General features: G+C 37.6%; 2 protein-coding genes across 2 annotated transcripts; one reads left to right on the top strand and one right to left on the bottom strand.

Moving 5' to 3' along the window:
* Nucleotides 1-1,594: 1,594 nt before the first annotated feature.
* On the bottom strand, nucleotides 1,595-8,425 carry NMBR (neuromedin B receptor). The gene is made up of 2 exons (XM_026666268.2): nucleotides 8,099-8,425; nucleotides 1,595-4,048 (listed from the first exon to the last, which is right to left on the bottom strand). Exons 1-2 carry the CDS (start codon nucleotides 8,423-8,425, stop codon nucleotides 3,647-3,649), a joined length of 729 nt encoding a protein of 242 aa, XP_026522053.2. The 3' UTR covers nucleotides 1,595-3,646.
* Nucleotides 8,426-32,628: 24,203 nt separating this feature from the next.
* On the top strand, nucleotides 32,629-61,605 carry VTA1 (vesicle trafficking 1). Its single transcript, XM_026666191.2, has 8 exons — nucleotides 32,629-32,841; nucleotides 41,335-41,429; nucleotides 46,720-46,847; nucleotides 47,356-47,431; nucleotides 50,544-50,652; nucleotides 53,901-54,068; nucleotides 55,483-55,563; nucleotides 60,661-61,605. Exons 1-8 carry the CDS (start codon nucleotides 32,733-32,735, stop codon nucleotides 60,804-60,806), a joined length of 912 nt encoding a protein of 303 aa, XP_026521976.2. The 5' UTR covers nucleotides 32,629-32,732; the 3' UTR covers nucleotides 60,807-61,605.
* Nucleotides 61,606-72,089: the final 10,484 nt, after the last annotated feature.

Below are 72,089 nucleotides of genomic sequence, written 5' to 3'. Positions count from 1 at the left end.
TAAATCTGCCAGACAACGACCTGTGGCATAAATTAAAGTTATTGAGCATCTAGTTCACAAAATAATTTGATATAATCATACGGATGGTAATTTTTTATATTATCTTACACTCATCTGATGTTCCCACCCCTTCTTTCACATTTTTATAGACTTTTATGTAATATATTCTTTCTGTTTCAACATCTAGTTTTTCTTTTCTTTTTTTAAAGAAACCTCTGGTGAAACTTTTTAATTGACTCTACTCCACTCTCCTTATACTGGTCTATGAAGATTTGATTCAATTTGATGCAGAGCAGAGGTATCAAACTCAAGGCCTGGGGGCCAGATCTGGCCTGCAGGGTGCTTAGATCAGGCCCATGGGGCTGGCCTGAAAACAGCAAAGGACCAGCCCATGGTGCCTCTGCCAGTGAAAACAGAGTGCTAGCAAAACAAACTAAAAACAAAACAAAAGGAGAAATGGTTTCCCTTTTGCATTTGAGCATGCAAGAAGGGACAGGGAAGGAGAAAGGGAAAAGAAGGGAAGAGACCGATGAAGAAAAAATAAGGAAAGGGGGGAAGGAAGAAGAAAGGAGAATGAAGGGGGAAGGAAAAAGAAGAGAAGGCAGGGAGGGACGGAGATTATAATGAGAGTGGGGGAGGGTCTCAAGGAAGTGCTGCTTCAGCACTTGGCCACAGGTGCCTCCAACACGAGAGATGTCAAGCAGTCCACACCTACCATGGCTGCACCCACCCCCGGCCGCCACCCTCAGCCCTCTGAGGTCAAACACAACCCTAATGCAGCTCTCAATGAAATCGACTTTGACACCCCTGGTGTAGAGGGAAAGAAAAACCAGATTTGAAAGAACTCTGTTTTCTCAGCAGTAAAGAAAAGCAAAGAGGAAAATTAAGGAAGGCAAAGTTTGAAGTCGTTTGAATCTTCATGCCTGTTTTCTGAGATGAACATTATAAGCCTCTAAAACTTGTGGATATATCAAAGATTTGCACGTTTTTCTAAATAGGACATACAGCACAACCCCATGCATATTTACTGAGAAAAGTACCACTAGTTTGTCCAAAGGTTTTAGCTTAAGTACAAGTAACATGTTCTGGATCAGAGCTTATGAAGTGATTTTTTTTAGCCATTTTGTTCAATCAGAGAAAAAGCCATGCATGCTATATTTTATTTTAAACACATTTAATGATTATTACATAGAACAATATCAAACTGCATATTGACATTTATAGATTATCCATTTGAATTGATCCATGTGGGGTGCCATTTTTTATTAAAACAACACTGAAGAAGGTTTCGCAGGAGTTCAAGACAATGACCAGTCACAGATTACCAAGCTACACCGCACATTGACTTTTAGGCCCATTGATCTCCTAAAAGGAAAAGCAGCAGAGCCAAAGGTTCAAAGATACTCTTTTTCTACCCACATAAGCAGCCACAAGCCTTTTCTGCATGCTGAACAGAAAGCAACAATAAAAGATAACAAACTGAATCTTATTCCTTTCTACAAGTTCATCCTTTCTTGTCATGTCATAACCCAATGTTAAATCATTCTAACTGTTTATTAAATTTTGTTGCCTGTTTTTTTTTTTATTGCTAAGGTTTCCTTTCTTATGCTATATAGAGTGTAGGAGAAGGATTGCCAGGAACTAGGGGCAGAGTCAAAAGAGGAATTAGTCTGGAGTCTCTACGTTCCCACAAGAGGTCTAAGTCATCCATAGGTGTGAGCAGTAAATCAGTTTATCAGGGTATGCTTTTGCAGAGTTTTTAGAAGCCGCAGAGGCCACAGAAGAGCATTTCTTCAAAGCCACTTCAAGAACAAAGACTTGTGGGACTCAGAGCTGCCTGAAGCTGTTCACAGGGACCGATCAGTAGAAAGAGAACACTGCCTGAAAGTAGCAATAGTAATAGCACTTAGACATATTCTTCACAGTGCTTTACAGTGCTGGGTGCAACCCTCCTTAAGCGGTTTACAGAGTCAGCACACTGCCCCCAACAATCTGGGTCCTGATTTTACCATTCTCAGAAGGATGGAAGGCTGAGTCAACCTTGAGCTGGTGGGGATTGAACTCCTGGAAGTGGGCAGTTAGTCTGCAATACTGCATTATAACTACTGCATCACTACAGCTCCTAAGAAAGTATTTTGGCAGGTTTGGGGGATCACACACATGATTAGACTGCGTTTAGAAAAAATAGTAAACAATTGTTTCTTTTTTGTTTGGGAGTTGGGGGGTGACACACTGGCAGAGTCAAGTTAAGCGTTTTCTGAATTTTTGGCACTTAACTCAAAAAGTTCACCATCCCTGATATCATTTTTAGTATCAGGTAAAGGCTAATGAATGGGCTAGATAACAATCTTCTTTTTTGTCTTCTTGTTTCCTAGTTCTGAAGCTGCTTTTACCACATCTGTGTTTCCCCATTTAGATGACCATTTGGAAGGAGAAAACTGGTTCTGGCAATCAGGTGCCCTGACCCCATGCTGCCACCTATCAAACCAAAAATTGCAAAGATTCCATATACAGCTAAAAAAAAAAAAAAAAAGGCCCTGTTTCCAGTTTTCTGAGATCCAGACATGGGACAGGCAGTAAAACTTTACATGGGTAGCAGAATTAATGCATCTAAGGTTATAACTGCTTTCCTTCTTCAAACAATGGGAATATATGAAATGGATCTTTTAAAAAAAAGATGAACATAATATCAGAGTTTGAGCTTTGCACTTTTCCCACTGTTACTCCCAAACTGAACTATCTCACAGAAGTTGTGCTTAGCTTTCCTGGCTGTAAAGCCAGGTCTTTTGATGCCAATAAAGTCTTGTTCAACTACAGGTTCATTATTTTTGTGTTTTTTTTGACTGCTGCTGGTCATTCAAGTTGAATAACCCAGAGCTGAAAAGATGAATATATAGGGTGTTTGCCCAGTTTGTCAGCATTGTTCAATCATGTCCAATTGTTCGCAACCTTATGGACCATAACATGCCAGGCTCACCTGTCCTCCACTGTCTCCCAGAGTTTGCCCAAATTCATGTTCATTTCAGTGTTACTTAATTCCAAGTCTACGCAATATCTTGGTGTGCCACTTGCACCTGATCCAGCTACAGTCATACTGCTTTGTAAACAGCTCGTCAACCAAGTTGGACGGTGCTTTCGCAAGCTCTTCTTCTTTAGCAGTGTCATCCAATCTAAATATAATCATTTTAAAGAGAATAGCCAAGTAACATTTTTATTTTTACCAGGCACATTGTTTAAGCTCAGCAGAGATGACATAACAGAGATGCCTTTGTGTGGGACTGGAAAAACAAACTCTTGACAAAAGAGATGCCTGACTTCCAGAGTTATCAAGAACGACACACCTGGAAATCTAGACTAAGTCCGTTGAAGTGGCAGCTGAGCATGTATGCTCTTTTCATACTTCATTTATGTTCAACTTTTTAAGACAATAAACTTGGAAGCATTTCTTCAGGCGAGAGTAAGTAAAGCATAATATACTTCATTTCTTACAACAGTGATAGGAAGATAATTAATAAATACTTATCCTTAGATCAGAATATGATATTTCTTAGATTAGGATATATTGGTTTTTTAAAGGAACTGAGGCCAGCCACAAGAAAGATCATTAAAATAATTTCTTTTTGAGGTCAGATGTTGCACTGGTTAATCACAATGACATCTCTTGTTTAGGAGTATGCCCATTCAGCAGGGTTGTCATAGCAACAGTGTGCCTTGCATGGTTCTCCAATGAAGACATTCGAATGGCTGAAGAATTGGTTATGTAGCTGGTAGGCCTTGGTTGAGGATGCCTCCTGCAGCAGCAAAGTTGGCTATTGAAGTGTCTCCGAAAACTCTCACTGAGGAAGTACAGGGCAAATGGGTTGGCACATGAATTGCTGAAGCTCAGCACTCGAGCCAACAAAGTAATAACCATGTGACCGAGGGATGGGTCAATCTTACGATAATTGAAAGACCGGTACATGTATAACACATGATTTGGCAGCCAGCACACAGCAAACAGCCCAACGAAAACCAGTACAATCTTGGCCAGTCGTTTTCGAGTTTCCATCTAGAGTGAACAAATAAACAGAGATTAACAATCTGAAGTCAGTGGAGCTGCCCCACAAAATAGTTGATCTGACCCTATGCTTTCTTTCAGTGTTCACAATACATTGTTCAAGGATGAGCAAGAAAGCAAAGCTCAGAAGATGCAAAGCAGAGCCTCTCCCACTATATATCAATGGAGATTGTGTGGAAAGAGTTCATAGTTTTAAATTTCTAGGAACTCATATTTCCGACAACCTTACTTGGTCGGCCCACACTATGGCCACTGCAAAGAAGGCCCAACAGTGCCTGCACTTTCTGAGGTTGCTGAAAAAGAGTGGTCTGGGTGAGAAGTTGCTGGTTACTTTTTACCGTTCTACCATCGAGAGTATTTTGACATACTGTGTAACGGTGTGGTATGCTGGATGCTCTGCAGTGGATAAGAAGATGCTCCAGAGAGTTATAAACACAGCACAAAAAATCATCGGTTGCTCTCTTTCTTCTTTGGAAGATATTGCAAAAACCAGACTCCTCTCTAGAACACTAAAAATCTCCACAGACCGTTCTCATCCTGGTCATTCATATTTCGAACTGTTACCATCAGGGAGACATTATAGGTGTCTTAAAATGAGGACTAATAGATTGAGAAAAAGTTTCTTTTCCAAGGCAGCAATTGTCTTGAATCAAACAGTGCATTTGTGATTTAGTCCTATGTATATAGTGGCATTTTTAAACTATTTAACTTACTAAATGTTATAGATAGGTTTTTAATTATTATTATTATTACTTTAATTATTTTAATTTTTAAATACTCTGTAGTGTGATTGTGATGTGGTGTTTGGGGCACTGTGCTGGAGTAGCTTTCAAATTTCTTTGTATTTGTGGAATGCAATGACAATAAAGGTATTCTATTCTATTCTAATCCCCAATCAAACTTTTTAATAACAATTATTCTGTGCATATTCTCATGTAAACCGGATTAGATTAAAATACCATCGCAGATAAGCCTGATGACATCTTTAATTTTACCAATGACATCTGAAAAAAAAAGCGACAAAAGTTCTCAAAGTTTGGTCAGCTTCCCCAGAGAAGCAAAGTGCAAGTTCTGCCAAGGCCTGTTTAACCAGGACCATTGACAACTGACTTAAAATTCAGAAGAACGAAGAATATTCTTTCCTGAGTCTGTCTGAATCAAGGACTGAATTGTCATTCGCATTCTTATAGTGAATTCTATCCTTCATTTTCACACTCATATAATATATTTTATCAGGAAGATACAGCAGGTCCGCTTTCTCAAGATGCATTGGGACTTCAGCTCCCCGAATCCCCTACTCAACATAGTGTTTAATTGGAGAATTCTGGAGCAATAATCCCATCATTTCCAGAGGATGATCAATTGAAGAAAATTAATTTAGAGTAGTGCAAACCATTTCCCCATCTAATACTCTGGCCTTCACAAAGCATGTGTCAATTATAAGTGCCAAAATAGATTGTTCTGAAGCAATCTTTCTCAAAATAAGGGCAGTTGCTCAAGGCTCAAGCTTTTAACAGCTGGGCACAGGATTGTAATCTATTTCCACTAATGCTTGAAGGGCTATTTAAACTGCTCTCTCATTCTGGCTAGGAACCAGGAGATCTGCTTTGGCATGAAAGCTGGCTGGGTAACTTTGGGTCAGTCATTCTCACTCCAACCCATCTCACAGGGTTGTTGTTGTGGAGCAAATAAGAGGATGACAGAGTATTAGATACATTTGCTGCCTTCAGTTATTTCTAAAAATAATAAAAGTGGAATTAAAGGATATTTTAAAAAGGAATATACACAATACTCCGGAATTAATACAGCAGTGAAAATTTAGCAACAAACCAGAAAAGAAATACGGAACATCGATTGTTTTTTTTAAAAATCAATAACTATGTATGAGCAGGAGATGGTGAATTTTAAATGTTAATAAAATTGCAGTAACTGGGCATTTATTTTGATCATTGCCTGTAACTTTTGGGACACTTTATATATATGCTCAGGCTAAGTATTGAATTTTTGTTTAAGCATATAAAACTCTGATACAGATGTAAGTTATAAAGTTTAGAGATTCAATTAAAATCATGTTTTTGCAGAGGATTTTACATTGATGCAACCTGATTTAAGTAATGGGTGAGCAGCAGTACTTAAGAGATCCTGCAACAACTGCAATTTCTTAAGGCTACGCAAAACTAGAAGAAAAGCCTGCAGGGATCTGGTAGAACATCTGCTGTGTGGACATGCTAATGAAATTGCAAAATATGATCAGAATTCTGTCTGATGGAGTTTTGTTTATTAACCACGAAATAAGTACAGTGTCAGGAACACTATTTCTCGTCACAAGGAAGAGACAGGGCTGAGCATTAGTTTTTTTAATTAATTGTCCTTGCCTGTTGATCTGTGAAAGATTTGATCTTATACTTCATACCTTCCTTTTCTTTCTGAAGTAGAAATGTACAGTGGGCTGATTTCACTTGGAACCATTCTGCCTATGGTAGAGTTAGTTTTTTCTACTAGGCCTAAAACTTGTTTTTCAAAAATCCATTGGTGTCAGGAGTGCTGTTGTTGTTAAAAAAAAAAAAAAAAAAAGCATGTCCCATTTCAGGAAAAATAGGAATTTTCCAATCCACCACTTGCCCTTCATCATCATCTCCTTTTAATGACTCTGTACTCTCTTGCGGGATGGAGCCTGAGCAACTGAACGGAGCTGAGTGTTTACTGGCCGAATGCCATTCCTGTCACCAATGCAGAGTTATATTCAGCAGATATAGTCTCAATGTGCCCACAGAGAAAGAAATATCTGCCTTTACCTAAGATCGAACTCACAGCCTCCTGATTAGGAGGCAAGAGTTCTACCTCTAGGCCACCACACCACTCTTGCCCTCCTATATGATGAAGGATTCTTTATTGCCCACAGAATGAGTTTGATCCACATGAATTAAATAACAATGGAGAAACAGAAGTATGTGATGCATAGATAATCTGCAACTTATAACTGTTTGTTTAGTGATCATTCAAAATTACAATGGCAGTGAAAAAGCCTGCCATGCCCTTGGTAGAATCGGCCTCTGAGGGAGAGGAGGAACAGCCAACAGGGAGTGGAGGTGTGGCTCCGGAATTTGTGGAGGAGGCTGGAGAAGGGCTGAGGCCGGCTGGGCAGTCAGAGGAAGAACCAGGCCCATCCCCTCTGCATCCTAGGACACACAGGGAGGAAAGGAAAAGGCAACAACTTGGCTTGCGAGAGAGGAAGCGGCCATGATCCCCCTCATTGGTTACAGCTGGAGAGACGAGCATATAAGAGAGATGGTTAGAACACAGGTTGCCAGAAGCAAGCATGTTCTATTTTGGTCTGAAGTTATCTTGATTGGCATCCTTCCAACAGACTGTGCTTTTTTTATCTCCTTGAATTTGGTAAATACTTCTCCTGTTCCATTGTGGACATTTCGTCATTATAGTTTGTTTGGTTTTTTATTTCACCTCTATCTGCTCATTAAATTTGGACTGTATTGCTTTCTTTTGAAGACTATTTTTGAGTACGTTTTATTTCCAACTGAGTATTATCGAACAGTGGGGTCAAGTTGGAGGCAATAAAGGACATTTATTTATGTTTTGGATTTTGTTATGTTTGTGCTACACTCTGAGTTATCACATAACAAGTCCTCACACATACAACCATTGTATTATTCCCACTTCAAAATTGGAGTGCTTGGCAATTGACATGTGTTTGTGATGGTTGCAGTGTGCCAGGGATATGTCATATGTCATCACCATACAATCTTCCCAGCCACTTCCTTCAAGCAAAGTTTAGGAAAGAAACTGGATTCACTTAATGACCATGTGGTTCACTTAACAAATGCAGTGATTTGCTAAACAATTGTGGCTAAAAAGGTTTAAAATCAGACATGACTCCCTTAACACTTAACTACCACAACTGGAAGCAGAATTTCTGTTGCTAAATGGAGAACTACCTACTACTATGTATACTAAACATACAGTTTAATTTAACTTGTAGACTTTCTTAAAATAAATCTCCTTACATGGATCTGGAAAACTTACCGGTTTTTTAGATTGTTCACTATATTCTCCTGGCAGATTGTGTGCACTCTTAATTAATGTCTTTGCAATATGGTAGTAATAAATACTAATGATGGTGAGTGGGATCAGAAGATATACCAAAAGTATCATCACCGAATGAATCTTTGGGTGCAGATCATCCTTCAAGGGATAGCGCATACATTCTGTGAAGCTGACATTATCTGCATCATTGATGTGTGCCACTTCAGAGAAAACAGCTTCAGGGACTGCTAGCAAGATGGAAATTATCCAGATGCCAATTGCTTTAATACAAGTCCAGAGGACTGCATTGGGTGCTTGAATATCCATTGGATTTACAATGGCCTTGTACCTAAAATGTAAAAAGGAAAATGAATATCATTGTTCAGACAGTAGTAGATTGGGTGGGGGGGGTGTTGAAATAAAATAAGCATCCCCCAGTTCTGAGGGAAATGTTAATACAGAAAATATGCTACTGGGAGTTTTCTGACTTTTGTTCAAGTGGCTACACAGAAATAATTTATTTAGAGAGGGAGGGAGGAAAAGCGAAAGGAAGGAAAGCATAAAATGTTTATTTGTATTAGAGTAGAGAAATATATAATGCAATTTTCTCTGGCCTGGGGGAGTTATATAATGTATTCTGCTATTTTTTAATGCTCAAAAATGTGTTGACATTACTGTATACAACTTGAAAAGCTGATATGCCATAGTTTTCGATTCATATTTCTCACTTCCAGTCCATCTCTGCTTTGTTATCAGATCAATTTTCGGCACTCTTTATCATTCTGGACAATGGTAAAGAAAGATCCAAAGGCTCATCCTTTTAATTGCGCTACTATCACCAGAGCAATGAAAATGTCAGCGTACAAATAAGGAACTATACCTCAAGAAAGGAATGGATGCAATCACTTTCAAAACATGACTAGGAGTTGCCCAGAGGCAAATGACTGACTACAACATAACATTGGAGTGAACAAGCCTTAGTTTGATCTAAGCTAACAAGGCATTCTTTGTTTCTTAGGTTTGGAGGGGTGGAGCGGGAAAGCTTATAGTAGTTAATGCTCTGCTACTAACTCCAGGATAACAGTTCCAGTTTCAGCTATCTGGAGCTGAAATGAAACAAAATTGGAAAGAAGGATAGAGCAAATTTCCCTTAGGTTTGATCTTAAGTACAACTCGAGTCTTGCAAATAACTATCAGACTTTTATTATCTCAAACAAACAGAAATCAACAAGCTCATTTAAGCTCTGATTAGTTTGACAATGAAAACGTTAATGTAACAAAACAAAAATTTCAACCAGTAACAGCATATATTCAAAGCATCTGTTTTCTCCTGTGCTTTCAGGGGAGCGGGGAGGGAAGACATTGTGAGACAGAAGGTATTATCCAATGGTCAAATTGACAGCATATATATCTACAGATAACCCTCAATTATGTCAATTCATTTAGTGACCAAGTTACCACAGCACTGAAAAAAATAACTTACAACTGGTCCTTGCATTTACAACTGTCATAGCTTCCTTGTGCTCGCATGATCACGACCTCGATAAACTCACACTTATGGCAGTTGCAATGTACTGCAGTCACAGGATCACCATTTGTGTCCTTCTTAGCCAACTTCTGACAAGCAAAATCAATGGGAAAACTGGGACAAGGTGGTCAGTCACAGAAACATGATGTCTCGCTTAACAACCACATGACTTAATGATGAACTTTCTGGTCCTTATGGTTGAAGTAAGTCAAAGACTACTTCTACATTAGAAGTTTAATTAATTACATAAAATAAATTCAAGTAAGAATTTATTTTATTCTTACTGTCCCTTATGTACAAAGCAAGGCAGATTAGTCATCTGGAATGTAACTTTTAGGATTCAAATGGAAACTAACAATTACTGGAGTTTGATGCAAAGTTCAAATATCTAAAGGACGGCCTGTGATTGAAGATACAAAGAGAAGGGAAGGAGATGATGTAATTAACTTTTTTGATTTTTTCACTGTGTTTTTTTTTTAATTGAGGTGTAGCAATCTTGTTCTATAGTATCCTGCTTTTTTATACTTATTTTAATATCTTAACAGTACAGGTAGTCCTTGACTTTTTACTACAATTGAGCCCCAAATTCCAATTGCTAAGCAAAACAGTTGTTAAGTGAGTTGCGCACCATTTTGCATCCTTTTTTTTGCCACAATTGTTAAGCAAATCACTGAAGCTGTTAAGTGAATCATGCAGTTGCTAAGCACATCTGGCTTCCTCCATTAACTTTGCTTGTTGGAAGCCAACTGGGAAAGTTACCAATGGTGATCACATGACCCCGGGACACTGTGCAACTGTCATGAACACATACCAGTTGGCAAGCACTCAAATTTTGATCATGTGACCATGGGGAATGCTTCAACAATCATAAGTGTGAAAACCGGTCATAAGTCACCTTTTCAAGGTTGTTGTAACTTTGTACGGTGACTAAATAATTAGTTGTGAACTGAGGACTACCTTACATTTATACACCAAAATCCACCACCCACCCCCGGTTTGATTCTTACCTATCTGAAATAGTAATAAACACAATAATACTTATAAGCATATGCAAAGTACTACTTCCTCCCTCGCCTTATTTTTTGACACTGTCTCACCCTGAAGGCAGAAAGAGCTTTGACACTGTAAAATAGGACTTTTCCATAGATGTAAACCATTGGAATTTTTTTTAATTAATTTTATTAGACAAACACAAAAATAGAAAAGAACATTAAAAACAATGAATGTGGTGCAATCTTCCTAAACCACATAGTTGTCTTACATTGCTAAAACATACATAAAAATAGTACACATTTACATTCTATATACATAGTATATAATATATACATATAATCATTTCTTACTATCTTGATCCTTTCTCTTTTCTAACCAACAATAAAACTTATCCCATACTTTGTAACAATCTGGTTCATCTTTATTTTTTAATTCTTTTGTCAATTTGTCCATTTCTGCGCATATGCAAGTTTTCCTAATTATTTCTATTTCACTTGGAGTTTCTTTACATTTCCACTGTTGACCATTGGAATTTTTATAATTGGGAATGAACTCTTTTGTATTCAATGAGAGATTTTAGTACTGAGAAAGCAAATAAGGAACTTCAATGAGTGTTAAGTCTTTTAAATTAAATCAGATTCAAAAACTAAAAGTATATTGTTATAAGTGGGTGATAACCTTCATTCTCTTTGCATTTGATATACATCCATTTCTTGCAATCATGCGAGGTCTCCTATAGTGTACATTTTTAAAAAATCATCGCAGGAAGGACTAATCCCAGCTGATCTTTAAATTGGTCCCTAATGATATCCATTCTAGCTCCACATTACAGAGGCATGACCCTCACATGCGTGTATAACTATACTTATATATATTCTTTTAGTTCCATCCGGTCAAATGTAATGAAAACTATCCATCTTCCAGCTTTCAAGGAACAAGTGCCTCTGAGCTTTTTGCAAACAGCTATGATTAATGGCATTCAGGAATTTGAAGCAAAAAAATGTGTTTCTTTTATTAACTACCTTGTTAACCAATAACTCGGGTGATTAGATGAGAAAAATCCCCTGAGTAAAACTAAGTCCCTAGTAAATCAAAGCAGTTGGCTGCAAAGCACTGAAAAAGAAACCAAAATACAGGTTTTGAAATCTCTTGATGGTGTACAGGAGAGATACCCAGCTGATGAGCATCCAAGGCTATTAGCATATGTGCAGTTGTATGTGGATTGATCTATTGAATCAAGACAAGGGTGAATGGCATTCTGGAACGATACATTTTATTTTAATGGTCCAAAGAGCCTGGATCACCAACAGACACAGACTTCAGAGAATAATTAGGACTGCAGAAAAAACAATCACTTCCAACCTGCCTTCCACCGAGAACCTGTATATTGCATGAGTCAAAAAGAGGGCTGTGAAAATATTTACAGACCCCTCACATCCTGGACAGAAACTGTTTCAACTCCTTCCCTCAAAATGACACTATAGAGCACTGCACACCAGAACAACTAGAGACAGTTCCTTGAAAGCTGGAAGATGGATAGTTTTTTTCCGGAACATTATCACTCTGCTAAACAAATAATTCCCTCAACACTGTCCAACTATTTACTAAGTCTGCATTACTATTACTATTAATCTTCCCATCTTTCCTTTCACCCATCTCCTCCCACTTGTGATTGTATGATTGTAACTTTGTTGCTTGTATCCTTATGATTTATATTGACTGTTTCCTAGTGTGATTTGATTGCTTATTGTACCCTATGACTGTTACTAAGTGTTGTACCTTATGATTCTTGATGAACGTGTCTTTTCTTTTATGTACACTGAGAGCACATGCACCAAGACAAATTCCTTGTGTGTCCAATCACACTTGGCCAATAAAGAATTCTATTCTGTTCTATCTGTACTGAAAATCACATGCTAACCATGTATGGCATATTATGTATTTGACCATTGCTAAATCTGTGATTTGTTTGCTTCTTTGTTTGTTTATTTATGTCAGAAGCATCACAATTAAAATAAGGCATATTATACAACATAAAATATAAAATACAGCATTAAAATATCTACAAGTCAAATAAATCTTGCCCAGAAACTAGCAACATTATGATCTGTCATGCTACCATAAGGTCCTCAGGTGTACATTGATCAGGACACAAAGGGCAGGTATACTAAAGTGAGCTTACTTCTAACATCTTCAATATATAGGCTAAACCAGATCCTTAATGAGGATCCTTAAGTTCTTTGGCCCTCTCATGTGCTTCATTCTGAACATCTTCCAACAAATGGACTACAGTACATACTATCACCCAAGGGAGGCATAACATGTCTTGGCACTAATAGGAGCTTTCCTCCCATTATAATTAGGTCTGTCTGAGTCTTCAAAGCTAAATGCTGGCTGGTATCCAGGGACATAATCCTATCATCATATATCCAAAGAACCTATTACTGTTCCTGTTATTAACTACTGTGTTAACAAATAAGCATCAGATTAAGAAAAGGAAACCCATTCTGATGTCTTCCTGATAGACTGAACCATATTTTCCAATGTCTTACTATCTGGAGATAATGGGGGTTATAGTTTAGCAATCCTGGAGGACGTGTATTTAGAAAAACTGAAGAAAAAAGTGTTGAAATTTGAAAAGTATTGAAATTCTGATTTAAACATTACACTTAGTGGTTTGCCACTGTTTCTCAGCTTAATCTAACTCTTCTTGTTCATGAGAACTGAAGAGGTTATACCTGCCCCAGTCCATCTTTAATAAAGAAGATAACAGTGCAATAAATAATTCTCATCAGACTATATGAAAACTTAGTTCTCTTTTTGTGCTTTCAAAGAGGAAAAGGCAATCAAGGATGTATTTTTTTTAATCTTAGGTTCTCCCCTTCCATTTCTGAATTGCATATGGGTCTCATAGAAACTTATGATCAGGCAAGAGCTAAAATCCATATGCTTCTAAATAAAATCTATTCAAATCCCTCTACCTGAAAGTTTTCTTTTCATTGCTTGATGAACTATGGGCATTTTGTTTCTATACTTCTTCAAACAGCCCATAGTTAAGAATTAGTTTGCAAATTCAAACTAATTCACATACTGAGCAGCAAAGACACATCATCCCTACGTTACAGACTTACTAATACTGCATTGGGAAAACTAACAAATCCCCCAACTGTAACAAGACATTGTGCTTGTCTGCAGAAAATTGAGAAATATTTCAGGATTTCTCTGCAATTATGCCTCTGTGGGTACCATTTAGAAGATTTCAGTTTGATAGAGTTGGTTGTAGTTGCAAGCATTTTCAGTGAACCAGGAAGGAATGAAAAAAATGAGATATTCTGATAAGCAAGATCAATGGATACCTGATAGGCAATCACAGCTAGTGGTGAAAAAGATATATCCACATAGTTTCCCCTTACAAGCCCAAATAATGGAAAAGTGATAAACATGATTACAGAAAGGGCTGATTTCCTATTTATCCAGACAAAACTTTTGCTCCATTTGAGTCATCCTCTCTAATTTCTCTCTAGAGTCTACATAGCAGGATATGCAGTGAGAGATGAAAAAATTAAAGAGGAGTGGTTAAAGAAATGTAAATTTAATCTTGAAAAATGCAACTGGCTAGAGCTGTAAGCATGTGCACCGTATGTTTTGCAAGCATACACATTTTATCTGGGTTCATTTTACAGATGCAAGAAGTAACTAAATATGCAAAATATCAGTCTTTAGAAGGAATACTTTCTGGGGATATTTTTTTTACCTTCATGTTTTAGTTTATCATTATATGTGGAAACAACTTTTCTGTTTCATTTCCATTTCCAATCCTTTTGTATCTTGTACTGAAAGACCTTCTGTAAAACATATAATGTGAATTATATGTGTCTAGGACTGAGATACCCTATTCTCTGGCATATTAGAAATATTGATAGAAAATCTATTCAAGGAGGTATCACTGTAAAACCACAATGGGCACCACCTAGACTAAAGGAGAGTAAACTCTAAGGGAGATTAATGTTTGTGGAAAGAAAGAGCATTCAAGGATTGCTAATCAATCAATCATACCTTTAAAAAAAAAAGCATTCAAAAACTGAAGTCATTTCTAAACAACCAGCCATTCCATTACCAAAGACATCCTTTGGTCGCATCCTTTCTCTCATACCTAAAACAATGCAGGGCTTGAATAAGCTGATCTAAGATTGTAAAACAGCAAAATATAATAGAAATGGACATATTTACTTGTTTGAAGCTTGCAACATTCAATCCCAATTTGATCTTTCTGGTCAGTTCTCATCAACTAGCCAGAAAGAGATGCCTCATCCAAGTTGTTCCCTTTCATACCAAAATTTAAATCTCTCCGCCTTTCACACACATACACACAAGAAAAATGCTTTGCACACCTCTTATATGCCCACCCAAAGTGACATATTCTTGACCTGATGGCTGTACACACAATTATATGCAGTGGTGGGATTCAAAAAAATGTACTACCGGTTCTGTGGGCATGGCTTGATGGACGTGGTGTGGCTTGTTGGGCGTGGCTTGTTGGGTGCGGCAGGAGAAGGATACTGTAAAATCTCCATTCCCTCCCCACTCCTGGGGGAAGATTACTGCAAAATCCCATTCCCACCCCACCCCTCTAACCTGATTTCCAGCTCTGTTCTCCTATGCAGGGCAACAAAAGAAGACCCAGCCAATCAGCTAAGACTCAGGAGACAGAGAATAGATGGGGCGGGGCCAGTCAGAGGAGGTATTTGTCAGTTCTCTGAACTACTCAAAATTTCCGCTACAAGTTATCCGGAACTGGTCAGAACCTGCTGAATACCACCTCTGATTATGTGTCATCCCCCTGCTGGCAGAAAAAAAGAATTTGAAAATCAGGGTCAGGCACTTCTTGCATAATTGATATCATGATCCACTTCTGTGCTGACACTCGGTGTTTGTCAGTGAGACTCCCATTAGCACAATACGATGTGGCTCGAACAAGGCACAGTTGGAGATGCCTCTACAATGATGTGTGACAAGCAGAAACATTTGTTAATGTTTCTCAGTTCCTTTCAGGAGCAAATCTAAACCTAGTCCTAGGTCTGCTTTCTTATTATATTCCTTAGTATATATTCTTAAGTACTTAAGGAGTGCTAGCTGAAATCTGTCCCAAAGGTGCTTTTTCAAGAGACAACTGGACTTTTTCTTTGAAGATGTTTCGCTTCTCATCCAAGAAGCTTCTTCAGCTCTGACTGGATCATGGGGAATGGAAGGATTTATACTCCTTGCAGACAGCAAGAATGCAAATGACCAGGATTTGCAAGAATGCAAATGACCTTGCATTCTTGTCTGCAGAGAGTATAAATCCTTCCATTTTCCACCATCCAGTCAGAGTTGAAGAAGCTTCTTGGATGAGAAGCAAAATGTCTTCACAGAAAAACCAGAAAGTCCAGTTGCCTCTAAAAAAAAAGCATCTTTGGGGCAAGCATGACCTGGATGACTGAGAATCTCCATAGATATTTAGCTGAAATCTGGAAAAACACAAAAGCAGAATGGAATCTCCTAGAAGAGGACAAACTCAGTTGGCTGGGTATCAAATGGAGTATTTTGCAGCCCACCCCACTTGGTAAGGTTCTTCTAGAGTTATCTTGGGTAAGCTTTTAACAAACAAATCTCTGCCCAATGATTTTGTCAGAAGGACTTTAATGTTTACTAAAACTGCAGTTTTCAAGCTATATGAGACCATCTCTGGTGTAACCTTCCAGAATCTGATGCTTCTTTCCTTTGTCTTTCAATTATCAATATTTCCAAAAGCATGTTTTTTTCAGAGCATTTTTAATGAAAGGAATTTTGCAGAAAGTGGTATCAACATGTTATCACTTTGAATAAAGATTGCATAACTTTAGCTAATCTGGAGAAAGTCCAATGATGGAACTGAACATTTTTGATTCAACAGACATTTGATTTCTTTATAGAACTCTTATGTCTTTCAGTTCCTCATAGACATGTAGCATTCATATATCATGTCTCAAGTAAATGTGGTCCAAAATCTACATTTAGTTTGGTCAACTTTTATATAAAACTTACTTAAAATTACATTATACTTTGTTTACTTTATGAAGTAATCTACTCTCTCCTATCCCATTTACTGTCTCATTTTAGTGGGTACTAACCTTTGTGGAAAATGTTCCATCTCTTTTTAGATGCTATAGAATGTAACAGAACAAATAGGAACCTCCTATTGAAAAAAATACTGCAGAATCAGACATGGTCCTGTGAAGTTGCCATCTGTTGCATAGCTAGTTAGGCTTGACTCCTGATGAATGCAGTTCACTCTCTTTTACATGAAGTTTGCTTTCTACCTTACCTAAAATATTTTTTATGAAAAACATGTGAAACCAAGCTTAAATGAACATTTTGTTTCTTGAATTCATCTTAAAAATCCTTAAAAATTTTGAGCAGTGTGTGATCACAGGGAAAACTTAAAATGTTATCACTTTTCTTCTGATAAAATAAACATTCCTGCAAGAGCAGATAGTAAGTGGCCTGCAACCACTTGCATGCTGGTATCTGTTGTTGCGTAGCTATATCAATGTGCATAGTAATCTCTGATAATTAATCATTGTTAGAAAAGGTTGCACATCCAGTTGCACATGCGTGCAAATAGTAAATTTGGCAAAGATCAGACCATTCTAAGACTGAGAACGAGATATGACTTTTATATAAAAAAAATCTGTACACTAGGAATTTACTGGGCTTATTTCTCAGCATACTTGCATTGGCTTACCCTGTGATGTAATTATGACACCAATCTTCACTTCTCACAAATAGAAATGAGTGCTAGAACAAAACATCATATTATTAAAAAGCACTCCTGGTTTTTGCAAACAACTCTCCCCAAGATAAATGCTACTATGCCACTTACTGAGTGCCATTCAACTTGTCATTATTTTCCACATTGGCAAAAACATGTGCATTTATGAAATAAGTGCAAGTTTGCACCTATGTGTCTCAATATTACATCTGTCTCAAAGCCTGGGGCTTAGTTGGTTACAACTTCCAGTGCTTTTCTAACAACTTGGAAGCTTTCAAAGTATGTAGCCTCAAAATAAAGATGTGGTTGATTGATTTATCCTTGAGGTTATGCTAGTCTCATGTGAAAATGTAGCATGGAATGAGATTGTAAACTCAGTTTAAATCTTTTTCAATGGGGAAAAAAACTGTGAGGGAAGAGAGAACCAGCAATGATGGCAACTTTTTTTTTAATTCCAACATCCTGTTAATATTTATCAATAGACATTTCAAGATAGACTATTAACTTGTCTGTTTCAGGAAGTTCATACAAATGGCTTCACACATTCTCTGAATAAAACTATTGCTACCTTTTCTTTTTTTACTTCAAATTGACAAATTTCAGTAAGGAAACAAGTAATGTCAGCACGTTTTATCATCACTATATGAGTTTGTCCATAAGGGGGAAAAGAAAGGTATATATATTTTTGCTAATGATTTTGGTCAAAATTCTCTAATCTTGATGTTAGTCATGACCCTTTTCTCCTCTATTTTCCCAACTTTGTATTAAAGTAAAACAATTAGCCCTAAATGGGAAATCTTTAATCATCTTCGCTTGGTTCTTTGTTCTCTCCCGCTTGCTATTTCAGTTCCATAAATATTGTGTAAATTAATTTATTCTCCTTAATTTCAGCTTACATTATGTTTACTTAGGAACAGAATAGACAAATTATCTCCCAGTTTAATACATTTAAAGAGACAAATATTTCTAAGAAGAACAAAAGTTTTTTTCCTGAATTAGACTGATCATTTGTTTTATTCAGATTTATGTCTACAAATGTGGCCAACTATAAGAGATGCCTCTGGAAATTGCTCAAGTGAAAACAAAGCCAAGGATGCTCTTACTTGTTCCCTGGAATTAGCATTTAGGGGAAAACTGCATCTAAAAAGAAACATACAGTTTATCTATCACAGCTGATAGATGGGCTTTTTTAAACAAATTCTTCCAACCTCCCTTGTTACCCTTCTTAGTGTTAATGCTTAGGGTAATGCCTACCGTCCCTGTCCTATTGTCCCCATTTATTCATACCTATTTCCTGTATCCATACTCATGTTTATTCTTATACCTATTATCTTGTAAGCAATTGACAAATCAAATAAAAATAAATGCTAAGCCTACTTCTGTGTGTCTACAGAACTCATTTGCTTCCAGCTGAAGTCATTAAAGAAAATAGATGTAGCCTCAGAAGAGCATGGATCTCCTTATTTACTTGTGGGTGAAGTTAGCACAGGATGAGAAAAAGATTCCTGAAGGGTCAGACTGACCTCTGGCAATCCAATCAGACAGGATTCATTTTCAGCCTTCTCAGCTTGGCAGTCTGCCTATGTTGGAGGGGGAGGGACTGATGCCTTTCCAAACATCTAGTGAAGCAGAAGCTTGAGCAGCAAGTCTGATTGCTGGAACATTTTTTCATTCCCTTAGTCAGTTATTCGTTCATTTAAATTTATTGACGTCCCAATTATAGCGGACTCTGTTAAAAATGGGAATCTCCCTAAGGGCATGAAAGGCAGCCAAGGGCTGGCATGTGGGCCAGAAAGTTTGCAGTGTTTTTCCCCCTGGCGGGGGAACTTTCCTTGGTCGCTCCAGGACTCACCTGTCGGCGCTGAGGGCGGTGAGGGTGAAGACGGAAACGCCCACGGAGGTCAGCTGAATGGCCGGCAGCAGCTTGCAGCCCAGCTCGCCGAAGAGCCAGTCCTCGAGGAAGAAGCGGGAGGCGTCGACCGGGACGCAGGTGAGCAGCAGCAGCAGGTCTCCGGCGGCCAGGCTGGAGATGAAGATGTTGGGCACGCTCCGGGCGGCGCTCCGGGCGACGAAGATCTTCAGCAACGTGAAGTTGCCCAGCAAGCCCACGGCCATGATGAGCAGGTAGAGCGAGGGGATCACGCAGCGTAAGGCGAATACCGCCACAGCCTGCGGGGACGAGGTCCCCGGAGCAGCCACCTCGCTCTCGTTGCCAGCCACCGTCCCGTGGAGCCACGTGGACTCGGTCGTCTTCGGTGGCATCGCTCCTTGGCAGCGGGGACTCCTTCGAGGGCCTTCTTCCAAGTCCTCGGTCTAGGAGCGGACAGTTTGGGAGGGGGGGCGCGCCTTCTCCTCCGCCCCCACCAATCTTTCTTTCCCCGAAGTCTCCAAGAAGGAAACAAGTCTCATCGGAGTCAAACGTCCTCTTTACTTCCGAAGGAATAGGGTGGACGAAAGAGAGGAGAGGCGAGGCATTGCCAGTCCGCTGTCTGAAAGATTCTTGGAAAAGCTTTGGGTGTCCGCGGGGCTATTCTGTCTTCTGCTGAGTGTAGCGTCAGGAGAAGTCGCCTGGCTCGCAGCTCCTCTTTTTCCTCTGTCTGGAGCGCGGCTCTCTCCAGCCGAGTTCGCGTTGCCCTCCTTAGAGGGGGGGGGGGCGCCTTTCCTTTAAAGGCGAGCAGGTCCGCCTCCATAAGGAGGAACAGTGCATGAGAGGCACATCCGGGCCCCCGAGTTGAGATAGGGTGAGAAAAGGGGATTTTCCCCGAATCAAGATCCAGGAGAACGCCTGAATATACTCTAGTTTTGAGGGGGCCACGAGTCCATTTCAAAGTCCTCCCTATGAACTGTAGGACTGACCTCTGTGTTATAGTTACTCTAGACGGAAACAGCGGCTGATCTGAAGTTAGGGTCTTTATTTTTTTCAGTGCATACTCTTCACAATATATAATCATATATATTAGTTGCAACCCTGATGGCTATATCCACATAACATGCCTGAGTAGGGTTAACCGTGATTAGGGTTTTATTGGGGCATATGGGAACCCAGCCTAACAAATGATTTATGGTTCAATGTGTAAACCGGGGGAAATGGAGATAAATTGGAACTGTCCGACGCTTTGGTGCTGAAAGGCTCGTTGAAGCTAATCTCTCGTTTGTTTAGCTTCGGGGCAGAGTTTACAGTAATTATAATGCTTTCTTGGGAACTGGTATCTACTGAAATAAATTATATTTGCAGCCTAATCTGTATCAAGTGAGAAGAAAATGCTATTATCTCATAGTTTTTAATCTTTTGTACCTTGGTCTTCAGCCTAAATGATCAAAACAGCCCATCAATATAGAATGAACTGATGGACCATTTTCATCTTATTCCAAAGAGCCCTGGAAGAATGTCTATTATCAGAAAGGCAAGCTGCAAAAAGGAAAGATGGGACCAACTCTCTAGCCTGGAATAATGAAAAGCGGGGAAAGCAGAATGCTTTGACATAAGGGGTGGTATTCAGCAGGTTCTGACCAGTTCTAAAGAACTGGTAGTGGAAATTTTGAGTAGTTTGGAGAACTGGAAAATACCACCTCTGACTAGAGATTTTACAGCATCCTTCCTCTGCCATGCCCACAGAACCAGTAGTAAAAAAAAATTTGAATCGCAACACTGTTTGACATGGATTGCATTTCCTGTTCCACAAACATAGGCTTTTGTGCTGGCTCAGATATGGAGTACAATATTGCTTTGGAAGCAAGTCCCTCATATTGTTTTCCTTCGTGGTGCAGTAAGTTGTATTCAAGAGCAAAGCAGCAGGGTGACAAAGTCCTTTCAGATCAACTTGCAGTTTTCTTTTGAAGAGCTTTAAAATAATTGACCACTTTACCAGCAATGATATTGTCTGTGCAACTAGGCTGGAAATCTTTAAGTAAAAGAAAGGAGGTTTAAGAGTCTTCGGGATCTGAGTAAGGATTCTCTTTCTCCAAATTGTTGCTCTCCAGATGTATTGAACTACAATTCCATTCATTCATTCATTCAATTTATATCATACTTCATACAGCACAGATTACATTTAGAGAGAAGACACTTTGGTGTGACAATAAACCACTTCCTGGAGGGTATGTTCCTTGGCAGTGAAAATCAGCACAGATGGGCACAGCAGATGAAGCTTCAGGTGTTAATATTCTGCTATCCTGAAAGCAATTAAAAACCTATGCTGTGGCAATTTTTAAAGTTAACATATAAAGTTGCCTTGAGAAGCACTCTTGACAGATGATCCAGTCTATTAACCTAGAAGACTCAAATGAGTCATTCAGCACTTCTGAGGACAATGAGATGATAGCAGGACCCAGAAGTTCACAAAATAGACCAGAGAGAATCCAAACAGAATAAAGGGAGTTCTGTTGAGATGGAAATATAGTAGAATAGGGCAGGGAAATCATGTTATGTGCAGGAAGTTGCTAAGTGATGCAAACTACAGGGAACTATATTGGAAGATCTGCACTAGCAACCAAGTGTTTAGTAACCACAAATTCATGACGTTGGTATTAATCATAAGCTCTAAATGAGTTAAAGCCTGGCTGTTCTAAGGGAACATCTTTTCTGTTACAAACCTGCCTGTAGGAAGTGAGCAGACTTAGCCTGAGGGTGGGATTGAACACATCATCAGTTTGGAGTCACTGCGCTCTCACAAGAGACCCAAGACCCTTTGCCCTATGAATTCCATTGACCCTTATCTAGTGCCAATTTGGCTTGTATTAGTAGATCAGATTCTTGTATGCATTCGTAGATCAAATTCTTGTATGCAGGTAGCATGTAATAAATCCTTAGTACTTTGAACTCATCACTTGTTCCTGGTTAGTTGTGCCTGACACTACTTATATTTTAAGAATTGCAGGCCTTCCAAATACGCGTCCACTTGCCTTGTTGTTCTCTCCGAGGCTACAAATACATTCTCTCAGGAGATGCGTTGTTGCCCCCCCCGCCATGCCTTTGCATTTAGAAAATCAGTAAAGGTTTGCTTCTCCAGATCTTTAATATATTAATGCTTGCATATAGAATAGAATAAAATAACAGAGGTGGAAGGGACCTTGGAGGTCTTCTAGTCCAACCCTTGCTCAGGCAGAAAACCCTATATCATTTCAGACAAATGGTTGTCCAATATTTTCTTTAAAACATCCAGTGTTGGAAAATTCACAACTTCTTGAGGCAAGTTTTTCCACTGGTTAATTGTTCTATTAGGAAATACCTTCTTAGTGCTAGGTTGCTTCTCTCCTTGATTAGTTACCATCCATTGCTTCTTGTCCTGCCCTCAGGTGCTTTGGAGAATAGCTTGTCTCCCTCTTCTTTGTGGCAACCCCTGAGAAGATTTCTTATTTAGATTTTTAGCTTTTGACATATCATTTCTAATTTTGTTAGCTATCTTGAGTACTTAAAAACAGCCTTTTTTTCAGCACTGAATCCGTAAGTCTTATTGTAATACTTATCTATCCGACTTTCTGAGATTAAATTTTTGGAGAGACAATGTTCCTGAATGATTATCTGTCCAGAAGATATTATAAGAGAAAGAAAATGAAACTGAAAAATTTTGAAGTTATATAGTAATTCCTGGACTTTCTGGAATGACTTATAGCAGCAGCTGAGACATTTCTACATTTGTTCTGTGTGACTTCGGTTCATTGCTTTGTTTTCTCCTGGGTATAAGTGGTTTATAAAGGAACAATTTGGTCTGTTTACCTAAATCATGGATCTAAAGCAGCCAAGTTTTCTATGTGTCCTGTCAGTTTTCTACATTTATCAGTTTATAACAAACACGTGCATCACTTTTATAAATAACAGTTATTGTTAATAAGATTATTACCAGAATCACTACATCATTGATTTCATTCCCCCCCCCACCCACACACACACACTTCAGTCTTTATAATCTAGCTTATGGAAGCGTGTATATTTGTTCTTAATTCAAAATACCACTTCATGCTTCTGAAGAAAAAAGCTGAAATCAACAAAAGCTTATGCAAGAGCCTTGAATTTTTGTCCTGACGAGAATAATAGAGCATCCAAGGACAGATCATGGACACTTTCACCAATTACCTGCTTGGAGACTAGGGGATGAGGGGGACCTGTTTATTCCCAAAATGGCTGCTATAAAAACTGTAGTCAGATATAAAGCACTCATAGATAAAAAGGCAATTTTGTGAGTTGGTCTGTCACTTTTAGAGCTTGAAGATGGATTTTAGCAACTGTTTTTAATCAGATAGAAGTACAACCAATAAAGCACTGGGGACTCACTTTGTTTCTTTATGGACCATCTGCAAATCTCACCAACATCCTTGGCAATAAAGTCTGACAGAAGACAGTACCTTCTGTTTCAGCATGCCAACTTCCCATTTAATTTTTTTCAATATTTTTATAGCAGCTAGGGCAACGTCACTTTTATACAACACGTGATTATGGAACAATTGTGGGCTGAAATCAATTGTTTGGTTTTGTTATTTTTATTTTTGTTGGGTTTTGTATTTGGATTTAATTTCATGTTAGCTACCCAGAATTGCAATGTGTGAATTGCAGCCACTTCAATTGATTAAATAATTATATGAATTAAATAATCAAAAATACCTGTCAAGTGCCAGAGTGTGCAGATATATGGCATCATGTTTAGAAGTCCAGGTTTATGATTTTTTTTAAAAAAAAAACAAAATGTTTACACTGCTAGAAGACTCTTTATATTCTCTTGCAAGGACTAAGATGACTGCTAAGTGGTATTTTATTAGCATGAAAAATTAAAGATATTGTATGATGGTTTAGATATGCCTTTCTTTAGTATTGGTGTGCAGATTGTATTATTCCCATCTCATTGTGCTGTTCTCCAGATCTGCTGAAGTAATTCATAAATTCTTGTAGAGTTCTAATTTGATAAAGACCAGACTGCTGATCTGAATTCAGAGGGTTTATTATGAGATATCATAGCATCATCTTTTTGTTTTAATTGTCCATGGATTTAAGGGATTGGTATGAGCAATAGATGAGATGCATATTCAAAATCAATGTATTTATTTATCCAGTGAAGAAAGCTGAGTGTCCTTCTGTCACCATTCATTATAAAGATTGTATAGAATCATTATGCAACAAGGAAAGGTTGACGGCGGAAATTCAATTATCTAGTGAAAAATGCTAAGAAAGACCAACCCCGTGTTGCTACTGTTTCATTGTTACTGTGCGGATTCTCACTATTGTTTTTTAGTAGGAAAAAGAAAGATCACAACTTGTGTTCTGTTCAAAGGCTAGGTTTACCCAACACAAAGCAATAATATGTTTTGGTGAGTCTGAGTATAGTGTATTGTGTGAGTTCAAGTTATTATTTTTAATATGTAATATATACAACATATACTTGTGATTTATTAATTAAATCAAGGAGACAAGTCGCAGCTTAGTACAAAATGTAAATCTAATCACAGGTATGTTCTGTAATCTGTTAGGTCTGTTTCCTGGATCTCTGACATGTAGACGTGGCCATTGATACCTAACCATGACAGAAAAATGCTGTGATGCAAACCTTATGTCCAACAAGCATGTAAGTCAGGAAATTTACATTGTGATGGCAAAATGCTAGTTTTATCACCACCATCCCCCCAAAAAAGGTATGTGTGTAGACATTAGATACTGATACTATGTGGTAAAAAACATAACTTGTACTGTTCTATTCCAAGAAGAATCCCACTAACATACACAGGAAAAAAATTGGAATCAGAAACCAAACTTTGTTTCTACCACTAGTAGAAAATGATTGATGTACCTTCTGTTTCTTCTACCATATCGCCCAACTAAGCAAAGACCATCTTGAGAAAAAGGAGAGTGGAAGTCCATGATAACATTTCCAGCTGCACATATTTTTGAACTATCCAGCTTTCTATAAATGACTTGGGTAAAAGGCGTTTTTGATGTGGCATTATCTTCTTTCTTCATCAGTAATGAATTGTACACTCACACACTAGTTAATCAGTGCTTACATCCTTTTATTGAACATACTTTTTCAGAAACTTGTGAACATTGGAGCAAAAATGTCCAGAATACGGTTTCCGGTTTGTCGGTTTCGCGGCGGTAGGGATTCGCGAAGCTGCGCGATCCCTGCCGCTAGCCGTTTTGGGGCTCCGATCCGGACGGGTGCGGAGCAAGGCTGCCCTGCAGGGAGTAGCTGAAGGTAAGGGGATCCGGAGGAAGGGTCTGGGGGTGTTGCAGACCCCCTCCCTGGCCGGCAGATCCCCCTTTTACCAGGACGGTGCAGCGGCGGTCCGTAATGGCCGCCACAAAGAAGTCGGCAGCCGGGCAAGTATGCGCAGGAGGAAGAAGAGAAAGTTATTGAAAGTGAAAGTTCTTCTTGGTCGACCCAGGGCTTTGAGATTTATCTAATTTAATTCCTGGAAAAGATGGTTTTTGATTATTTTTCCACAAGAGAAAAAAAAAGCGGCTATTTTGAGGTGCTGAAAAGAAAGTTTACTCTCCCTCCCGACGAATTAAGCCGGAAGGGAGAGGATAAAAAAATATATAAATCTGGATCTTGTTGGAGGAGATGCCTTGAAGATTTGAGGACAGAAACATAATTTTAATAAGGCTTTAAAATATAGATTTGGACTCTCTTTTTTTGTTTGATACCACCCCTGGAAGAGGAAGGGGAATTTTGGCTTGCTTGGATTTATTGAGGATTGTGGATTTTGGGATTGTTTTACCTTTCTCTCGGAATATTTGGTTGGTGTAAGAAGAAAGAGGAATAAAGAAAAGAAAAGATTTATTTATAATGGCTTTCCCTTTTGAAGACCTGAGGGATGAATATGAGCAAACAAAAGCAGCCTGTAAAGATGGTATGGAAAAAGCTTTTCTATTTCTAGAAATGGCGCTGGTCAATTACCAACAGACAATGAAACAGATGGAAACAGAAGAACAACAACAAGGAAAAGACGAAGACGCCATCTTTATTGAATCCCAAAACTTATCTAAGGAAGAAGGAAGGAAGAGAGCAAGGAAAATGAAGGACTTAAGATCTAAAAGAACATTTGAGAAAGAGAAAAATATGATGCAAAGTAAATATAATGATAGCAAACAAGAGAAAAAGGGAACACAACAGAGAAGGGATCCTAGCAAGGCAGAGGTTAGAAGAAGAAGGGGGTAGGAAGATTTGGTGGGGGAAGAAAGAAAGGGGAAAGGCGGAGAAAAGCCTCAAAGTTTTAAAATTGGATGGGAGAAGAGGAATTTTTTTAGGGACAAAGGATGAAATATAAACTTCTGTAAGAAAGATTCTGCTAGGTACAGAAGATGGTATTGTAACATTTATATTTGAAATAGTAAATTAGAATGGTTTAAGATTTAATAAGAAATTAAAATGTTGAAGTCTTTAATAATGATTGATTTTTAAAATGTAATAAAATATTGAAGGAAAGGAGGATACAATGTATTTAAACATTTTTGGTGGATAGAATGTACCAAGCAGAACCGAATTGGGTATTTGTTATGTTGAATGTTAATTTTACTAACTTAGGGGAGGATAGAAAGGCATCATACTCTGATTAGTGATTTCAGGAGAAATTCTTTTTATTATAAGAAGAGATAGAGGGATAATGAATGGGCAAAAGATATAAATATAATGATTTAATTAAGATGGATTAAATAAGATAGAATTGTGAAGAGTGATATGCGCTGCCCATGCAAAGAGAGGTAACTGGGCCCAAGGTACTTTACTAAAAGATTTTTTGTTTGTTTGTGTTTGTTTGTGTTTTATGAGAATATTGGGGAAATTTCTGTAGAAAGACAGGAAAAGATTTAAATATGTAATGATTTGTTTGTTGTTGAAATTTTTAATAAAACTTGTTTTAAAAAAAAATGTCCAGAATACCACTGTCTTATTCATTATAGCAGTCAAAACACCACTTAGGCAGGTACTTTATCTTCTGTAAGGGAAAATAAATTTTCTTTCTTCCTCTTTAATTGATCCTCTGTCTGTTTTTAACTGCAGTGCAAAGCAGCTGTTTTTAATTCTTGACTAGGATTCTTGGTCTGCATGTAGTAAATTGCTGGTAGGGATCAGTGATTATTGTTGTGAATTTATTGTTCATTACTGTGAGAGCACTATTATGGAATCATCAGCACAGAGGCCATTTTGCTACAGAAAATGATAAACTGCTTCTTGCTGTTTTAGACTGCAGAAATTTATTTATCTTGCCCTAATACTTCTGTGGCTTTTGTGAGCCTTTTTGTGATGGAATGAGGCAGGGAGGGGGATGTTGGTAACACAGAGCTTTCCCAGGGAGGAGTCAGTAAATCTTTTCAGAAAGAGGCCCAGATTAAGAGACTGCACAGTCCCAAATTGTATGGGGGAATGACAAAGTAGTTCAGACCCTAAAATGCTAATAGTTCACACCCTAAAATCTGTGAAGTAGTTCACACCCTAAAATCTCCCAGAATATATCTCTAGTAGGTTAGAAGGTTATAATATTGGTTTTGAAAGCCTCCATCCATTTGGGTTGGATTCAACTGGATCTCACTGTGGGCTTGGGCCTGACACTTTTTTAGTTTTATGCTGAACTTTAACAAATAACTGAGGCCACGGGGGCATCTGCAGGGTGTTTTGAAATACCAAAACCATAAGTGCAACCTTGTTGATCAAAGTTCTGCCCTTTTAAGCATGTGTTGCATGGCTCCAAACAAGTCCTTTCTGATGAATATCCAAGTTCTAGAACTTTTTGTGAAGCAGTAACAGAATCACTTTTATTATAATATTTGCTATCATAAAAGGGGGGTTTTCTCTCTTCCTCTACGAGTATGGTTTAGGACTCTCTTTACATAATTACAGATAGCACAAATAATTACAGATGGCACTATGGTTGCCTTTTTCCCCCCAAGTATGCATTCAATAACAATAGCATAGCACTTAGACTTATATACCGCTTCACAGTGCTTTACAGCCCTCTCTAAGTGGTTTACAGAGGCAGCATATTGCCCCTAATAATCTGGGTCCTCATTTTACCCACCTCAGAAGGATGGAAGGCTGAGTCAACCTTGAGCCTGGTGTGATTTGAACTGCCAATTTGCAGGCAGCCGGTAGTCAGCAGAAGTAGCCTATATCAGCTATACTAGAAGGGTAAGGGTTTTTCACACAGGTTTAAATCCCAGCCACATCTTTGGTCCAATACACAACTAAGTGACAATATTAATCAACCTAGGCTGATTTCCAAAAAGTAAACAGGATTGACCCCAGTTAGCACTGGGAGACCACTAGGAAATCCTGGGGCTAGAAATGATATTCACATCGTTGGCAAGAATTTCATTGGATATAGAGCTCTATTTAAAGGAGACTTTGCCTTTAATGCTCAGTCTGTTTTTGATGATGGTGTTGCCTTATTATTCCTAAACTGAAATGGAATGGATAGAAGATCAGGAAAAGTGAGTCCCAGTGAAACAACAACCACAGGGGTGTCAAACTTGTGGCCCGGGGCCGGATGCATCATGCGCTGGCCATGCCCACCCCCAGTTTAACAAAGTGGGAGAAAGTCACAATACGTCACATGATGACGTGACAACACCCCTGAACAACCAGGAAGCAGAATGGGGCTCCCAAACAATACTGCACTGTGATACGAGGAGTGGGATTTTGTTATACTGACTTCCAATGGTAGCTGGGATATGCTGAATTATGATTTCATCCCCTGTAACATTGCATAACCAGGAAACAATGGGTTATGTATGTTTCTACATATCAATTGTATTATATATTATAGTTGTAATTATCCTGAAGCAAGAACACTTCTGCCCAGAAGAACTTCTAAGCTCCTCATATGCTAGAGCTGCCTTGTTCTCTGGAGCAGGTTTCCAGAATGCCAGGGACATAGAATCTAATCTATGAATGTATCACTTCTAATTCTGGACAGAGAAAGACAGTTACAGTTGTACTCATAAGTTTACATACCCTGGCAGAATTTATGATTTCTTGGCCATTTTTCAGAGAATATGAATGATAACACAAACACTTTTCTTTCACTCATGGTTAGTGGTTGGCTGAAGCCATTTATTATCAATCAACTGTGTTTACTCTTTTTAAATCATAATGACAACAGAAACTACCCAAATGACCCTGATCAAAAGTTTACATACCCCAGTTCTTAATACGCTGTATTGCTCCCTTTAACATCAATGACAGCTTGAAGTCTTCTGTGGTATGTGTGGATGAGGCTCTTTATCTTCTCAGATGATAAAGCTGCCCATTCTTCCTGGCAAACAGCCTCCAGTTCCTGTAAATTCTTGGGCTGTCTTGCATGAACTCCACGTTTGAGTGTCAGAGTGGCTCAATGATATTGAGGTCAGGAGACTGAGATGGCCATTCCAGAACTTCACTTTATTCTGCTGTAGCCAATGACAGGTCGACTTGGCCTTGTGTTTAGGATCATTGTCATGTTGGAATGTCCAAGTACGTCCTATGCGCAGCTTCCAGGCTGATGAATACAAATTTTCCTCCAGTATCTTTTGATAACATACTGCATTCATCTTGCCATTAATTCTGATCAAATTTCTTGTGCCTTTGTAGCTCACACATCCCAAAATATTAGCGATTCACCTCCGTGTTTCACAGTAGGAATGGTGTACTTTTCATCATAATCCTTGTTGATTCCTCTCCAAACGTAATGTTTGTGGTTGTGGCCAAAAAGCTCAGTTTTGATCTCATCACTCCAAATGACTTTGTGCCAAAAAGTTTGAAGCTTGTCTCTGTGCTGTTTGGTATATTGTAAGTGGGATACTTTGTGGCATTTACATAGTAATGTCTTTCTTCTGGTGACTCGACCATGCAGCCCATCTTTCTTCCAGTGCCTCCTTATTGTGCATCTTGAAACAGCCACACTACGTTTTCAGAGAGTCCTGTATTTCACCTGAAGTTATTTATGGGTTTTTCTTTGCATCCCAAATAATTTTCCTGGCAGTTGTGGCTGAAATTTTAGTTGGTCTACCTGACCGTGGTTTGGTTTCAACAGAACCCCTCATTTTCCACTTCTTGATTAGTGTTTAAACACTGCTGATTGGCATTCTCATTTCCTTGGATATCTTTTTATATCCCTTTCCTGTTTTATGCAGTTCAACTACCTTTTCCTGCAGATCCTTTGACAATTCTTTTACTTTCCTCATGACTCAGAAGCCAGAAACGTCAGTGCAACACTGGATGAAAGATGCAAGGGTCTGTCAGGAGTCCAGGAACTCATTGACCTTTTATACACACACACTAATTACAAGCAAATAGATCACAGGTGAGGATGGTTACCTTTAATAGCCATTCAAGCCCCTTTGTGCCAACTTGTGTGCATGTTATCAGGCCAAAATCACCATGGTATGTAAACTTTTGATCAGGGTCATTTGGGTAGTTTCTGTTGTCATTATGATTTAAAAAGAGTAAACACAGTTGATTGATAATAAATGGCTTCAGCCAACCACTAACTATGAGTTAAAGAAAAATGTTTGTGTTATCATTCATATTCTCTGAAAAATGGCCAAGAAATCATAAATTCTGCCAGGGTATGTAAACTTATGAGCACAACTCTATAATATGCCACTTTAAGCTGTCGAACAAGATCAAGAATGTCACTTTAAACATTCTTAGAAGCTTTGAATACATGTGTAACACAACTGTAAGCTATTATTACAACAATGTAAAAATCACAGTTGTCAGTTTTTTACCTGGTGCTGGCCTTCATTTGCATCAAGTTCTTCCCAAGAATTTAGGATGTTGTAAAGCAGGGGTGTCAAACTCACATTATCACAGCAGCATCACGTGACGTATCAGGACTTCTCACCTCCCTTCACTAAACTAGGCATAGGCATCCAGCCCAAGGGCCAGGAGTTTGACAGTCCTGCTGTAAAGTATCAGTATAGTTTATGTGTAGATCAAGCAGTGTGGTCTTTTGCAGCTGACAGATGGAAATTTTGCTAATACATGCCATCCAAGATTTTTTGGTATATATTTTCAAGATATTCAGAAAAAAATCACAGGTAACTGCATCTAATCCTACTGAAGAGTCATAATTGAGGAGATGCAATAACAACAAATAAGGTTAAAGAATGGTAGAAATAACTGTTAATCACTGTTGCAACCACTGTTGCAACCAGCATTATAGAATGAAACTTCTTTACAGAATATTGAGGAATAATAGGCAATAAAAGTTGTCAAATAGAAAAGCCCCAGGTGCAGATGGCAAACCAGATGAAATATCCGTCAACTGCATAATGCTACAGAAGAAATAAATCTCCTGAAATAAATCAACTAAAATACTCAAAGTTCTATGTCAATAAATGTGGAACAAGATCTATGATCTACAGATTGGGAAAGTTATACTAAAGAGAAAAAGCGAATTGATAATACTAATTTCTCACAAAAGCAAAGATATTAAGAAGGACGGAGCTACCAGGCATATTCTTTTGGATAAGACACAAGAGCATGTAAGAATATGGAATATATTAAGGTAATTAAGAAGACCAGATTGCTTGATAATTTGAGAATTATTTACACTGAAAAATAGGTTATTGTAAGAATTGAATTTGGAGAAAGAGTAATTTAGAATAGGAAAGGATATTACAAAAGTATTATATAGTTCCCTTATGCCAAATACTGCATGTTGTAAGAATGTCTTATTGCTAATGCACGCTGGATAATTGAAAAAGCCAAAGAATATAAAAAAGACATCAATATAGAAATTAATTACAGAAATTAATTATATAGAAATATAATTTCATCAATTATAGAAATGTGTGTGTGTGTGTGTTTATCACATAAAGCTGTGGAAAGTGGTCAGAAAAATGGGAATCCAAGAGCATCTCACTGTCCTTGTGAAAAACTCATATATGAGTCAAGAAGTTAAAGTACAAGCAGACTGGTTCTTGGTTGCTAAAGGAGTGTGACTGCATACACTCCTCTTAGTTTATTCAACTTATACTCTGAATATGAATGAGGATGTGCTGGATTTTAAAACTGAAGTAAGAAATATCAAGTAACTGCTTCTCTTCTTTCCACCTGTCTTCACCTGCAAACGGAGGGCTCCCATTTCCAGAAAGGAACCCGGACGTTGGTTAGAAAAAGAAAAACCACAGAAGCCTCTTTGTTCAAATCGGCTCCCACCCGCTCAAACCCAGACGCCGCTCCTCGCGCCCTACTTCGCATGCGCGCTTCAAAGGTCGGAGCCCGTTCTTTCGGTTCTCGGCCCGGAAGCGGAAGTGCTTGAACGGTAGTCAATAGACGGAGTGGTAGTAGTACGGTAGCAGTTGGCGGCTGTTTTCCTTTGCTGAGTTGCCTTCCTTGAAGTGAATCCATAGTGCCATGGCTGCCTCGGGACTGCCCCCGCTGCCTGCGCAATTCAAGACCATTCAACACTTCCTGAGAACCGCGCAGGAGCTCGACAAGCGTGAACCTGTGGTAGCTTACTATTGTAAGTTAGGGGAGAGGGGTTAACAGTCGGCGAAGCCTCCCGTGTCTCCCGCCCCGCCCCCCCGCCCCCGCTGCCGTTCTTTCTGGGTGTCTTAACGGCCAAAAAAGCCCCAAGTCTGACCTCTCGCCCTTGTCATTACGCGGGCATTATATTTTGGGGAGGGGGGGCAGGGAGCCGTATCTGGGGGCGAGAGATCTTCGGTGCAGTGAGTCCCGTGATTACACACACACACACACACACACACACAGAATAACTTTTTTCACTTTGAAGGTACACTAATCGGCATACATTAAAATGAAATTTCATTGCATACCGGTCTCAAAGGGCCATCACCAATACACACTACACATGAACATGATGAAATAAACCGTACATACATACATACATACATACATACATACATACATACATACATACATACAAAATTATGCATACACCCACATATATGACACAGAGAAACAACACAGTCTGGTTCGGATGTATACATGTGCATGGCGAGAAAAACGAATTTTGCGATTGGCACCAAAGTGTGAACACCCACCAAAATGTTTTGAGTAAAACCTCCCCTTTTTTTGACTCTTGGTAACTTCGGGGAGTCTATGATGAAGTTGACTTTATTGTCATTGCACCTCATACAATGAAATTAAATACCATCTTCAGTGTACATTATGACTATGAAAATAAACACAAACGCACATCCTTCACATTATACACTGAATTGAAAAACTCTGATATTGCATTAATATTTTAATATTAAAGTTGACGGTGCAGAGGATGGTTTTCCATAGGTTTGTTTTTCTGGAAAGTTGAGGCAATGGCCTTGGTTGTTCCCTTGAAGGCTTTTCGCCCCAGAGCTGATTAGGTCTGAGTGGTCCTGTTTGGCGTCTGAATGCAGACAAGGGCAGGGTTTCACACACGGATGTGAATGGAGCATTTTGAACTTCCAAAAGCAGGGCATGGATTTAACAGTGTTTCCCAGTAAAAGTTGGTGAATCCAGAATAAATAAGTTGACTGGAAATATAGTCAAATGCAAATGATGGGTAAAAGAAATAGAGTGTACTCCTGTGTATATAATACTAACTATGTACTTTCTTTGCCGTCCTATTGCTGTTCTTTTTTAATGCTCAGCCATCTTAATACTGTTCTTTAGCACTACTTTCAATTTTTTTTATGCTTGGACTTTGAAAATTAATGCTAAAAGTAGTCCATGTTATTGCAAATATTGCACTATATTTAGAAGTATCCTATTCATTTATTGGCTTAAATAAACATTACCAATGACTAAATATCTATAGTTACTTGGTCCAAAAGTGCAGGGGTGGGATACTACCGGTTTTGCCCAGCTCTATAGAACCGGTAGCTCTGAAGAGCAGCAGACACCAAACCGGTTCTGTGTTTGCTGCTGTTTGGCTCACCCGCCCACCTGGGCTCTTACCTGTCCTTTATTTCCTGCTTTTTTTCAATCTCAGTTGCTTTGCACACAGCTGAGGTTGAAAACGCAAGAAAAAAAGTGGTTTTTCAAATGCTGTGCACCTGCACAGCGCTTTTCAGCCATCCGGGCAGCACAGCTTAAGGTTTTTTACACACGTGCACAGTGCGTGACAGGTGCGCATGTGCACGCAAAATGTAGTCACCGAACCAGTAGTAACACCGGTTGAATCCCACCCCTGCAAGAGTGTACTCTCAGTCTGCCAAATATAATTCTTATTTATCTCACATTCCCTTGTTTTTTGTCAGCAAAAATCTGAGAAGATAGCATGTAAAAGAATAAAGTGAGCTTATTTGGGTTCATTTGCCCTTTGTAGACTACAATAAATTATTATATTTATAATAAAGCAGGTGGCCAACACTAAGTCAATCGTTACTGATTTTAAAACTTGAAACTACTACTGCCCTCAATAGATTATCCACACAAAAGTATAAATAGATAGTGGAAAGGAGTCTAGACTTGAGAATTAAGCAAAGTTACAATGGGATACTATGGGTGAAGATCCTCAGGAATACCAGGGCAATAAACAATATATGGAGAAGTAAAAACAAATATGAAGAACGCAGTGACAAACACTTCCATATTTCCACCAAGAAAGCAATATGGGCACATCTGTGTAGTCATCAGAAGTCCAGCTCAGCTCACGGGACACTAGACTTAACAAGTACTTCCATATTGTATCCAGAACCAAAAGTTATTGATTCTGAGCATTTGTAACTAAAATGTGTTTCTGGACTTCTGTAATATGTATGATGAGGACCAAACAAAGTTACTGATTTGATCTGAAAAAAAGTATTAGAAAAAACTGGATAGTCACCAGTTAGCAGCCCTCAACCACATTATCCAAAATCTTTCCTGAGTTTCCATTGTTGAATAAAATTGCTTGGAAGAAAAATGAACAGGAAAAATCATCCTATACTAAAATCCATTTGAATATCCCAATTTAATTATATAATTTAGGCTTGTATTTGAAAAGCTATGTTATGCATATTTAGATGGCTGAACATATTTTTGGAAACATTTTTGTTTGTTTGTTTGAAAAGCATATTTGTGTAGCCATCAGAAGTCAAGCTCAGTTCACAAGAGAATTGACTTGTAAATAGATCCTTATGGCATCCAGAATCGAGGGTTATACAATTCCAAACATTTATTTAGATAAATCTATATGATATGTATGTGATGACAAAGAAGTTAATGATTCAGCCTGAAAAATCAAATTTGTGTCTCTTTTTCATCTTTTTCCATGTGGTCCACTTTAAAAATATTCTTCACTGTCATTTTTCCACTCCAGAGGATTGTTTCCTTCTTGAGTGTGGCATGTTGCTTATATTGTTCTTGAACAGAAAGTTGTCAGCAGAAAGTTTGTTTCCATTTTTGTTAACTAAAGCAGTAAGCAGTTGTTTTTTTCTTTTCTAATAGTAAAATGTTTATATACTATTTAAGCAATTATGGTGAATCTGTTAATTTTATAGAAATAATTTTAGTATCTCAGGGAAATTGTTGTGGTTTGACGGCAATCTGTGCAGACAGCAGAGGAATCGGACAGTGGGGAAGAACGGGGACCAGTCCGGGAGTCTGGGAGGACTTGGACAAGGATCCTGTGTCCGATGCAGAGATGGGGCCAGGACCATCTGGGAGTTGTGTGCTGACTCGGAAGCCTCTTGAGTCTGGCAGCAGCGAGGCAGAGGAACAAGGGGAGCCTGTTCCCAGTGTGCGTAGAACTGTTAGGAGGCAAGAGCAGCTAAAACAAAAGGGGCGACTCAGGAGTAAGGCTTGCAGGTGATTGCCCCTCCCTGAAGGTTTAAACTAAGGAAGTGCAAAGGTAGAGAAACCTTTGCAGGAAGCAAAGTCATTCGCTCTGTTTGGATTAAACCTTGAAGCTCTGCGTGAACTTTGTATTTCGTCTGGGTTTTTACAGTTAATTTGGCACTTTAGTTGTTGGCAACAATTCAAAGGAGATAAAGGTGGGTGCTTATCTTGAGGGACTGTTTGGGACTCATTACGGGCTGGAGTGAACACAATTCCCAGCGTTGAAATAAAACAAGAATTGTTTGGACTAAGCGTGTGCTTAATTACAGTCTCAGGGAGCCTTGGCCAGAACAGAAATGTTTAAACAAATGCTATTGTGCTCACTGTGACTCATTCCTTGATAATCTCTCCATTGGACTATTACAATGCATTCTACATGGGGCTACATTTCAAAAGCATCTAAAAGCATCTTTAGTGGTTCAAAATACAGTGGCACAGGCAGTTATGGGCACCTTTCATTCAGTCCATATAACAGCTGTACTCCCTAAGCTGCATTAGTTGCCAATATGCTTCCGCACTCAATTCAAGGTGCTGATAGGAGTCTATAAACCCTTCATAGAATGGGACTAGATTACTAGTGGGGCCATCTCTCCACAGCTGTAGCTACCTGTTCTGTGAAATCCATCAGGAGAATCATACACTGGCTCTGGTGGGAGAGCCTTTTATGTACCAACACCTGCCTTCTGGAATATTATTGCCCCAGAGATTATCTTTGCCCCAGTTCTATGGGTTTTCTGTAAGGCTTTAAAAACCTGGGTTGATTGGGGATTTGGTTGTGTCGTTGAGCCCATATCTTGGCTACATTGATGATATTGGTTGACTTTATCTGGATCTTATATTTCTTATGTGTTGTTTTTATTATTTTTAGTCTTATTTTTATTTTCTGTTATCTGCTCAGACTCAGTCTTTGAGATGGGGTTATATAAGTTGAATAAATAAATAAAAATGATGTCTCAAGATGGTAAGCTTTCTGACTGAGCCTGTGTAATTTTTGGAATAACAGGTTTTTGGTTTTTGTCTCTTGGATATACTGTTTTACTGTACATTCTCTGAACAAATCAAATAGAAGGGATAATACATATAAAGGCAGTATGAAAACAATAACTCTTACAATGTTAAGTTCTGGCCATTTTTCCTGATGTATTTTAAGCTTTCAAAATTTTGATTACATATATTTTGTAAAATGTCTAAATCGGAAAGAACTGGTACATAAAGTAATCTTTTGCTTTTGAAGAACAGCTTGTTTTTCTGTACTTTATAATTCTAGTATTTATTTTAGAGCTATACACTTCAACAGTTATTTGAGAAATATACTTCATATCTTGCATCAGTGCAACACTGCTCTGCTGTTCATTAAAACTTATTATTATTGCCATTATTTTGCATTTGTACAAAATATGAAATATAATTTCTGAATCATTTTACAAGAATACACAGCCCTGTGTATTTTTAAAAACAGTTTCAAATCATTTGACTTCACCTTATCTTTCAACAACAAAAAGATTGAGTCTAGTTTAGAAACTGGAAGTCTCATACCTTTCACCATAAAAGGTTGGTATATTAATGGAGGACATTCAGTTATAGCTGAGAATCCTTGCAGTTAACATGAAAGCTAACAATTCAGTTAGTTTCTAAATTGTCACTTTAGTGTCTTCTGGTTTAGAAAACACTTATTGAAGTAATGCATGTCTTCTTGCACTTTAATGTTCTAACTCTGGATAATTAAAACATTCTTAGTACTTACTAGGAAATAAACAAATGTAGGAGTGTGAGGAAATTTATTTTCTACTTTCTGGTTATAATCACTCACACATTTCCGTTTGTTTTATCGGCACATAAGAAACAACTGGTAGAAGAATAAATTAAATAAATGAAAATAAGTAAAAAACCTTGTGTGAGCATCCAATAAAATATAATCAAAGCTTGGGGTTGTGAATTCTCATATTGATTTTTCTTATAATTTAGCCCAAGGCCAATGTGTAATAAAATTTTGCATAGTCAAATGCAAGGGAGCTGCACACAACTGTTTGGGAGAAGAAACATATAGGACTGGTTTTAAGTGAATTGGCAGTCCAACAGAAGCTAAAGAATCTTAAGTATTTCATATGTTGTTTGGATATGTTTATAATTTTTATCTCTTATTTTTAGGGATTGGTTTGTATCTGAGAATTGTATTCTTATCATGCTACAGAATAAAAATGGTTCAGTTAAAGTTTAATTGTAAGTTAAATCTCCCAGCTTTTGCACTAATAGTGGCAAATCGATAATTATTTCAAGAAAAACTGTAGATTGTATTCTGGTTTTTGTATTGAATCCAGTTTATACCAGTGGTTCCCAAAGTGAGTGGTACCACCCCCTGGGGGCAGTGGGATGCCTTAAGGGGGCGCTAAGAGGCAAGGGGGCCGGCAGGGGGGCGCTAAGAGGTGGGGGCGCTGAAGGTGGGTGCAGGGCGCAATTCAGGGGTGGGATTCTACCAGTTCTCTCTCTCTCTTTCCCTCTCTCAGGCTTACCCCATTGACTATTGCACCAGAGCGGTGCAAGGGGTTCAATGGGGTGAGCAGCCCTTCCAAGCCGGCCAGCTTGCGCAGGCAGCCGGCCACCTTGTCGCGCAGAACTTGTGCCGTGTGATGCCCAAAGAGGTGCCAGTAATAGGCCAGGCGCTTGGCTTTCAGCCGGTCCTCGTCCAGGAAGCAGCAGAGGTCGCGTAGCTCACAGTTCTCCGTCTGCAGCCACCTGTTGATGGCTTTCAGCTTGCGGATCTCGCACAGGTGCTCCTACAGCTGCCGTTTCACGCCCTGGATCAGCCAGCCGCGTTGCACCAGCGCTGCCAGCTTCTTGGCCTCCTCCCGGCACAAGCGGCGCACTAGCTCCTCCTTGCTGCAGCCGGCCAGGTCCATCTCGCAGGCCAGGGCATCAGATGGCGGAGAAGGCAGTAGTGGAGGAGGCGGCAGAGGAGCCGGTGGGCTGGAAGAACAGCTGACCGGGGGCGGCGTCGGCGGAGACACCAGGAACATCGCTCACTCAGCTCCAGCCAGTGCAAAAGGCGGCGGAGGAAGCAACCGGTTAGCCCACCTATGCAGCGGCATCTTTGCAACGTTGGATGCCAGGAGTAGCGAGCGCGGCTTTGTCCCTCTTCCTCCACCGCCGAGATTAATGGGATGGGTGCATGGTGGGGCTGGGTGCACTGCGCCTCCGCCAGCCGGGAGCAGGTGCAGCGAAAGGAGAAGTGTGCCTGCACGTGGAAGGCGGGAGTGAAGTGGGGAGGCAGGGGGAAGGATGCCTTGTCAGTGCAAAGTGAATGGGTGGGTGGGTGAGCGGGCACGGGCACGTGCACAGGAACGGATTGATGGCGGGGGGTGGGGAAGCAGCACTGGTTTTTTCCCCCAAGCTGGAAAAATTGGGGAGAGGGTGGGAGGTGGGAGGGAAACAGAACAGGCTTGCACCCTTTCCCCAGTTGCAATACGGATTAAGGAGTCTTCTGCACTCACCCACTTACTCCGGGGTCTGGGACACCTCCCCACCCCTGGCAGCCTTCTGTAGCTTGGCAAAGGGCGCATGTGCATGGAGGTGGAATTGGGGTTAGGGGGCATGGGTGGGGGGAAAACAGCTTGCACCTTTTCCCCGCCACTCCGCTCGAACTTGCTTGGGCAGGTCCCTCCGGTGTAGCGGGATCAATTGGGTGGACCTGCGGGGCCGGCACCTAGAACGCGGCAGTGGTGGCACGTTTGAAAAGTAGAGCAAAGTTAATTTTTGCTGCAAAGAATCACAAAACCTGAGTTGTGCACAAGAAGGAACACACATGTCAATGCAATTCAGCAACATAAAATAAAGAAATACAAATAAAACAAATCAACAAGAATCAGCAAAGCATCTCTGATTAGATTCCATTCACTACTAGAATCTAATCAGAGATGCTTTGACAATTCTAGTCCAATGACCTGCTCCAGCAGGGTTAGAAGGGAGTGTGTGTGTGTGTGTGTGTGTGTGTGCATGGCTGTCAAAACTCCAAAAACAGGTCCAGTAGCTCTGGGGAGGCCAGTCTTAAATTAGAACACTTGCTAAGCAACCGGCCATTAAGTGAGGACCACTTGTATGTGGTTTGCTAGTCACCTGGCCATGCCCACCCAGTCACATGACCACCAAAACATGCCTACCCAGTCACGTGACCAGCAAACCATGCCCACCCAGTCACATGACCAGCAAGCCACATCTTCAAATTAGGCCACGCCCACAGAAATTTGAATCCCACCCCTGGGTGTGGGGCACTGAGGATGAGTTTGTAGCACCAAGGGGGCGGTGGACTGAAAAAGTTTGGGAACCACTGGTTTAGACTTTCATTTATCAATGTTATTCCAATATGTTTTCAGTTTCCATTTTTGTCAAGAAAATTGAAATGTCTACACGTAAGTCAATTTTTGAAAGATACTATTTATTCAAATTATCGAAGATTTTCTAAGATTCATTCTGAGATAGCAATATTCACATCAGAACAGATTTTCACACTTAAGTGCTATCAATAGTTCATATTACTAAAACGATAGTTTATTATATCCTTAAAAATATAATTATTATTTTAGACTTGATTTGTATATCAATTACAGCTTTCATAGTACTTGTTTTGGGATGTTCCGCAAATGAAGCTGTAGTGAAAGCTGTATTGTATTTGAAAACTTTAAAACGTGAGTCAGGGATAACACATGCTATTATTTTTTGTAATACAGTTCAGGAATCAATTGTGGAAACAAATTGCCGGTGGAATTACCCGTTTAGGTGTGCCCTGAGAAACTATATCTCACCTTCATTGTTGGTCTATATTAATAATTATAATTCAAGAGTTACTGAACTCTGCTTTTAAATTCTTCCATTTTATAGGCTGTATGTTAGATCTTAAATGCAAACAATCTTCCAATATTAATAAATTCTACACATGTTAAATCCAAGCATTGATTAATTGTATCTAGCAGTGTTTTTCACCAATTGTTATGAAATATCTAGCAAGCCTTGGCAACATGGGATAGGAAATAGACTATTACAAAAGAGACACCTAGAGTAACTCCACTTTGATTATGCTGGGTATAAGCTGACCTGGAGAATTACTATAATACTCTTTACAGGCTTTATGGTAGCAACAAAGACTCTTTCAGAAATAGAAAATTCCTCTGAAGTCTTCATTGAGTCTTTTTTTCTTTTACAGGTCGTTTGTATGCTATGCAGACAGGCATGAAGATTGATAGTAAAAATCCAGAATGTCGTAAATTCTTATGCAAACTAATGGATCAGCTTGAAGCTGTAAGTTTCTTGTTATGTTACCAGTAATAATAAAAACATGAATTAAGCTGCAATATATCTGTTCTTAATTAAGTAGCATTTATTTTGAAAAGAACCATTCCCATCTTTTGCTGCTTCATATGGATGAAATTGACTTGGGTTTGTGATTTGCCGATGAAAGCAATTTCCTACAGTATTTGAAAACTTCCCATTCCAGAAAAATATGGTTTGTAAATTGGTCGAATGAATATGTATTATTTATTCATTTTTGTTACATTTAAATATCTATCGATCTCACTGTGGTGATATTGGCTAAACATTTGAAATCATAACATATTCATATACATCCCATTGCATTGAAGGGATAGCTGAATGTATACCATATTATATCTGGAATTGTATTGTAGCAGTGTTTTTATACAGAATTACCTTAAGAATTATAAAATCAGAGCTGTATTCATTATAAAAGATTTTCATGATCAGTTTTGGAAGTGTGCATATGTGAGTTTGACTAAGTATAAAGTTTTTACCAGTTGCAAGTTCTATGCAAAACATAATAATATAATGAATCAACCAATTTTGTGTTTAGAATTCCTTACGTAATTCTGAATTTGATATTTATGGGATGAATAAGGAAACTGAAGGCCTATTCTCATAAGACAGGCAAATTAGTAAAAATTTTGGTTCTGGAGTTTAACAAGGCATTGACAACATGGATTTAAATATCATTTTTGCAGACTTGAGTCTAACATTTACATTTCTGTGCTCCCTACAACATTCTGCCCGCCTGTGGGTTTTGCTATCTACACAGTCCATTCAATGAACATAGTTGATTTTGATGTCCTTTTTTTTAACAATTGTTTGAATTGTAAAATTGAAGTACAGTGATGGAGTAGAGAGGAGTGGGTATATAAGACATTCCTGGTCTATTAATGAAGAGCAATAGAATGTGATTTAAATTGAACTTTTATATGCTGCTGGCATCATCAATGTTATATGGCTTTCTGATTTCTACATTTTTAAAAGTTGTACTTAGTCATCTCCCGTCTTTTTTTTAAAATCGTTTTGGCAACATAAGAAATATAAGGGAGGACATAATGTTCATGGTGTTGTTTTGTAAGGATAAACTAGAGTTTCCCTAAATCCCAACAGTGACACTATTCAGCAGCTCAACGTCAAGTTATGTGTTGTAACTGTAGATGTAACATCTTTGAAAACAGCTCTTTGAATTGCATAGACTGCTTGACTAAGCATTCCTGTAATTCTTCAGGTCTTTGGCACAATTAAATTAGCTATCAACTGTCCATTTAATTAAAGCTTTATTTGTGTTGAATGTCTCATGCTGTTCTACAAAAGGTTATATGGTTCTATCGCATTCACTGGTATGAATTAGTAGACTATGAATTAAATAGGGAGCCTTGGTGGCGCAGTGGTTAAGAGTGCAGTACTGCAAGCTACTCCTACTGCAATTTGACAGATAGAATCCCACCAGGCTGAAGGTTGACTCAGCCTTCCATCCTTCTGAGGTGGGTAAAATGAGGACCCAGATTGTTGGGGGCAATATGCTGACTCTGTAAACCACTTAGAGAGGGCTGTAAAGCACTGTGAAACGGTATATAAGTCTAAGTGCTATTACTATTGCTAAATATTGTTGAATCTTTCTACATGCCTTATTAGGGCAGAGTGAGAAGGTAAGTTGTCATACAGCTAGAATTGAACTGAGTCTGAGTGTTATCTATTTTGTGGCATAGAAAGAAGTTTATCTGAACATTTTTGAATGTATAACTTTCACTTTCTTTGAATATTTCTAATATTCTAATATTAACCACTTTTGTGGTATACATGATGTACAATGACAATAAAGGCATTGAACTTTGTAGTTTATAATGTGAATAAAATTTAATATAGCAACCATTGAGCGTGGAGGTTCGTTGTCCGAACTTGTGGGTTGGTTTCCAAACATTTCATTACCTGGCTAGGTAACATCCTCAGCAGAATTTAGGGGATGTCAGTGTAGGTGTTCTTCTGCTTATAAGGGTTTCATGTAGCAAGTAGGTCTTGTGATGAGGAGATCAGGTGAGGGTGATTTCCCCTTCACAAGACTATTGACCACACAAAGCCCTTACAAGCAGAAGAACATAACACTGACATCCCCTAAATTCTTACCTAACCTAGTAACAAAACATTCGAAAACCAATTCACAAGCTCGGAGAACAAACGTCCACCCTCATACTATACCCAAGCTACAGATATTTGTCACTATCGCATGGCAACCCTTTTAGAAACAGAAGACTTTCTGATTATAATTTTGATTATATCTTGGTAGGATTTGGTGCCCAAACAAGTATTACAACTTCTACTGCTTATAGTCCCTTATAGATAAACAGTGTAAAGATTTGCTGATTAAACGGATTCTTCAAAATGTACAGTAATGGTTGTTTATTAGTATCAGTAGACACTCACAGGATATATTTGTAGACTTCCTACCATGTAGTTTTTATGAATAATATTTGGTAACACTGATTCACAGCGACCACAAGGATCAGAATATCATCTTGATGCCATCTCCATACTGTGGATAATGTCTTGTAAAGCAGGTAGTTCATAATGTGCCCTTCCAAAATTAGAATGTCTTAGTGGGTGCACTTGGAAGCCTTTCCTGGTTTTCTGGCATACATGTCCATGCATGGAAGTCACTGGAATTGCTGGCAGTATGCTGTCATGCTACAGGTCTCAGCCACTGTTAGAATAGGGAGCTAGTGATAGGCTCAGATGAAATTGCACTTGTCCATCCTCTCCTGGCTTACTGATCAAGAGAGTTGGGGGTTCAGTAACATGAACTAAACCAAGAAATGCCTGGATCGCCAAAGGCATGAAAGGAAGAGCTGATTTTGAATGATATGTAACATTCAAGCCTATACTATAGTAATAAGAACAGCAAACATCTCATTTCTTATGGAACCTGCAGTTTGTTACCTATTTCTCCTTTTAAACTTAGTCCTTTTTGGATGAAGGACAGGTTGGTTGAACATTTAAGGTCGTTGTACGAATGTTTCTAACTTCTGGATGATAAATCACTCTGGTCAGTTCAGAGTTTGTCCTTAGCCAGATGAGTCTAGAAGACACATCTGATGTCTCATTTTGCATAATTATCCCAAATGACCACAGCTTCATTCTATGAGTTCCAAAGAAGTGGATGGGGTTTTCTGCCATTTTAACAAAACTCCTTGTAGTTTGGACTCCTTTCTTTTGTAGTTGCTGAAAGCCTCCAGGAGTTGAAAGAAAGCTGAGTCAACACAATGGTAAATCCATCTACTATTGTAAGTCTTTCTAAAGAGACATTTGTATGCCCTCCTTAAGAAACTATCATATGAGCCTGAATAGACAATTTTCAAACTGTTTACTAGTGCATTTTCCTGAGAAAGATTGTTGAGAAAATTGCGGGGCTGCAACTTCAACAAGCTCTGGAAGAAATGAATTATATGGATCCATTTCAGACATGACAAGCTATAGAAACAGAGTTAGCATTAATTGTTCTTGTGAATCAACTCTCGGGAGATGGAGATAGATATATTGTAACCCTCATAGTTCTGCTTGATCTGTCAGTAGATTTCAAACCATCAATCATGGTAACTTCTGGAATGCATATGAGGATTGGATGTCAAGGTCACTATTTTGCAAGGGTTGTCCTTCTTCATGAAAGGATGATTCCAATTGGGAGGGAAAGACTTAGCCCTAAACTGTTGAAATAGTGTCCATTTACCTGGAGACTATTTAGCTCTGGTTGAAGAGGAACAGGTTGAGATTTAATTGCAGCAAGACAATCTGCATTTGAAAGCTTGATGATTCCAGTGAAATACCATATTTAGTTTGGAACAGGATTGTACTTCTCCAAATACAACTGGTTCATAATTTGGGAATCCTCTTGGACTCATGGTTTCGATTCAGGAATGGATGGTAGCTGTGACCAAGGAGGCTTTTGCATTGCTTTATCCTGTGTACCAGTCGCAATCTTTCCTGGATTATCTCTCAGTTGGATTGCTACAACTCACATATATGAGCAGTTTTTGAAGTGCCTTTATACAAGCTGCTCCAATATATGGTGGCTCAAATAATGATGGAGCACTTCAAGACATCCATGTATCAATTCTACTTTGGAAGCTGTAAAGTGGCTTCTCAGTACAATTCAATGTACTGGTTGTTAATTTTAAGGTTCTTCTTAATTCAAGGCCTGATATGTGCAGGATCACCTCCTGGTGGTATGTGCTCATCCAAATAAGATTGACTAGGATGGTGTTGGCTCTACACATCTCTTTTTAGGATGCCATTTTAGGGTGTAACCTAATGATGCCATGGAAGTCTATTTTAAATGTAAATTCTTAGTTTTATATGGTTTTTAGCTTTAAATTTTGACTGTTTTTATTCCCAAATTATGGGTTTGAGGAGTTGTATGCCACTCATAGTTTATTGGAGTGACCTATAAGTCCAGTAAATAAATAGACTCACCAAGGATTTTCATTATGTGACTTAGAAAATATATCTGATACCCCTCCAGGCTTCTTTGTAGGACTTCATATTTCCTCAACTGCTTTTCCATTTCCTCTGAGCCATGATGGCACAGTAGTTAGAATGGAGTATTGAAGGCTAACTCTGCCCACAGCCAGGAGTTTGATCCTGACTGGCTCAAGGTTAAATCAGCTTTCCATCCTTCTAAGGTCAGTAAAGTGAGGTCCCAGATGGTTGGGGCAATATGCTGATTCTGTAAACTACTTAAAGGATGCTGTAAAGCAATATGAAGCGGTGTATATAAGAGTTATTGCTATTTAAGATTGAAAAAGTGGATAGAGGAAGGAAATAACCTTATGAAAAAACATTATTTTTCAGCATGCACACATGTAGCTTTAAAAAGGTTATTTTCAGCATGCCCAAACAGGTTTGCTTCAGCTATACAATTATTTCCCTTGCTCATCCTATATGCATGTTATTCAACCATGTCAGTCAGAAGACAAGCCAGTTTGAGATCTTCCGTTTGCTTTAATAACTACAGTATGAGTGAATTGAATTTTGAAAACAAAAGACTTGGAATTTTATTATAATTACTATAATTTATACCTTCTATTTCTAAATCATGGGAAGGGGTAAAATCTACCCTTGCACTGACAAGAACAAAATGTAAACGTTGCCACCTTATTATCCCTGTTGACATAAGTAAAGTTTGCAATCCAACTTGAGAAGCAGAAATCCTGATTTGTTCCTGTAGTTACAATATGGGGCCTAATAAATAACCAGCTGAATTTGTAATTTTTTTTAGATGAAGAAACAGCTTGGCGATAATGAAGCAATTACTCAGGAAATAGTTGGTTGTGCCCATGTGGAGAATTATGCATTGAAAATGTTTCTTTATGCTGATAATGAAGATCGCGCTGGTCAGTTTCACAAGTAGGTAGCAAAGGAAAATACACATTGTGTGTAATAATGAGCTATTGAAGCAATGCAGCCTAAATTTGATCTAAATAAAAAAACAGTTTGACTAGTGGTTAAGGCAACAGACTAGAAAGCAGGAGACTCTTGAGTACAAATCCCACCTTCGCCAAGAAAGCCAACTGGGTGACTTTGAACCAGTCACGTTCTTTTAGCCCAATGTACCTCACAGGTTTATTGTGGTGGGAGAAATATGAGGAGGAAAGTATATTGGATATGTTTGCCACCTTGAGTTATTTGAAAATATAAAGGTGGGATACAAATAAATAAATAAATAAAAATTGGTATATTGCATAAAACTCTGGAAAACTGCTAGAATGAATGGTCATAGAAATAATGTAAGTTGGAAAGGTTCTCAGTTCTGCCCTTGCCTGTGAATTTAATGTAAAAACCTGTACTTGTCTAATTATTTGTCAAATGTGTATTATTTATTTTTATTCCTATTCTAAAAAAACCTGTTTTCCAGAAATATGATTAAATCCTTTTATACCGCAAGTCTTCTAATAGATGTCCTGACAGTATTTGGAGAACTAACAGACGAGGTAAGTAAAAGGTGTTACAGATCATAAAACACGGATAACAGAAACAATTTTTAACATTGTAATTTAATCATCTTAAATTTGTACTTAACTATCCTGGTTACAAGTGTTACATATTAATTATAAGAAAAGTCATATTTAGTAACCATTTAATTATATTAATTGCAGATGGAGAATTCTAACGCAAGTGCAACAAGTTACTTTGGGCTTTGGAGAAATCTATTTCCAGAATCCTCTATGAAGAGGCATTGTCAATGAAATGCATTATCATTGTTTACAGATTAGAACAAAGCTATGGAATATTACCATATGGCCAGTTTCTTAAATGTCTAACCAGAATTAGTATACTCCAAAAGGGGCAATAGAAACCACAGAATAGAACAAAACATGACAGGGGAGATTTCCCTGCAAGAAAAGAATGACTCACTGGCAGTGTATGATCCTGTTCCTGCTTCTAATTTTGAATGCACTGACAAATAATTTTATAGTACAATCAAAAAGGAAAACCGGGCAGTATAATAGATACATACTTTTTATTATGATTAGTACAGGTAGTGCTCAACCTATGACCACAATTAAAACTGGAATCTTAGTTGTTGAGCCAAAGCAGTCATTAAATGAGACATCATGTGACTGTTTTGCTCAATGAGCATAATCCCATAAACTTTCTTAGGAAATCAGCAGAGAATAATGCAAATGGATTACATATGATCACAAGGCACTTGGCAACCAGTTGTAAGTGCAAATAGGTTGCCAAGCACCTAAATCATGATTATGTTTCTGTGGAGCTTGGATGTGTGAGACGTTTTGCAATGGCCAGAAGTGCTTTACATCTCTCAAATCACCTATTCCATAGTCTTTGTAATTTCAGACTATTGTTAAACAAACAATCATAAGTTGAAGACTACCTATAAATATATCGAGCAATACTCCAAATGCCTTTTTAACTTTTTTTTTTTAAATAAGTAGCACTTTGGCTGGGAAATTCCATTGACATCTATGCAATTGTTACCTATGAAACCATGCGTCCTTTTAAATAAAAGAAATATTTTTTTTTACATTAAATTATATAGACATTATTAGATTTTGGCTTCATTGGATTAGAATTAGATATGCCAGATAGAAGAGGAAGGTAGAAACTATTATAAAAAAATTTAAAATTCTGCATGCCAGCTTGCCTGTCAATTTATTTTGCTTATGTATGCAGGAGGTTTGAATGGATACGCTGAAGTATACATTTAACAAGGAGTTCCAATATTTGCACTTAGCTGTTGGTGATTAAAATTGAAGGAATTGTATAAGATGAAAGCCATCTCAGAAATTCATGAAGCTAATATAGGCAAATTTCAAAAATAATTCTGGAATGAAAACATACTAAAATGATAGTTAAATGCACATTAAACTCATCTCCCAAAAGCAAGACACATGGATTCCTTGAAACTTATAATAAAGACACAGTTTCTGAGATTTAATAAGTACATTTTCAGTTCACATATCATATACTTGACAAAAAACAGATAAATTGAATGATTTGTTCAAGTTCATTATATTTCTCTGGTAGAGAAAGGAATTAATTAGAATATATCTTAACTTTAGTTGAAACTATACTATAGTGTATACTTGATGTTTTAGAAATATCATATAGACATGCTAGATTTTTTATTTCATGCCGCTCTTGAGGCAAGACAGATTATTCCTGTTGAGATTCAAAGTTATGACCTTCTCTCCTCAGCAATCACAAATGTTCCAGAGAGTAAATAGCCTAGCATCCGTAAGAACTGGGCTGCATTCCTGTTATTGTGACTGTTTCCTGTTGAAAATTTACTTAGGAAAGTACTACTTTCTGAATAGTAAAAAAATATAGAAAACAATAAAGCTGTTGGGTTGCTACCTGGTTAAAAAAAAACTGAATGAGAAAAAAATAATAGATTCACAACAGTGTTATTGTTGAAGCCTGAAATGATCTGACAGAAATTACAATTATTGAGCCAAAAGGAATTGCATGTTGCTAAGGACTGACTAGAAAATTGTTTTGCTTGAAGGCTTCATCCTATAAAATTCTCAACACTTCTATCATTTATCTTCTTCCCAAATATTTAGTAAAGACGAAAATCCAGCCTGTAGCTAACTCTTTAGTGACACCATCCCAAACATTTTTATTTAAGGAAAAATTGATTTATAATGCATCTGCTGAGAGAAGTGCAAATAGTTATGACCCTAAAGTAAACTTTTTGTTCTCCCTCTGCAAAAAAAACCCATGTTTTGAAGGCTAAGAGCCTTTCTTAAAGTAATGTCAGAGTTTATGAAGAGTTGTTCATACCAAATGTGAGAGAATAGTTTCTATTTTATTATGTAAATTTTGGAATTGTTTGTAATAATGCCCATTTTGGAATTTTAGGGTCATAGGCTGAATCTGTAGGCCTAGACATTTTGACTACTTATTAATGATATTAAAGTTACTTCATAAATACCTTCCCTAATGGGCTAGTGGATGCTGAGTGGATGCTGAGCAAAAAGGAAAGCCGCCCTACTCTCTTACCATTTGTCTATGCAGCAGGAGATAGGAAGCAATAGCTTCCTGTGTCTTTCTATCCCTATGCAGAATAGAGGCAAAAATCATTATTCCCTTATCATGGACAGAATAGCATTTCACTGTATACCTTCTTTATTAGGATGGCTTCCAGGATGTGCTAGACAAAGCATCAGCTGTACTTTGCCCATATTCCCTATTCCCCACATGGAGAAGTTCCCTGAACATTTTATCCATTTTACAACTGTTTCAATGGATGCAGATATATATAGTGCATGGATCATCATGAAATAGATACAATGGGGAACAAAAACTTCATCTAAAATGTCCGTATCTATCCATTTGGGCTAGGTTTCCCTTTCACATTATAAATTGTAAAAATGTGAGTTAGAAGACCAGTAAAAGTTCATATTGCAGGTCTTATTTTACAGGGAATAAGCATAGCAGAATTAAGTAGTAAATAATATATGCAATTTAAACTATTAAATTTGTATAGAAGCTCTTCTATTTTACTTTTCAATTTTGAACTTATGTAATTTAAGACATGAACAAATTTAAATTTAAAATTCTCCATTAACTTTCTAGAATATTCAGCACAGAAAATATGCCCGGTGGAAGGCAGCATATATTCATAACTGTCTAAAAAATGGAGAGACTCCACAGTCTGGACCTATTGGAATGGAGGAAGAACTTGGTAACATTACTGTTAATGTTTTGATAAATATAAATAGCATATATTCCTGGCAAATAGATGGGAGAAAAATTGAGGTAGTGACAGATTTTATTTTCCTGGGCTCCAAGATCACTACAGATGGGGATTACAGCCAAGAAATTAAAAGATGCTTGCTTCCAGGGAGGAAAGCTATGGCAAATCTAGACAGCATACTGAAAAGCAGAGGCATCACCCTGCCAACAAAAGTGCATACAGTCATGGCTATGGTTTTCCCAGTTGCAATGTATGGCTGTGAAGGAATCATAAGGAAGGCTGAGGGCCAAAGAATTGAGACCTTTGAACTGTGGTGCTGAAGAAGACTCCTGCGAGTCCCTTGGACTGCAAAGTGATCAAACTGGTCAGTCCTAGAGGAGATCAACCCTGACTGCTCTTTAGAAGGCCAGATCTAAAAGATGAAACTCAAATACTTTGGCCACCTAATGAGAAGAAAGGACTCACTGGAGAAGAGCCTAATGCTGGGAACGATTGAGGGCAGGGCAAAAGAAAAAGAAGACGACTGAGAATGAGGTGGCTGGATGGAGTCACTGAAGCAGTCAGCATGAGCTTAAATGGACTCCAGGGGATGGTAGAGGACAGGAAGGCCTGGAGGAACGTTGTCCATGGGGTTGCGATGGGTCAGACACGACTTTGCAACTAATAACAACAAAAATAGCATATGAAATATATTTAATGTGATAGAAGTCAGTCTTTTAGAATTTTTTCTTATCTTCATTTCTCAATCTGTCAGACTCATTTTGTCAAGGTATTCCAAAAGGTTGAAATGGTAATTGTCCCTCACACAATTATATTAACATATATTAATCAACCAATTCAGCTTTCTTTTCAAAATTCAGAAACATTGCTCCTTGGGTGAATATATCTCTGCTTACAACTTTAGGTTAGCATATATAATTTGTCAAAATAATTTTAAAATAAGTTCTTAAACCATGCTCATCCATTAATAAGTATGTAATAGTTACAAATACATAATGCATAAATGAGTATTTTATATGTAACAGTTCAAATTTCCATATTTATTGTATATCTTAAGGGCACTGAAACAGATATGTGAACATTTCTTCAGAATTTATTTTCTCTGGGCACTTTTGAGGTCTGGTTGAAACTTTATTAGTGAATAAACACTGTTTTGGGGGACAAAATGAAATATTGGTAAAAATATTGGTAAAATATTGGTATACTTTTTACTTCTCATGGAAGCTGTGGGGGATTTATTTATGTCTTAAGCATCTGAAATTTAATCACAGTGGCATGGTCATTGCTTAACTTAGTATTGCTTGCAACAATTTATAAACTTAGGTTGTCAAAATCTGTTATAAACTCTTGCCATTGGGTATGTCATATAACATATATTCAGAATTCCTTCTAGGAACTTCCCTCTCCTTTATTATCATTTGTTTTAAGTTAGACTTACCTTTGAGAGGTTCCATAAAGTTGCAGCCATTTTCCAATTGTGGCTAAAAATATAAAGGCGTTGATATGACTAAAAGCAATTACAAGTAAATTTTACAACATCTGTAGCATATGATAGGATCATAGGATTGCCAACATGATCTCCAATGGCCGAGGAGGAGGAGGAGGAGGAGGAGGAGGAGGAGGAGAAGAAGAAGAAGAAGAAGAAGAAGAAGAAGAAGAAGAAGAAGAAGAAGAAGAAGAAGAAAAAGAAAAAAGAAAAAGAAAAAGAAAAAGAAAAAGAAAAAGAAAAAGAAAAAGAAAAAGAAAAAGGAAGGAAGGAAGGAAGGAAGGAAGGAAGGAAGGATAGCATTTTATGCATCCTTCATTTTTATGCTAATCAGTTTTTCCTCCAGTTAGCCATAACTATGTTTTGCTGGGTGACTGAGCTTGTGGGAGGGAGAGTTGTTTGTTTGCTTGATTCGGCTTGAAAGAAAACTTAACTTTAATAACAAAATGTATTGTGTATTATGCATTAAATGCATGGTAGTAATTTGAGAAATCACCAGATACAGCAGTGTATATCATAGCTTAAAAAGCAATACTTTAAAATATTTGGTTCATTTCATAATAATAAATAAATAATACAATACATAATAAATATATTCATTGGATAGGATGAATATCTAGCTCATGGTATATTTATTATACTAATTTTATGAGTTAAAAAGAGTACATTGACTTTAAATAATGTAAAATTTCTATTTTATGTGCTAAGTGACCCACAAAGTTTAGGGTATTATCGTGCCAAAGTTCATATGGAAATGTTTGTATTCCAGAATATCTGAAGAACTCATAGTTCTTGCTTTGTGCATTTCAAAAAGAAAAGCAGTATTGTTTAAATGTACTGGAAGACTTCCCCCATTCCTTTCAGCTTGCTCAGTTTTTTTCCTTCTCTTGAAACTAAAAAGTACTGAACTAGAATGAGCTAACTTTTAGACATTACTGTGTTTTCTGACAGTATTATTCTTGAAAATCAGTAAGTCATGTAATATTAGAACCCACTGATATTCATAATTGCCAGTTGATTGGGTAACAAGGTCATGAGAATTATAATGGAGCATCTGCTATGCAGAAAAGTAATTTCTGAAGTGAATACCATAGGAGTAAAAGGAGAAAGAAACTTTCTTGTGCTGAAATCAGAGCATAGACATTTTCTGTTCAAAACTTAGCATTGTTGAGCCAACAGAACATCTTAGGCTCTTGAACTATATTTTCAGTGAACGTAATTGCATCCATGTCTATTTTTTCATTAAATTTGTGTGCTATCCATCTCATCAAAGATGACTCTATAAATGTTGCCCTCCCATAGTCAATTTTAGCTGTTAGTTACTGAATATTGATCCTATATGTCCTAGTATTAATTTATCCTAAACATTTGCTATAGCATAATAAATAACATTGCAATATGTTTTTAGATACCTTCACAGCACTTATCCAAAATAGGTGAAGCTGAAAAGCACTAATCCAAAGATAGTAATGCTATCAGTAGTCCTTGATTAGCAACCACAGTTTTGATCACTCATTAAGCAAAACAGTCATTACATGAAATCACAACTGTTCTTATGATCTTACTTCAACTTTCCCTTGTTTTACAGACCTATAAAGGTGATAAATGCAAAAATTGAGTATAAAGTTACTTATTCATCACTATTGTAACTGCAAATGGTCATTAAATAAAGCAGTTGCTAAACAAAGCTATTTGTGCATTGAATTTTGGTTTTTAAAAAACCAGTATGTCTCTTTTTTTTGTTTGCAAGATGATGAAAATGAACAAGCCAGTTCTCCAACACCATCCAGCCAAGAATCAGAACCATCATCTACCTTTCAATCAAGTGATATTCCCACAAACAGTTACAGTGGCATACATATCCCACCAGGTGCTCATGCCCCTGCTAACACTCCTGCAGAGGTACCCCATAGCACAGGTGAGTAATCTGTATATTTTTAACACTGCATGTTTGTCATTTCCTAGATTTGTTAACTATGTAATAAGACATTGGAAACTATTTCTTAGAACTTTTGCAGTGAAAGGAAGCTATCCCAAATAGTGCCATAAGATTTATTATAAATCCATGCTGGTTTAAAAAGATAAGGCAAACTATTAAATTGCACTGTATAAATACAAATAAAAAGCTATGTTCAATTATACCAAAAGGCCCAAAGAGGGATAATTGTTCTGTTCCCATACTGAATAACCAAAAGCAAATAAATATCTATGGCAAGATATGTAACCTACAGTAACCTTATTTGTGCTCCTCAGTAATTCATATTGAGAGACCACCTACGTCCATTACAAGTCCTTGTTTAATGATGCTTATTCAGACTGGAAGCCCCATCATTAAGTGACTTCCTGAGTAAAAAAAAACATGTGCATGCATCATTTAGTGGTGGCAGTTCCATTAGTCCCATTTTCTGTTGTTGAATGAAGACCATGAAAGTCGCTAAGCAAGGACTTCATCTGACTACAATTTCTGATGTCCTGCCAATTTCTCCATTGACTTTGTTTATGGGAAACCAGCAGGAAAAGTTGCACATTGTTATCAATTGACTGCAGGGATGATGATGCATCAGCAATAATTACAGTTGTAACTACTACCCATTCAGTGCTATCATAGGTTTGAACACATAGGTTAAACGAGTGGTTGCTTAAACAACCACTTGTATATAACTCTATAACCAACCAAGTAAAAATACTTTTAGTGTACTATTCAAATACTATTCAATTAAGTTATGTTAAGTATATCTGTCTAAATCATAATTTTAGACTTGCCTATTAAGCACTCTGACTATTTTTCACTCGTTTATTCACGGTAAAATTAGGTTGTCCAGGTAAGCAGTGAAAGACACTATATTTAAAAAATGGCTGCTTCCTCTTAAAGTAGTTCTGTTATATTTTAGATTATGGCATTAGCATTAACAAAGTATATAGTTTAAAAAAATCAACATAAGCCATATCAAATAAAGATTATGATTATTTCATTCTAGTGCTCTTTCAACATAGTTAAGTAACATGGAAAGGGATTCTGCATTCTTGTGGGAATAAAAATGCCCGAATCACTAGATCATTTCTTCTCTCATTTTGTTCTTAGTAGAATTGGCATGCAGTTACCAGAAAATTCTATTAAACATCAAGTTAAGCACATTTTAGTACTATAGAAACTAAATTGCTGATGGATACAAAACATTAATGCTATATAAGTATTACATTCTTCCCAATTTCTAATTACTTTTTAAAAGTTCTCAAATATTATTCTGAAATCATAGATTTCATTCCAGTTAAGGTAAACATATGATATTTCTAACTTTGCACATTTGTTTTTCTCTTTTTATTATTTATAGGAGAAACAAGTAATACAATTCAACCCACACCTCAGAATGTTCCCCTGGTTGATCCTTCACTTTATAATGTCCAACCTGCAGGTAAGCTTTGTTTTCCTGCTACAGTTTGCATCATTGAAAAGAATTGGCTACAGCACACCTGTACTTATAAACACGAGCATAAATTTGTTTCAAAATAATTCTTGCTGAATTCCATGGAGGTACTCCAAGAAAAAAGTACCTATGTTTAAAATCATAGATTCAAGAATATTTTATAACACTCAAGACATTTGGATTCAAAACATTTCAAATAAGAAATACATCAGGTTCAAAGCCATCATTTTGCATTTGAAATATTCGGTTTATTTAAAAAAATGGACTATTTCAATGATTCTATAGGTGTTTTGAGTTCAAAATAACTTTTTTTCCACATTCCCAGCATTCTGTTTCAAGCAGAAAACACTACCAAAATAATTGAAACAGCCCAGTCTGAACATAAGTGTTTTGGTGCAAAATGATTCCCTTTGGAACCTAATACTGACCATAAAAAAACAATAACACTGTTGGTACTATTCAAAAGTGTTGTCCTGTATTTGTGTATAAGGAATAACATTATATGAAACTCAGTGCAGAAGCAATAATTTCAAAGTAAAGGGGAAAATATAGAAATTGGGTATATTTAGTAGAGGATCTTAATTGATCATGTAATTCCACAATTCCTGGAAAAGGAGTTCCATTTTAGTATGTTGAGGCAATATATTGTCAGCCATCTTGAGTGCCCTCTGATGGAAAGTCAGGAATATAGATTGAATTTATAATCATAATTGGTATGAAAATGTGTAGCAGATTTAATGTAGACTGTATTGTGGTCTCAAATTTCATATATTTATTATTATAATTATAAATCACCCTAGGAGCTCGTCATCTAGGCCAAAGAATGATAATCTAGGATTCCAAATGGGTGATTACCAATTTTTCATCATTACCTACTAGCACTACAGTTCAGAAAGTCCTGAGTGTATATTTGAGTGGACAAGGAGCAGTAATTCCTTCTTTGTAAATTATGTTAACTTTTTGTATTTTGAGAAAGATTTTACATTTGTTAGTTTTGCATTTAGCAAGGACAGTGGTTCTTTTAAAAAAAAGTCCATAAGATTTACCAATCTCAGGCAACATATTCAAATCAAGCACAGTATATTTACTGGAAATTGATACATAAGTAGATGCTTTTCACACAGAACTTTACATAAAATTTCAAATAAATTTCACATAGAACTTCAAAGATACTTCAAGTTTATGGCTATGAAGACAAATTTATTTAATGTTAAATGATTTAATATTAATTATAAAGTGTACTTGATAAAAGCTTGACAAAAATGAATATAAATATTATCTTTCTATTTGCAAAATGTCTCACTTCTGGTAGGCAGTATGGCTGTGTGTGAATTTTTTTTGGCGCTTCAGAATTTTAGTTCTGTCCAATGATGTGATTAAAAATATCTAAAATTAAAATTTTGCCTGATACACATTAATAATTGAAGTAGGCCTCAATAATAATAAATAAGGTTTTTTGCCAACAGAGCATGTAATAGAGTAGATACTGTAAAAATAAGATTAGAGTGGTTAATTTAGGCTTTGTTCCAGAAAATCAGTTGAATACTGGACTGATGCCTTGGCTGTTTTCTAAAAGAATGATTTTCAAGTTTCTTTTGGCATCATAATATGAGAAAACAAAATGTCCTTGAGACAGTCTTTGAGGTAATGTGTTCACGCTGTGTTTTTCAAAGAGAGGGAGGCCACCATTGACCAAACCTTAAAAGTTAATTGTGGATTTATACATTTATCAGATCATGGATGTTAGGTTACAAATTGAAATTTTAAGTGACTATATTTTGTGACATGGCGTTCTTTGAAGAAATTGCTGATCTATGCAAATACACATTGACTCCTGTTGAAATAAATCCATTTGAAGTTTAGGTGTTTTATAAAACATGCAAAATGAACTCATAAATAATAAGATGCTTGTTGCAAGAGGGTTTTTTTTAATTCTAAGTAGGTCTCCACTGATTAAAATCAGATTTAGCCTATTGATTAACAATATTTGAAAAAATATATTGAACTAGATTAAAAATTTCTCCACTTCAAAAAGACAAATGTGTACCAAAAAAAGCAGCCTATCCTCTGTGTGAAAACTTTTTTTTTAATTTGCTAAAGCAAACCATCTAATCTTTAAAAGAAGAAAGAAAAAATAATTTTATTTTATAAATTTGAGTTATGAATGAAAGAAACCAATAATTACATAAAGATAAAACAAATTTATCTTTTTTATTTTTATCAGTGTTAGGTTATAGTAGATATAATTTCACATATAAATGTGATAACATCGTAATGATAATTATAAAGTGAGAAAAAGATTAGGTATAAATGCATATATAAATATGTATAAAATTCTACTGTATATATTACTAAATTCTTGCCTCTGTGTTGTGGCTCCTAAGGTTTTGTTAAAATGGAAATAAGGCCATACTGATTCAGAGCTGTTTGCAGTGTCAGTCCATCAACAGAAAATACTGTAATATTCTTTCTCATAGAGAGTTACGAAAACTCAGATTTTAAAAAGCTGGAACTTCTGACATAGGACACTAGATTTCTGTGTTTATAATGTACTTTTACATGATATGGCTCATTCCTTTGAAATGTAACAAAACAAACAAAACTTTATTTGAAACAATGCATAAATTCAGTATGCTCAGGCTTTGGTAAATTGATCAGTATAAATGGTAAGCATATATCTGTTTAGCCACAATGTTCAAAATGATCAAAACAGATCATACAAATAAGTCAATATTAGCTGTATAGTAGCTAGCATTTGTTTGCTTTTGTTGATAATAAGATTGTTACAGAAACTGCATTATTCACTAATACTATACAGACAGTACTTTCCATTGAATTGCCGTGTAAAAAAGACTTAATGCAGACTTTGTATCATTTGTTTTGACTTTTATAGTATAAGAATGTATTACATTTGAAATAAGGCTTAACAACTACAGGTGAAACTCAAAAAATTAGAATATCGTGCAAAAGTTCATTTATTTTAGTAATGCAACTTAAAAGGTGAACCTAAAATATGAGATAGACTCATTACATGCAAAGCAAGATAGTTCAAGCCATGATGTATCATAATAGAGATGATTATGGCTTACAGCTCATGAAAACCCCAAATCCACAATCTCAGAAAATTAGAATCTTGTGAAAAGGTTCAATATTCTAGGCTCAAAGTGCCCCACTCTAATCAGCTAATTAAACCATGACATCTGCAAAGGGTTCCTGAGACTTTGAATGGCCTCTCAGTCAGGTTCAGTAGGAATCACAATCATGGGAAAGACTGCTGACCTGACAGTTGTGCAGAAAACCATCATTGACACCTTCCATAAGGAGGGAAAGCCTCAAAAGGTAATTGCAAAAGAAGTTGGATGTTCCCAAAGTGCTGTATCAAAGCACATTAATAGAAAGTTATGTGGAAGGAAAAAGTGTGGAAGAAAAAGGTGCAGAAGCAGCAGAGATGATTGCAGTCTGGAGAGGCTTGTCAGGAAAAAGCCATTCAAAAGTGTTGGGGACTTTCACAAGGCATGGACTGAGGCTGGAGTCAGTGCATTAAAGAGCCACCACACACAGATGGATCCTGGACATGGGCTTCAAATGTCGTATTCCTCTTGTCAAGCCGCTCCTGAACAACAAACAACATCAGAAGCATCTTACCTGGGCTAAAGAAAAACAGACCTGGTCTGTTGCTCAGTGGTCCAAAGTCTTCTTTTCTGATGAGAGCAACTTTTGCATCTCATTTGGAAACCAAGGACCCAGAGTCTGGAGGAAGAATGGAGAGGCCCACACTGCAAGATGCTTGAAGTCCAGTGTTTCCACAGTTTCCACAGTCTGTGTTGATTTGGGGAGCCATGTCATCTGCTGGTGTTGGTCCATTGTGCTTCATTAAGTCCAGGGTCAACACAGCCATCTACCAGGAGATTTTGGAGCACTTCATGCTTCCTTCCGCAAACGAGCTTTATGGGGATGCTGACTTCATTTTCCAGCAGGACTTGGCACCTGCCCACACTGCCAAAAGCACCAAAACCTGGTTCAATGACCGTGGGATTACTGTGCTTGATTGGCCAGCAAACTCTCCTGACCTGAACGCCATAGAGAATCTATGGGGCATTGCCAAGAGAAAGATGAGAGACATGAGACCGAACAATGCAGAAGAGCTGAAGGCCGCTGTTGAAGCATCCTGGTCTTCCATAACATCTCAGCAGTGCCACAGGCTGATAGCTTCCATGCCACGCCGCATTGAGGCAGTAATTGCTGCAAAAAGGGCCCAAACCAAGTACTGAGTACATATGCATGCTTATACTTTTCAGAGGTCCGATATTGTTCTATGTACAATCCTTGTTTTATTGATTGCATGTAATATTCTAATTTTCTGAGATTGTGGATTTGGGGTTTTCATTAGCTGTAAGCCATAAATCATCACAATTATGACAAATCACGGCTTGAACTATCTTGCTTTGCATGTAATGAGTCTATCTCATAAATTAATTTCACCTTTTAAGTTGCATTACTGAAATAAATGAACTTTTGCATGATATTCTAATTTTTCGAGTTTCACCTGTATACTGCTGTGTAGTTTTATTGGAAAGGAGGATGTTTTTCATTCTTATACTTTAGGCAAAATGCAGGTCAGAAAAAAGTTAGACTGTTTTTAAATTCCTAGTGCCTTGGTATCATGTGTATGTTTGGTCCTTTCTTTCACCTGATAGGAAAAATAAAATGTCACAATGCTCAATTCTTCCACTAGGGAATGGGTGTTATTTCGTAACAAGATGATCCCATATCTCAACAAATTATACAGAGACAGAATCAATGAATGGCCTCAATTGCGCCCCAGACCTGAGGGAGAAAAGGGAGAATCTAAGGTTAACACACTGGATATTGTCCTTGTTTTTGTGCAGATTGTAACATGATTACTGAAGCTTCTAAAGACTTTCGATAAAGAGCAAATCTCTCTCAAAGTATTGGGTTACACTCTAAGCTTCAAACAGCTTTTCTGTTCATTGATCTTAGCAAACCATTTCAGGTGGTTAAATAAATATGTGTGTATGTCATGTTTGGAAGCTGAATCTTAGTCGTCTGTCTCTGTTTTCATAGGGGAAATTCGTTTGACTGCCGAAGATTTTTCCAGGGCTCAGAAATACTGCAAATTTGCTGGCAGTGCTTTGCAGTATGAAGATGTGAACACTGCTGTGCAGAATCTACAGAAAGCCCTCAAGTTACTGACGACAGGCAGAGAATGATGCCTTTGTCTGCTGGCTTCATCACTTGTACCTAAAAAAACTTAACAGGCGGTTACTCTTAACTCTTGTCAGGAAAATGCATTTGCACAAAAGCTTTTGATTTCTGTGATAAGAATACAGCCTCTGTGTCTGTCTCATTCTTTCTGACAGAGGAATAAGAACTATCTGGGGACAGAGGTTTACATTCAGCACACCAATTGTGGCACTCCTTGCCCAAAACTATAAAATACCCCCCATGGCTGTGCTGTCCTTTTTACAAGATTGGAGGGAGGGAAATACTTCTTGATGGCATACATTTTTGTTTGGAATTTGTTATAAGAGAAGATTATTTGAAATGCAACATGTCTCTAATTGAAATGTCCAGACCATTTGGGTGAAGGGATGCTATATAATAAAACCAATGCAGAAAATAAGGCAGAAATGTTTTTTTGAGAAACTTTCAAATTAAGTTAGAAAGGTATAGTTAGCTTTACTGATATTGCTAGAAAGCCATTGTAATGTTTCCAGGTTCCAATACTCATTAAAGCAATATAATTTTGTGTGTGTGTGTGTGGTTTTTTGTTTTTTTTCATTGTGTAGCTCATTTCAGTTTTGAGGATAAAGGAAATATACATCTGAAATGTAAAGCCTAGCTCTAGATATCTTGAACTTTGAAAGCACCCATAATTAATTCTAACACTAAGAAAATAACCAAAATTAGAAATATCTGGAATTTAATATTTATTGCCATCATTTTAAAAAATGAAAATGTTCAACTCCTGCTGTACTATAGACTATTAAAATATTGTGGAACCTTTAACTATGTGTTTGAATTATTAATATAAAAATACATAAATGTTTTAACAAATAAAACTATTTTAGTATTAAATATGTTTTTGTTAATAAATTTAGTTCAATTTGATACTTTGTACAAAATATGATATGCCTCCCTTTTTGCCTCAGCTTTTCTTTTTTAAATGATAATTTAGTTCTGCCTTACAGTGTGCACCACCAACTCAATTGGGTGGAGGTTGAAGAAACTTTAAATGTCAAAAAGATTTGTTCTATTAATAACAACTAACAAAAGTTGTTCAGTGTTAAGATAAAGGTATAGTCTTTCAGATATCAATATTTATTTTAGGTCTCAAATTTATAAAATTGAAAAACGGTGATTTCCCTTTGAATTTTGCAGAACTTTTAACCTCTCTTGATTTGACTCAGCTCAAATTCAATTTTTATTTCAAAGTTTGAATCATTGACTTTCCTAACTTTTCCTATATAAATTAATGGAATGAGGAACACATTCTGATGTTTTGAGTTCAGAATAAAACTTATATTTGAGCAATGTGGTCCAAATCCAAAAGTTAGGTATATACTAAGCTTAAAACTTTGCCATTTCTGGCATTCCAGGTGCTACATTTGACCCCCCCAAAAATTCTTCACTGAACTCTTTTGTTCAGTAAACAGTGTGCTCCTATTGAATTTTCTTACTACATGCAAATACTGTGATCTTTTCCTTTGTTACCAAACTGCTTAGTACAGAAGCACTCACTATGTTCATGGACATTAAAAAGAAAAGCCCATGTATAAGCAATAAAATTATATCTTTTGGTTTTATGTTACTATATTGTTCAAGGGCTACATTAAAATAACTATATGTGTTTCTCTGCTAGGCTTCTATGAATGCTTGCTTTTCAGAGATTTTTTTAAAAAAGCATTCTTTAACATTGATGCTTCTGTTATTTGCAATAGAATTCAAAATTATTGGAAATCAGTAGCAGGATATTTCAAATCTGCTGCTCTTAGGTCATTTAGTTTACACATTTTAAAATAATGTGAATGCGGGCTTGAGGATTTATGTCCATTCATTGATCTTCATGATTTCAACATAACTTTTTATATCACTTTAAAATCCTAGTGGATTCCATATGTAAGTCGTGTATTTTAAACTTCTGAACATGATGAACTTTGGAAAGGGGCATGGTTCCCCTTACGTTAGTTTGCTTGTATTCAGGTACTTCAATGAAACATTCCAGTTCTACTGAGGCTAGTTGTATCATAAGCACCATGCACAAGCAGGATGCACAATTGTATGTGAATAGAAATAGGCAAATACTGAGTTGCCCTCCAGTATTTGTGCAGTTTCATTCCCCCCCACCCCCCAAAACCAGGAAACATTTCAAAGCAGCTTTAGAAGCAGAGAGCTATGTATAAAGAAAGTCAATGACTCTCCTTATGGAAGCTGGACAATTTTCTATTCATTCAGCAAGATTTTCAGCATCTGTTGCCTAATTAATCTTTAAGACATCCATTTCATAAAATAGCACATATCCCTTCAAGCTATGTTATTGATTGTGTTACAGTGTGACTATAGCAAAAATGAATATTTCTAAGGCTTGCCTTACACTTTTTCTTACTTGCTTTTCCTGGACAGTATAAGCAGCTTTCAGGAAGAAGTATGCATGAAATAAATTTTGTTTTGAACTGGTTCAAGATGAAAATTTTAAAACCTAAATAGGATACTATGGGAATACAGCTGTGCTGTCATTGTTGAAAAATCTGGTTGGTTTAGAACCTGCTATTAAAATGATCCCACACCCGCTTTTCAACAGAGGAAACCCATTTTTATCAGTTTTTTCAAATAAACACTGGTTTGTCAGCCAACAGATTAGCTGTTCTTCCCCCCCCCCCCAATCCTTTTATTGCTTACTTCAATTAGATTATATTTCCTTATTAAAATAATAGGATTTTTGAGCCAATTTTCCTGCAGGGACACTTATACAATAAAGGTGTGTGGAGGGGAGCAACTGGCTTTTTAAATTATAACCCAACTGATTCCCCCAGCAGGAATAAACAAAATGAAGGGAGTTAGGTCAAGTTAGGAGGCAGGAGGAATTTGGGGGTTTTGAGATAGTTGTCTTGAATTCTTGAGGAAGAAAGACCTCAGGCAAGGATAGAAATTGAGTTGCTTGGCTGTAACTAGAATTGTGTTAAGGTTTTCGTGTTTCACCTCTTCAACTATATGTTGGGTGTGTAGAACCTTATCTTCTTTTGGCAGCTTTCATAAAGTTGATTTTTGTTTAAATCTTGGAGTTGACCGGTGGCCTTTTAAGACCCGCCTTAGCTTGGCTGAGTTGCAGACTTCCAAAAGTTTTGTTTAGTTTCACTTCCTGTAGTTCAGCCCAAACCTTGGGGCAGGAAGAGAATTTCCCCTTCGACCCTTTTCTGGTTCCTCAGAGGGTTCGGGCAAAAGGAAGAAACTGGTTCATAATGAAGAGATGGTGGTTGCAGCAAAGGGTCTAATTTTTTATTCACTATTCAACCCCAGGCTCTGGTCACCTCAGAGAAGGGATTTTTCCATCATGGGGCTTATCCTTATTACAGTGTGTCATATTTAGGCAGTGGGGAGACAGATAGGGGCTGCCAGTTTGCAAAAAATAAAAATGCCAATGTTGCTTCATTAGATAACATATCCACAACAAGAAAATAGAGAGTGCACAAAATTCTATGCTCCGCAAACTGGCCCAATCAAAAAGGATTTTCAGGTGGGGTTGTGTATATATGTGAGTGCCTCTTGAAGCTTAACCATCAACAGGAGACGAGAATTTGCACATCAACTCTGCACCGCTAATCTTTGTATTTACATTTGAGCATAATTAGCACACTTTATATATGAGTAATGTTTTATTGGCACTACTGTACTTGCCTGTGGTACCACACAAGCAAAACACTGGTGCAAACTTACCAATAAGTAACTTCACTTGAATTCTTCTCCAGAACAAAGAATTTTGTTTAAAAAATAGCAAGTACAAGATGTGAGTAGTTTTCTTCTGTTTTAGCACATGCTTAACTGCTTTGTGTCTTTTAATATTCCTCTCAGCGATTCCCCTGGTTTGGTTAAAATATTAGCAATAAAGACATGCACTGCATAGCCTGGAAAAAAGTTTGAAAAAGGCACTGACTCACAAGCCAAAAAAACAACAATCCCAGTCATGGTGCTCAGAACAACTGATACCGGCCAATGTTTGTTTCATGCTTGAAACCAAACAGCAAAACACTCCAAACTCAAAATACATCCTCTTTCCTCTTCCAAACAACCAAAACCAGTCTTTTGGGGTGAGAATATATCAGATTTAAATGATTTGCTCATTGCTACTTTCCAAGTTCTCTTTTTAGAAGTCTCCACTGTATTCATGAATGCAGGTTTCAGTTTGCTCAGCTTTGCAAAGCCAGGCGAAATCTATATAGTATCCTTCATCCAAAGAAATCTTGGGAGTATTTGCAAATTCCAAAAATTAAAATTACTACATTCTCCAAATTTTCCTGGCATTGGTAGAAAGTAGAGTGTTTTGTTTTATTTATTTTTTCTCCAGTGATTCAACTATTTCACAAGAAAGAAATAGAAGCTCTTGTTTGGGAACACTGAAGGCTGAAATGTTTGCTCCCTTTGTAGAAGCCCCTACTCACAGGCAGTTGCATTTACAGGAGGTATTTCTCTTTTAAGCCGTGTCAGGGTTTCTTTTTAACACTCCCACATTTTCTTTGGCAGACTATGAAGTACTAATTTATTGTATACCTGAGGCAGTATTTTCCTGAAGCTTCCAATATAGAAATTCCAATCTGTCTCCTAATGAGTTCTACACTTTGTAAAAAAAACATACCTGAACTTCTGGTATTTTCATTGCCCGAACATGTTCTGACAATGCATAGTAGTTTAGATCTTCCTTCGGAGTTTCCAAAGAGTAATGGCTTTGTATCATGAGAGCACAATGTTGCCTTTTAGACCTTCCACCATATGGAAGCCATTTATCCATGTAACTAGGAGAATATTTCACTCAACCACAGCATTCATTGGCTGATCATGAAACAGCTCCCTGATGGAATCAGTACCCTGTAGTCCGTTCATTTACTTTCTACCATCAATATGGATGTGACTTTTAGCAAGTAGGCTTGTACAAAGAGCCCCTCCTCAAAACACTGAGCCTACAGTAGCCTCTGGAAGATTTGTATGACTGCTTTCAGGGCTTTCCTACATTGTCTGCAAGGGTGTGCATGAATGAATAGTGATCTGCTCAACTTTCAACAGATGCTTGGAGAATTTCATTGCAATATGAGGAGCAGTCCTTTCACAAACCTGGTTAGCCTCTAGAATAGGGAGACTACAAGTATATTCAAGGCACAATGACTCAGCAGTTAAAGCTTGTTAGCTGGAAGCTTGACAGCCCTGAGTGCCACACAACGGGGTAAGCTTCTGTTCCTGCCCTGGCTCCTGCTCACCTTGCAATTCAAAAGCATGCAGATGCAAGTAGATAAATGGGTACCACTGGTGGGTAGGTAACAGTATTCCATGCCCCTTGGTGTATTGTCATGCTGGCCACATGACCACAGAAAGGTCTTTGGACAATGCTGGCTCGTTCAGCTAAGAAACAGATGAGCATCTCCCCCTAGCATCTCCCCCTCCCAGATGAGCATCTCCTGCCAGTTGGACACAACTGGCAGGAGAATCCTTTATCTTTACTTTTACAAGTATATTAAACAACATAGTGCCCTTGTGGGGCCTTCTTAACTACAAATTCTGGGAGATTCTCAGTAACCAAGGAAGTGAAGAAACAAAAGGATGTTTGAACTACTTCTGGTGGAAAGCAAAAGAAAAGAAAACCCGAATATAACCAAGTACAGGCCTAGTCTTTGGCAATCAGAACAATGAAACACCAGTGTTTCTCCATCCATGTGGCATCAACAGAGTGCCATCCAGAAACCTTGTGGAAGGTGACCCTCATTCTATTGAGGTAGGCAGGTTGAGGGACTTTCTTTTGAACAAATAGTTTAATGAGCCTTGGTGGCGCAGTGGTTAGAGTGCAGTACTGCAGGCTACTTCTGCTGCCTGCCGTTTGGCAGTTCAAATCTCACCAAGCTCAAGGTTGACTCAGCCTTCCATCTGTCCAAGGTGGGTAAAATGAGGACCCAAAATTGTTGGGGGAAATATGCTAACTATGTAAACCATAGAGAGGGCTTGTAAAGTGTAATATAAGTCTAATTGCTATTAATAAGATATCTTGCTGAGAAAGAAAAAATAAATAAATATCACGTGGTAGAACCAATGGGATAAGTGGGATCTTGCAGTGTTTTCAATTTTCAAGGCTGAGAATGTGGACAGAGTTCTTGCAGCTTGAGCCCTGCCATTTGAGGGCTAGCCAAGATGGGGAAATTGATTCAGCAGGTCTTAAAGCCATATAACCAGTTAGCTAAAACCTTGATTTCAGTTGGAAACTATTAGAAGTAGAATAATTTTTATTTATTTATTCTAAAAGACTTCGGAGGTTGACTAATCCTGAAACATTTTGACAGCAGACCCTCCAAAAGTTAATAGTGAATAGTAAATGGGGTAGTCAGAAGAAGAAACTAATTAAAAATATGAAAAATAATATGTTTAAATAATAGATGAAATGAAATTAAGTGTACATGTCAGCCCACTTCTTTGTCCTACCTGCTTTTGGATTAAGCCCCTAGGATACAACTCAGGTGTGGTTGGTTCATGGTCAGAGAAGAGATCTGCATCCATGCTTTATTCTCAATCATTTGCTCTTCAGAGTTTAGGATTTCCCAGTAGAGAATAATTCTCTCTGTACAAGTTTCTTGTCCTGTGTTACACATCAACAAAGGCATGAGAAGGAAACCTCCTTAGATGATCCAACTGGATTCATTCTTTGATATGTATTTCTTGGACTGTATGCACCAGGGGTGTCAAAGTCAATTTCATTGAGGGCCACATCAGGGTTGTGTTTGACCTTGGGGAGGGGCATGGCCAGGGTGGGTGTGACCAGCTTGACATCACTTGTGTCAGGGGCACCTGTGGTGGCCCGGGATGGGCTGTGGAATCTTCCTGCAGCCCTCTGCCAATGAAAATAGAGCTTGGGAGGGCCGCAACAGCCTCCTGCAGCCCTCAACCAGTGAAAACAGAGCTTCAAGGTTGACATTGAGAGGGCCACGCAAAGCCCTCCCGAGCTCCGTTTTCACTGGCAGAGCCACTGTGGGCTGGTCTTTCACTATTTCCAGGGCAACTCAGTGGGCCAGATCTAAGCACCCTGCAGACCAGATCTGGCCCACAGGCCTTGAGTTTGACCCCCTGGTATACACAATCAGCAAGTATAAACTTTGAGAAGTAGCTTTGTTGTCATGTGTGATGATACTGTATGTCAATTGTGTGAAATCTGTATTTCAATTATGTGAAATCATACACACAACCTTCTACAATGCTATTACAAATCTGGGACTGGAACAACTAGTAACCAACAACACTAGACTAAACAACTGCCTCGATCTCATCTTCTGCAATAGTTTGAATTTAATTTACGGAATACAAACTAAAGAACCCTTTTCCAGTAGTGACCACAATATGATTGACTTTTGTCTCAACATACGTCCACACAAAAATCACCACAATGATGTAATCCCGATTGTAACTTCAAAAAAGGCAACTATGATCTTATAGACAACGATCTCTCATCCCTTGATTGGCAATCTCTATTCACTGGATGCAATACTGTTGAAGACCATTACAACATATTTTTATTTGAAGTCAAAAGAGTCATCAAACTATATGTACCAACAACAACTCCCAAAACAAAACAAAAAAGCAGATTACCCATAACAATAAGGAAACTTCAATCCAAAAAGAGATCACTCTGGCGGAAAAACAAATCTGGTCACGTTGCCAATTTCAAAAACCGATACAAAAATTTATGCCACCAGATAAAGACCGAATGCACCAATTATCACATTAAACAAGAGGAAAACCTTCTAAGCACCAATTCCACCCGTGCTTTTTACAATTTTGTAAACAACAAACTAAAGACTCAAGGTCCATCCCTCCCATGATAGGACCTGATGGTAAAGACTGCAACGACGACACCATTAAAGCCAACATCTTTAACACATTCTTCAGCTCAGTATTTGTAAACAGCAATGGATCATGCCCAGTATTTCCTAGCCGTACCACAGATAACAACAATGATCTAATACATATCGATTTCACAGAAGACAATGTTGAAAAAGCACTACGCAATCTAAAACCATCCCTATCTATTGGACCGGATGGAATATGTGCCTACTTCTTAAAAAGCTATCCACTGCCATAGCCAAACCTCTAGGCATAATCTTTGAAAAATCTTTCAGGACCAGCTCCTTGCCTAACCTATGGTCACAAGCCACAGTCATCCCCATCTTCAAAAAGGGAGACCCAAGCCTAGTTGAAAATTTCAGGCCAATCTCCTTATGCTGCGTCACCTGTAAAGTCATGGAATCAATTATTAACCAATCCATCATCCTCCACTTAGAGACAAATAACCTACTCTCCAATAAACAATTTGGTTTCAGAAAAAAACTATCCTGTAATCTGCAACTCTTACACTGCAAAAACATATGGACGACACAACTCGACCAGGGCAAAGCAATAGACGCAATCTACATAGACTTCTGTAAAGCTTTTGATTCAGTGGTACACGACAAACTACTCCTAAAAATAAAATCCTATGGTATCTCTGGACAACTGAATAACTGGATAGAAGCATTCCTGTCAAACAGACAACAAATGGTCAAAATTGGGAGCGTCCTATCAAATCCAGTACCTGTCAATAGTGGTGCCCCCAAGGCAGTGTTCTAGGACCAACTCTCTTCATACTCTACATAAATGACCTCTGTGATCATATTAAGAGCAATTGCGTTCTCTTCGCTGATGATGTAAAGCTGTTCAATACCACAGACAATACTGCTACCCTACAAAAGATCTTGACTATGTATCAGAATGGTCAAACAAATGGCAACTTCAAATCTCAACAAATAAATGCTCTGTCTTACATATTGGCAAAAAAATCAGAAAATAAAATACAAGCTGAATAGTCAAGATCTTGTTGATGACCCAAGCTCTGTAAAGGACCTTGGATACTCACCTCTAATGATCTAAGTGCTAGAGCCCACTGCAACTACATAGCCAAAAAGGCATTAAGAGTTGTTAACCTAATCCTACGTAGCTTTTTCTCTGGTAATATCACACTACTAACCAGAGCATACAAAACATTTGCTAGACCAATACTCGAATACAGTTCATCAGTCTGGAACCCACATTACGTATCTGATATTAGCACAATTGAGAAAGTCCAGAAATATTTCACAAGAAGAGTTCTCCACTCCTCTACTCGTTGTAGAATACCTTATGCCACCAGACTTGAAATTCTAGAACTAGAAAACCTTGAATTACGCCGTCTTCGGTCTGACTTAAACATGGTATATAAAATCATACATTGCAATGTCCTACCTGTCAATGAATACTTCAGCTTCAACCATAACAACACAAGAGCACACAATAGATACAAACTCAAAGTTAACCGCACCAAACTTGATTGCAGGAAATACGACTTCAGCAATAGAGTGGTCAATGTCTGGAATACTCTACCCGACTCTGTAGTTTCTTCCCAAACCCCAAAAACTTTAACCTTAGACTGTCTACTATTGACCTCACCCCTTTCCTAAGAGGTCTGTAGGGGCGTGCATAAGCGCACCAACGTGCCTACCGTCCCTGTCCTATTGTTTCTCTTATTCTTTTATTTTTCTTATATGTACCCATTTCATGTATTCACAACTATGTATACACTTATACTTATTATCTTGTAAACAATTGGCAAATCAAATAAATAAATAAATAAATAAATAAAATAAATAAATAAATTCTAGTATTTGACAGAATTTAAAAGCCCCAATTCGTGAGCTGAACCAGGAAGGGCTAGAATAACTAAAGCCATCATATTTCATTATCTCTATAGATTTTCCAATTCAGCACAGGAAAATTATGAATTTCTGTCATTTCAAAAAATATCCTAAGCACCAGCAGTACATAGAATACAATTCTATAAGTACAAATAATAGGCAGCCAAAAGGGACATTAGAAGGAACTTGAAAGTAAGACTGTGCATTAGAAGGAACTTGAAAGTAAGAGTAGGGTTTTTTTCCCTTTCTCAAATACATTCTCTCTTTTTTTTTTTCATTGAGGCTAAGGCAATGCAATAGATGGTTTTTGTTTTTGTTTATAACCTTCCATGGAGATGTCTGTTTTAATTAATATTAACTTCCTTTGAGGTAAATATGGTATCATAAGTCCAGGAAAAGGGTGCAACTGGCTGGTTAAAATCTTGAATGCTCCAAACTACATTTCCTTGTGAGCCCTGGTGCCATTGTTGATACAATAACATTACGTTTTATAACTACCTGTAGCAAATAATTTACAGTGGAATTATATGTCCCATGAATTTACAGTTCTTTGTCCCATAAATAATGTCCAGAATTTTTCCAAAGAAAGAGGAGTAATCATAAGAAATCCCAGCTCTGTAATTCAGACTTCTCCCTACTACATGTTGTGACTCTTCTTAAAAACCAGGATTTTGCTTCTTCCTTGTTTACCAGTTTCTTGGGATGCTCTATTTATGTTCTGCCGTGTGAATGCTGTAATAAGATGAAGATGTACTGTCATTGTTTAAGTGTCCACTAAATTACAGTTCCCTTCAATGTACTGACTCATTGGAAGTAATTGGAAACAGAGGTTCTCTTCCCTTTGAAAAGTCAACATGAAAAATGACATGAAGGAGGGGGCTTGATAGACAGATAATTGAAAGCCAAATTCATTTGAGACATGACTCTGAAGTGCTGTAGGCTTCTTTAGAACCAGTTAAGATGAGAGATACCAAGCAGTGGGAGAGCTTTTCCATATGAATACACAAGCAGTGCTCATTAATCTCATGAAGAGGACAAGTAGGGAAAAGACTCAAAAGGTTAATCCATATTCTTTCTACCAAATTGTTTCCTCTATTGCTTAGCTCATCTGGAGTAGAAACCACTGCATGTAGTAATGATAATGACTGGAACTAATTTATATTTTATGAATTCAAAATAAAACTTAATCTCGTGTCCATATGTTGCTATAATTAGCTTTGTATTTACACTACTGAGAGGGAGAATCATTTTTCTGAACCGACTTAAGAACACAGCAGGAAAATGTTACCCCAAGCTTCCTTTTGCCTCTTCTTCCATAGGAATCCCATTTTCCACTGGATGAAGCTGCAATCCTGCTTTCTTAAGAAACTAATTAATAAGTTTAGCTGCCTTGATCCTGTACGGGAAAGCAGAAAAGTTCTAACCCTAAAGCAATTGTTCTAATAGAGTTTTGCTCATTTCATCTTGAGGATCTCTTAGAACAATTGTTTTAAATCAGGTCTAAAGAACATTAATCATCCAGATGCTGTCAAACTACAATTC

The sequence above is a fragment of the Notechis scutatus genome, chromosome 1 (genome assembly GCF_049901735.1).
Source record: "Notechis scutatus isolate UNSWTSFEM ecotype Mainland chromosome 1, rNotScu1.2, whole genome shotgun sequence".
Lineage (NCBI taxonomy): Eukaryota > Metazoa > Chordata > Lepidosauria > Squamata > Elapidae > Notechis > Notechis scutatus.
This window is presented reverse-complemented; position numbering and strand designations above follow the sequence as displayed.

Coding starts and splice junctions, on each gene's coding strand:
- NMBR (XM_026666268.2), bottom strand. CDS start 8,425: ATGGATATTCAAGCACCCAATGCAGTCCTCTGGACTTGTATTAAAGCA. Junction 4,049..8,098: donor GTGAACAATCTAAAAAACCG/GTAAGTTTTCCA, acceptor TGTTCACTCTAG/ATGGAAACTCGAAAACGACT.
- VTA1 (XM_026666191.2), top strand. CDS start 32,733: ATGGCTGCCTCGGGACTGCCCCCGCTGCCTGCGCAATTCAAGACCATT. Junction 54,069..55,482: donor AGAGGTACCCCATAGCACAG/GTGAGTAATCTG, acceptor TATTATTTATAG/GAGAAACAAGTAATACAATT. Junction 55,564..60,660: donor TTATAATGTCCAACCTGCAG/GTAAGCTTTGTT, acceptor CTGTTTTCATAG/GGGAAATTCGTTTGACTGCC.